The sequence below is a fragment of the Panthera leo genome (assembly GCF_018350215.1).
Source record: "Panthera leo isolate Ple1 chromosome A2 unlocalized genomic scaffold, P.leo_Ple1_pat1.1 chrA2_random_Un_scaffold_41, whole genome shotgun sequence".
NCBI classification, from domain to species: domain Eukaryota; kingdom Metazoa; phylum Chordata; class Mammalia; order Carnivora; family Felidae; genus Panthera; species Panthera leo.
Genome location: NW_024962216.1, coordinates 107,049 through 179,137, shown reverse-complemented (window position 1 = coordinate 179,137; position 72,089 = coordinate 107,049). Strand labels below are relative to the sequence as shown.

The following is a 72,089-nucleotide window of genomic DNA, read 5'->3' as shown; positions in this document are numbered from 1 at the left end:
TCACAGCAAGAAAGATGTCAACAATTTTCTATCATATCTGACATTCTCAGTATTAACTGGAGTTGAAAACAAATGTTAACATTAAACATCATTTGGAAGGGGTAATTTTTTTAATTAAATATTTAGTTTTCTGAGATGGAAAAACAATTTTGTGATTGGAAAAGACTAAAGATCTAGGGCTTGAACCAATGTCCATTACTGGGCACAAAAGTGAAAAGCTATGGGTCACCTATTATGGATAGCCTGAAGAAGTTGTCACCTTTTGACAGAGGAAGAGAGATTAATTAAAGAATATAGCATTCAGGAAAAAAAATATTTGATTTTTTAATTTGTTTTAAAGTTTATCCATTTATTTTAAAAGAGAGAGAGAGAGAGAGTGGTCAGGGGCAGGGCAGACAGAGAGAGAGAGTGAATCCCAAGCAGGCTCTGCAGTGTCAGACCCTCAAGGGGCTCGAACTCACAAACTCGAACTCATGACCTGAGCCAAAACCAAGCGTCGGAGGATTAACTGACTGAACCACCCAGGGACCCTCTGAAAAAAAATATTTTAAAACGAATGGAAGAGAATACACTAGAAAGTAGTCTTCACCTTCACCAAAATATTGCCCAGACCTAGCACTGCTCAGGAACATTATCCTCACAACATCATTCATGTTTTAAGAAGCAATGATTTTAGGGGTACCTGTGTGGCTTAGTTGGTTAAGCATCCAACTTTGACTCAGGTCATGATCTCATGGTTCATGAGTTCAAGCCCCACATCAAGGTTCTGTGCTAACAGCTTGGAGCCTGGAGCCTGCTTCACATTCTGTGTCTCCCTCTCTCTCTGCCCCTTCCCCACTCGCACTCTGATCTCTCTGCCTCTCTCAAAAATAAATAAACATTAAGGAAAGGGTTTTTTTTGGTGGGGTGGTGCCTGGGTGGCTCAGTCAGTTAAGCATATGACTTTGGCTCAGGTCATGATCTCACAGCTATGGGTTTGAGTTCCGTGTTGGACTCTGTGCTGATAGCTCAGAGACTGGAGCCTATTTCAGATTCTGTGCCTCCTCCTCTCTCTGCCCCTCCCTGCTCTGTCTCTCGCTGTCTCTCAATAATAAATAAATGCTAAAAAAAACTTTTTTAATAAAAAATTTAAAAAAATTTTTAAAGAAGCAATGATTTAAAAATATCTTTCTTATTATATTCTCTTTTGCATATTATAAACATCACACATCACATTTTGTTTGAGTCTCTTTAAGTTTATGTCCTCTAACCTTGTCTCAAATTCTGCAAACAGAACCTTAACCTTGGGTGTATTAAGACTGTGGAATAATTACACAGGTATAAAAGCTAAAATAAAGGAAATTTATCATAATGTCCAGTTCATAAAAAGTTGTTTGTTTTATACCTATGAGGCTCAGACTATGCTTATCAGGGAAGCTTGAAGGAAAAATTTCTCTGGGATGTTCATTCATCATGAATTACACAAAATCATATCATACTTCTGTGACTAATATGCAGTAGTAATATTATATTAGAGTTATACTCTTACAGAGAAATGTCCACTTAGAGAAATAAACTTTTAAGTAATGTCTATATGAACACAAGGAGTGTGAAAAACTGTATCGTATCTGTGGGCTATCTTAATTAACATTCTACAAGGAGTAATACCAAGTCACTGTCCTTGGAATAGTCACAAAGATGTAACACAGCAAGGAGAAAGCGCCATTTTTGTTTGTTTGTTTGTTTTCCCCAATAAGATGATGTTATAGTTATACAGCCATAGCCTAACAGACAAATTCAGTAGAACATTTAGTTATCCCAAAGGAGGATGCTGATTATTAGAGGAGGGAGTATTTTACTTGGATTCAAACAAACTTAGTGCCAGTGTTTGTCATTAAAATTTAATATGGCACTATATGTGAGAAAGGCGCTAATACATAGTTTCCTCCTTCTTTCCTCCCTTCCTCCTTCTCCCTCCCTCTTTCTTGTTGTCTTTTTTCTATTCAATTACTGTCTAAACCTTCCTCATCATAAGAATACTTTGTTGAAAGTGTCATTGCCATTATCTGTTTCTTAAAGGAGGCATGAACTACAGTCTAAAGATTCAGTACTGGGGTGCCTGGGTGGCTCAGTCAGTGGAGCATCCGACTTTGGCTGTGGTCATGATCTCATGGTTTTGGGTTTGAGCCCTGTGTCGGGCTCTGTGCTGACAGCTCAGAGCCTGGAGCCTGCTTTGGATTCTGTGTGTGTGTGTGTGTGTCTCTCTCTGCCCCCTCCCTGCTCGTTCTCTCTCTCTCTCTCTCTCTCTCTCTCACACACACACACACACACACACACACAAATAAACATTAATTTTTTTAATTTAAAGATTCAGTACTTCTTCAGTGCATCTTCAAGAGTCTAGACTCTTTTCTAGAATAGAGCCATCTCTCTCTCTCTCTTTTTTAAATCGCCATCTAACAGAACTTTCTACAATGATAGAAATGTTCAAAATCTACACTTTCTGTGAATTCCACTACTGAGCATCTGAAGTGAGACTAGTACAATTTAGAACTCAAATTTTTAATGGAATTTAATTTACATAAGGCTTCCATATTGGACACTGCTAGGTTGGAATTTTCTTTTAATCTTAATATTTAAATATATATGGGGAGAGAAGCCAAGATGGCACAACACCATGGAAGTTTTTTTGCATCTCATATCCATGAAGTAGAGCCAGATCAACACTAAACAATCCTGCACACCTAGACTACTTATTTGAGGATTAACATAACAATCTGCACAACCTGAACCACAGAACTCAGCAGGCAAAGGTGCCAGCAGACCCCAGAACACAACCACATTCACTGGTGCTGGAACAAGGTTGTTAAGGGTGAAGCCTGGTGCCAGATGTGTGTTGGGATTTTCCAAAATCCCTGAAACGTTGTTGCTACATGATCATGTGAACATTTTCTGGGGTGGGCTGGCACCCAGCCGCAGTCTCTGGGCATTGGCAGCAGCACAGTCCCCAGAATATTCCTGGGTGCATCAACCACCTGGCCATTGCTCGGTGAGACCCTCCTCCAGAAGGTCGGAGCAGGACAAAGCCACAGTCCCTCAGAAGTGAGGCATTGGGAAACACAGCCAAATCTGAGATAAAACTCAGGAGGTAGGTGCCACCTGGCCACTTCACAGCCTGGTCATGGACAATGTAAAAACAGAGACTGGATGGAAGCCAGAGAAAAAGGACAGGTGTGTGATTGCTAATATGGGAGAAGAGAGTTCCTATGCTAGAGAATGGGTAGCTGGGTGATGCCATTTTCATCCCTCAGGTGCAGGCACATACACACCTACAAGCGCCACAACAATCCACCCCAGTAAGTTAAGCAGAACCATCTAGTGGAGAATGGAGCCACTACACTAAGCCCCTCCGAACTTGTCCAACCTCGCTCTTCAGGAAAACCACAAAACTCTCTACCTGCTTAGTTTATGGACTATAAATTGCTTCATAGTTTGACTTCTAAGGGAAAATGATGTAATTTCAACCGTATTTCAGTCTGTTCGCTGGTCCATCTATACAATTTTCTTTTGTTTTTCTTGAATACAGAAAGAGAAACTGAGATTTTTCCCCCTAAAGTCAGGAACAAGACAGGAATGTCCACTCTCACTACTGTTATTCAACATAGTATTGGAAGTCTTAGCCTCAGCAATCAGACAACACAAAGAGATAAAAGGAATACAAATAGGCCAGGAGGAGATCAAACTTTCACTCTTCTCAGATGACATGATACTCTATATGGAAAACCCAAAAGATTCCACTAAAAAACCTGTTAGAACTGATCCATGAATTCAGCAAAGTCACAGGATATAAAATCAATGCACAGCAAGCAGGTACATTCCTATACACCAATAATGAAGCAACAGAAAGAGAAATCAAGGAATCAATCCCATTTAAATTTGCTCCAAAACCGTAAAATACCTCAGAATAAATCTAACCAAACAGGTGAAAAATCTATACACTGAAAACTATAGGAAGCTTATGAAAGAAATTGAAGAAGGCACAAAAAAATGGAAAAAGATTCCATGCTCCTGGATAGGAAGAACAAATATTGTTTAAATGTCAATACTACCCAAAGCAATCTACATATTCAATGCATCCTTATAAAAATAACACCAGCATTCTTCACAGAGCTGGAACAAACAATCCTAAAATTTGTATGGAAACAGAAAAGATCCCAAATAGCCAGAGCAATCTTGACAAAGAAAACAAAAGCAAGAGGCAACACAATCCGGACTTCAAGCTGTATTACAAAGCTGTAATCATCAAGACAGTATGGTACTGGCACAAGAACACTCAGATCAATGAAATAGAATGGAGAACCAAAAATGGACCCAGAAATGTATGGCCAACTGATCTTTGACAAAGCAGGAAAGAATAGCCAATGGAATAAAGGCAGTGTCTTCAGCAAGTGGTGCTGGGAAAATTGGACAGCGACATGCAGAAAAATGAACCTGTACCACTTTCTTACACCATACACAAAAATAAACTCAAAATGGATGAAAGACCTAAATGTAAGACGGGAAGCCATCAAAATCCTTGAGGAGAAAGCAGACAAAAACCTCTTTGACCTTAGCCACAGCAACTTCTTACTCAACACGCCTCTGGAAGCAAGGGAAACAAAAGGAAAAATGAACTACTGGGACCTCACCAAAATAAAAAGCTTCTGCACAGAGAAGGAAACAATCAGCAAAACCAAAATGCACCCGACAGAATGGGAGAAGATATTTGCAAATGACATATCAGATAAAGGGTTAGTATCCAAAATCTATAAACCACTTATCAAACTCAACACCCAAAAAAACAAACAATCCAGTGAAAAAATGGGCAAAAGACATGAAGAGACACTTCTCCAAAGAAGACATCCAGATGGCTAACAGACACATGAAAAGATGCTCAGCATCACTCATCATCAGGGAAATACAAATCAAAACCACAATGAGATACCATCTTACACCTGTCATAATGGCTAACATTAACAACTCGGGCAACAACAGATGTTGGCGAGGATGCAGAGAAAGAGGATCTCTTTTGCACTGCTGGTGAGAATGCACACTGGTGCAGCCACTCTGGAAAACAGTATGGAGGTTCCTCAAAAAATTAAAAATAGAACTACCTTACGACCCAGCAATTGCACTGCTAGGTATTTATCCAAGGGATACAGGTATGCTGTTTCAAAGGGACACACATACCCCAATGTTTATAGCAGCACTCTCAACAATAGCCAAAGTATGGAAAGAGTCCAAATGTCCATCGATGGATGAATGGATAAAGAAGATGTGGCATATATATACAATGGAGTATTACTCAGCAATCAAAAAAAATGAAATCTTTCCATTTGCAACTATGTGGATGGAACTAGATGGTATTTTGCTAAGCAAAATTAGTCTGAGAAAGGTAAATATCATATGACTTCACTCATATGAGGACTTTACAAGACCAAACAGATGAACATAAGGGAAGGAAGGCAAAAATAATATAAAACGGGGAGGGGGACCAAACATAACAGACTCTTTAAATATGGAGAACAAACAGAGGGTTACTGGAGGGTTTGTGGGAGGGGGGATGGGCTAAATGGGTAAGAGGTATTAATGAATCTACTTCTGAAATCACTGTTGAAGTATATGCTAACTAACTTGGATGTTAAATTTAAAAATACATTAAATAAAAGAATATTTAAATATCTGAATATATATCTATGAATACATATATATTTTATATACATTATAAATAAGTACATATGACATGTGATATATACTTAATATATTCAACACATATAAACATATATTTAATATGCATTATCATTCTTGGGACATCTAGATGTGATATGAAAAGAACAGAGGTGTAATTATTTAGAATATGAAAGAAGGGGCGCCTGGGTGGCTCAGCCAGTTGAGCATTGGACTCTTGATTTTGGCTCAGATCATGATCCTGGGGTGTGGGATTGAGCCCTAAGTTGGGTTCTGTGCTGAGTGTGGAGCCTGCTTAAGATTCTCTCTCTCTCTCTCTCTCTCTCTCTCTCTCTCTCTCTCTCTCTCCCCCTCCCTATCACCTTCTTCCACCCTCACACCCTCTTTCTCTCATGTGATAATAAAATAAAATGAAATAAAATAAAATAAAATAAAATAAAATAAAAGTGAACCCATGCAGGAGATAGAAGATGTAAATTATTAAGGACAAAATAAACTACAAAAATTCTGTCTAGACTATTTTTTTAAGTTTATTTATTTATTTTGAGAGAGAGAGAATGTGAACAGGGCAGGGGCAGAGAGTGAGAAAGATAGAGAATCCCAAGCAGGCTCTGTGCTGACAGCACACAGAGCTGGACACTGGGCTCAAGCTGAGGCACCATAAGATCATGAACTGTGCCGAGACCGAGAGTCTCATGTTTAACCGACTGAGCCACCCAGGCACCCCTTGACTTTTGATTCTCTTTTGGTTTTGTAGTTTAAAAATCTCCAATTTCAGGGATGTTCAGATTATATGAGCTGCAGATGGTTTTCATATTCTTGGTCCGTTGAAGTGGCAAGTTGAACCAAGTTGTTGGGGATAAGCTCAGGAAGTTTGCCATGAAACACGACAGAATACATATAGGACTAGTCCCAAATTCAGGGGGACCCAACAGGGCAGGCCTAGATTAGGCAGGTTTTCTCGCTTCAGTTTGGCCAAACCTAAATCCATTGGAGCCTAACTTGAAATGAAAATGATGAGAATAACTCTAAGAAACTTGCAGATACAAAGATTGAGAAAGTACAGGCTTACATTTTTGGTAAGGTGTGCTGCAAAACAAAGGTGAGAACAAATTTAGAGACATTCTCTAGCAACAGTGAAGAACTACAGGTGAATATTGAATCTCCACAGCAGACTAAAGATTTTAATTATACAACTCCCTAAATCCTTAGACCATATCAGCCATGGACTTAGATAGATTTCAGCTCATATCTGAACCTCTCTCTCTCCCTGCTTGCCTTTAATCAAACTACTATGTTTCAAAATGGAACATATTTTATTAGTGACTGTTTTCTATCATTTTGTAATATTCCTCCAAACATATGAAGCTACATTGAGAAAATTTTCTCTCAATCCTTGCAATTAATATGAATTTTTCTTCAAAATCCACATAGCACTCCAAATAGCAATTGGTTTAATAAGCAGAATTTGGCACCCCAGAGCATTGTGAAGGCATGACCAATCTTATTTCCCCCAAAAGCATTGTTTCAACATATTCAGAAAATATAAACCTACAGGCTGTTAACATATCCTCTGGAATTAAAAAAAATACTGTAAATTATTTTACTCAATGTGCAATCATTATAACTGAGATTTTATCAATCTAAAATCTTTAGAAAAAGGGGAAATAAAGAAACATTTTCTAACAATTTTCTTGCCATGCCAAAGGCTTTAAATATGTTGCATATTTAATCTTCTCAACGAACTGTTAGGTAGATATTATGAACCCATTTCGTGAATGAAAAAAAAAGGCTCAAAACATTTAAAATGTGCTCTAACTCAAGAAGCTGGTTAATGCCTGAGTTAGAAGAAGAATGCAAGTAAAGCTCTAGGAATTTATAGCAATTTCAACCAGAAGAGAGCAAATTCAATTGCTGGTGACTTTGTTTTTGGACAAGCATGTCCAAAGCTATCTGGGTTAGTTTCCACACTGTACTTTTTAAGGGTGAATATATTATTATTTATTGCTATGTAACAAATAACTATCGAAATAGAGTGGTTTAGGGGTGCCTGGGTGGCTCAGTCGGTTAAGCATCTGACTCTCAGTTTCAGCTCAGGTCATGATCTCGCGGTTTTTGTGAGTTTGAGCCCCACATTGGGCTCTGCATGGACAGTGAGGTGCCTGCTTGGAATTCTCTATTTCTTTCTTTCTCTCTGCCCCTCCCCTGCTCACACCGTCTCTGTCTCTCTCAAAATAAATACATTTAAGAAATATAGTGGCTTAAAAAATAAGAACCATTTATAATCTCTCACAGTTCTATGGATGAGGATTCTGCACAGTTGGGGGCTATGTCTCTAGGTCTAGTATGAGGCTCTAGTTAGATACTGAGTGTGGCTATAGTTATCAGAGCACTTGACTGGAGCTAGAGTGTCCATTTCCAATCGGGCTTTTTCAAATGTGGCTTGGAAAATTGGTGCTGGCCATTTGATTGGAACTATAGTTCCTGTCTACATGCATCTTTCTACAGGGCTACTTGAATATTCTCATGGCATGCTAGCTGACTTCTCCTGGAGCATGTGATCCAAGAGACCAAGGCAGAAGTTGTAATGTCATTGAGCTTCAAAAATCATATATCATGACTTCCACTTTATTCTATTGGTTTACCCAGAGCAAACCCTGATTCAACAAGGGAGAGCAAGAATTCCAGGAGAAGTGGACCATTAGGCACCGTATTGGAGGTTAGTTACTGCAGTTCTTTTATATGAACCTTTTAATGGCAATCTTTCTAAAATGTGTTATTCATGTTCCTGCAATAGAAAATGGTATACTTCCAAAAAGTCACCTTTCTTTTTTACAAGGTTAGGACATCATGAACATCAGTGTAGTACTGTGTTGTAGATCAATGGAAATTTCAGACATAATTAAATTATGAAGGGACAAGTGGTCCTTCATGGAGCAGTCAAAAGAGATAGCTACTGAATTGACATTATTTTGTTATATGACCTTAATAACAGAAGGGTGTTTAAGTGTGCCCTTTCACTACATGTCCCCAAACTACATTTCTGTTTTTATTAATACGTTTTCTCCTCTTTTCCCCAATGACAATTTATGTACTTCAGTGTCACTTTATATGGCTATCAGTAGTTCCATATCTTGTACTTCAGTTGTTTCTATTTCTGTTTGCACTGTCAGCAATTACTTCTCTGTAGCCTTTATGTTCACTTCTTTCTCTTTTCCTGCCAATTAAACCATTTATTAGCTTTGGAAAATTCAGGAGTTAAAATACCAAACTCTAATTAAGGGTTACATTTTCTTAACTTTTCCATCACATGATAGCCTTTATCAATCTTTCAGTTGTCTGTTTTTTTCATGTGCGTAAAACAATGAGAGTTGGGAACATACTATTAAACCATTATGTTGAAGAAGCATAACCTTCAAAGTTTAATAAGGAAACAGCTTAATTCTCCCACCTCCTTCCTCACTGACAGTACCTATTCCAATCTACTTTGTGGATTCAATTTGTTACCATCCTTACATGAGTCCTGGGCATGACTTGTCTGATCACTCATAGATCATCATCATCGTCATATCATCATCAGTATCATCCTCTGGTAATTCTGACTCACCAACTATAATGTTCATTTCACAATAATGATCAACTTTGAATTTATTCAAAGTAAAAGCCTCCCTTTTCCCTCAACTCAACGTGGCTCTAGGTGGGAATTTTAAAATAGGACAATAGGAGAAAATGATTCATTCTTCCCTGGTTCCCTAGCCTGTATTTCTCTCTTCCTTTCTAGCTTGCCATCAGAAATTTCTTATCCTTGGGGTCATGGAAAGAGAAATAGGTGAAGGAAGAGGCAGAAAATGTCTTCTTTGATTTTTACCCTTTTGAGCTGGTACCAATATTCTCTTAGCCTGGCACTGTTTAAATTTGATTCTTCCTCTAGTGGTACTTGGTGGGTTCTTGAGCCACCTTCCTTCACTGGTAAGGCACACAGAAGAATAGCATCCCTCCCCCCAAGATACCCATGTCCTAATCCCCAAAACCTGTGAATGTTTTTTCTATATGGTAAAAGGGACTTTGAAGAGGTGATTAAATTAATGATCTTGAGATAGGGAGATAATCCTGGATTATTCATGTGAGTCCCATGTCATCATAAGGGTCCTTATAAGAGGAGGAGACAGTAGGGTCCAACCCAGAAGGCAATATGCCAATGGAAAAAACGGGACAGAGAGAGAGATTTGGCCTTGGAAATGAAGGAAGGAGCCACAACACCACTCAGATGGCCTCTAGGAGCTAAAAAAGGCCAAGAAACAGATTATTCTCTGGAAGTCTCCAGAAGGAATAGTTTGATCACACCTTGATTTTAGGCTTCTGACCAGTATAACTGTAAGAGAATAACTTGGTATTTTTCTTAGATGCTAAATCTGTGGTAATTTGTTACAGCAACAATAAAAAACTAATACAGTTGAGGATCCCTGAACTGCCACTGCTCTGATGCAGATGAATGAATCTTCTCCAGAAGATTGTTTTAAGACTCCTGCCTCAGCCTTGGAGCAGTTAGTAATATGGCTATTAATTAGGCTATTTCTGCGGAGGCTTACTTACCTCTCTAGGTAGCCTTCTTGGCCGAGACACAAGACAATCCCAAGGTGCCTCTCTAGCATTATACACCCCTGAAATACACCTTTGTCCCATAGATGGAAGTGCAGTCACTACTTAGCTGTAATTTTCCACTTTGCATAGCCTGATTAAGCCACCTTCATGTCTTTCACCATTTTCCAGTGTGACTCCCCAATACTCTATGGGCCTGGTATAAGAACACCTCTACCAGATCTAAAACAGGAATAAAGAAATTCTTTCCCTTCTTCACTGGCAACTTCCATTGAAGAAAATTCTCTCTTCAAATTATAACTTCTCCCTCAGTCTCTTCAGCTTAAAAAAAAAAGTTACAAAACTTGTTTTTAACATATGTAACCTAGCCCCTTACTATGGAATATCAAATTCCTTGCCACTTATGTTGTTGGTTATAAAACTGAGACTGAGATGTAAAGAGCCTTATCTTAACATCTTGTTATGATGATTACATAGTCAATCTGGATCAGCCAATAAGAAAAGCAACACACAGACAGAACTCCCTCAAATTAAAAGGCAGTCCTTGGTCTCTAACTTTATCCAGAGATAATTATTCTTTCACAATTCTGAAACAAGTCAATGATTTAATTTCCCCAAAACATATTATATCGAAGATAGCAAGCTATAGTATATCTCTGGCCATCAGAGATAAATGAAAGGATAAACCTGGGAAGTAACAGCTGACAGTTAAACTGCAGAGAGGAAGCCATTTTTATTTTTTATTTTTTCCAATTTTAATGAGATATAATTGACAATAACATTGTATAAACATAAGGTATACATACAATGACCTGGTATATGTACATAATGCAAAATGGTTACCACCACAAAGTTATATAACACATCCATCCCCTCACATAGTTACCTTGTGTGTATGTGTGTGTTTGTGTGTGTGTGTGTGTGTGTGTGTGTGTGTGTGTGTGTGTGTTGAGAACTTTTAAGATGTACTCTCAGGGCACCTGGGTGGCTCAGCCAGTTAAGCTTCCGACTTCAGCTCAGGTTACGATCTCACGGTTCGTGAGTTCAAGCCCGTGTTGGGCTCTGTGCTGACAGCTCAGCCTGGAGCCTGCTTCAGATTCTATCTCCTCTCTCTCTGCCCCTCTCCCACTTGTGCTCTCTCAGTCTCTGTCTCTCTCTCAAAAATGAACAAATATTAAAAAAATTAAAATGTACTCTCTTAGCAACTTTCAAATAAACAATATAATATTAACCAGTGTCACCATGCTGTACATTATACCTCCCAAACTTATTCACGTTATCAGTGGAAGTTTGTACTCTTTGACTACCTCTTGCCCCTGGCAACCCCACCTAACCTCTTGCCCCCGGCAACCACCAGTCTGTTCTTGCTTTTATAAGTTTGGTTTTTTGTTTTTTGTTTTTTGGGTTTTTTTAGGTTCTACATATAAATGAGATCATACAGTATTTGTTTATCTATCTCCAACTTATTTCATTTAAAATAATGCCCTCAAGTTTCATCTATATTGTTGCAAATAGCAGGATTTCCTTCTTTTTTAAGGGTGAATGATATTCTATTGTATATATTGAACACAATGTATCCAATGCATTGTATGCACATTTTCTTTATCTCATCCATCAGTGGACACTTAGGATCATATAACACTACTAGGAACAACACATTAGACAACCTAGAAGTGGATAAATTCCTAGAAACATATAAACTATCAAAAATGAATCACTGGGGCACATGGGTAGCTCAGTTGGTTAAATGTCTGACTTCGACTCAGGTCATGATCTCATGGTTCATGAGTTTGAACCCCACATGGGGCTTTCTGCTGTCAGTGCAGAGCTTGCTTCGGATCTTCTGTCTCCCTCTCTCTCTGCCCCTCCCCTGCTCTTGTGTGCTCTCTCTGTCTCTCAAAAATAAACATTAAAAAATCATGAAGAAATATAAAATCTAAAAGATGACTTACAAGAAAGAACTGTGAATCAGCAATCAAAAACCTCCCAAAACACAAGTCTAGGAGAAATGGCTTTACTGATGAATTCTACCAAACATTTAAAGATCTTTCTCAAATTTCAAAAAAATTGAAGAGGACAGTACACTTCTAAACTCATTTTATGAAGCCAGCATTACCCTGGTACCAAAGCCAGATAAGGACACCACAAGAAAAGAAAACTACAGGCCAATATCTCTAATGAATATAGACACAAAAATTCTGAACAAAATACTAGCAAACTGAATTCAACAGCACATTAAAAGGATCACATGCCATAATCAAGTGGGATTCATCTCTGAGATGAAAGGATGGTTTAAGATATGCAAATAAATAAGTATGATACATCACATTAATAGAACAAAACATAAACATTATGTGATCATCTCAATAGATGCATAAAAAACATTTGGCAGAATTCAACATCCATTCAAGCTAAAAACTTCCCTAAAACTCGATATGGGAGGAATGTAACTCAACATAAAGGTCATATATGGCAAGCCTACAGCTAACATCATACTCAATGGTGAAAGGTTGAAAGCTTTTCCTCTACAATGAGGAATGAGATAAGGATGCCCACTCTCTCCATTTCTGTTCAACATAGTACTAGAGGTCCTAGCCAGAGCAACCAGGCAAGAAAAAGAAATAAAAGACATCCAAGTCAGAAAAGAAGAAGTAACATAGTCTCTGCTTGCAGATGACATGATATTGTACATAGAAAGTCCTAAAGACTCAACCAAAAAGCTCTTAGAAGTAATATATTCAGTAAAGTTGTAGGATACATAATCAACATACAAATATTGGTTACATTTCTATACCCTAACAATGAATTATCTGAAAATCAGAGGGAAAAAAATCCCATTTAAAATAGCATCAAAAACAATAAAATTCTCAGGAATAAATTTACTCAAGGAGGTATAAGATCTGAATGCTAAAAACTATATACATTGATTAAAAAGTTGAAGAAGACACAAACAAATGGAAAGATATCTTGTGTGCATGAATTGAAAGAATTATTACTGTTAAAATGTCCACCCTACTCAAAATAATCTACAGATTCAATGCAATTCTATCAAGAATCCAATGGGCTTTTTTAACAAAAATAGAAAAAAAAACACCTTAAAATTCATGTGGAATCACAAAAGACCCCAAATAGCCAACTCAATGCTGATAAAGAACAGCAAAGCTGTAGGTATCACCCTTCCTGATTTCAAACTATATTACAAAGCTAAAGTAATAAAAATAGTATGGAACTGGCATAAAAACAGATACATAGACCAGTGGAACAGAATAAAGAGCCCAGTAATATACCCACACATATATGGTCAACTCATATTTAACAAGGGAGCTAAAAATACTCAGTGTAGAAAGATAGTCTTTTTAACAAATGGTGTTGGGAAAGCTGGATGTTCAAATGCAAAAGAATGAAAATAGACCTTTACCTTGTACCACCCCCCCACACACACACACTGAACCCAAAATGGACCAAAGACTTAAATGTAAGACCTGAAACCATAAAACTCCAGGAGGAAATATAGGGGAAAAAGCTCCTTGACATTGGTTTTGGCAATGATTTTATGGATATGACACCCAAAGCACAAACAACAAAAGCAAAAATAAATTGTATCAAACCAAAAAGCTTCTCAACAAAATGAAAAGACAACTTACAGAAGGGGAGAAAATATTTGCAAGCCACATATATGATAAGGGGTTAATATCCAAAATAAATAAGGAACTCATAAATCTCAAAAAAAAAAAAAAAAAAAAAAACCCTAAGGAATCCAATTGAAAATGGGCAAAGGTCTGGAACGAACAGACATTTTCCCAAAGAAGATATTTAAGTGACCAACAGGTACATGAAGAGGTACTCAGCATTACTAATCATCAGAGAAATTCAAATCAAAACCACAATGAAATATCACCTCATACATGTGAGAATGGCTATTACCAAAAAGACAAGAGATAACAAGTGTTGATGAGGATGTGTAGAAAAGGAAACCCTTGTACACTGTTGGCAGGAATGCAAATTGTTGCAGCCACTATAGAAAAGAGTATAAAGGTTTCCCCAAAATTTGAAAATAGAATTACCATATGATCCAGAAATTCAATTTCTGGGTATTTATTGAAAGGAAATGAAATCACTATTTTGAAAAGATATCTGCACCCCTCTGTTCATTGAAGTATTGTTTCCAACAGCCAAGCATTAGAAAGCATTTTTAGAAAGTAAGCTGACTCAAAAATAATCAGTATGGGTTAACATCCTGTGGCAATATGTGCTCATAATAACACGGAATCACTTTCAAGGGAAAAATGGCTAAGTTTACAAACACAGGCTCATGTATAAGTGATTTTAGAGCAAAACCTACCAAAATATCTAAAATATGATTATATGGAATCTCATTAATATACATCACATTTTTGTGTGTGTGAACCCATTTACTACTTGGAGTAAGGCAGTAAGAACAATAATAGTTAATTATTGAATGACTTCTTTATGTGTCAGGGATATCTATAAATACTATATATAATCATATGTATATAAATACTATATACTAATCATACATATAAATATGCATGAACATTTGGTCCTAAATACAACTCGCTTGAAGAAACTAGGGTTTAGGAAAATTGCATAATTTGTCAAATCTCACAGTTAAAAAAGATAGAGGCTATATTCAAAACTAGCTAGACTGACTTTGAATTCCTGTAGCCACAATATAATACCACCTCCCAGGTCACAGGCATGATTCATAATTATTATACACATTTGTTAAGAAGATTCTAGAGTTTATAGACATTGAATATTTTGCCCCAGAACTTGTGACCAGAGTGCTAGAATAAAAATCAAAACCTCTTCATTTCTCATTCATTTTTAATCTCACTATACATGTTTCTTTTGGTTTTTATAAGAATTGCCCAAATCCTTAACACATGGATACATGAGAGGCGACTGGGTGGCTCAGTCTGTTGAACGTCCAACTTCGGCTCCGGGCATGATCTCAGTTTATGGGTTTTATCTCCTCATCGGGCTCTGTGCTGACAGCTCAGAGTCTGGAGCCTGCTTCGGATTTGGTGTCTCCCTCTCTCTCTCTGCCCCTTCCCCATTTGCACTCTGTCTCTGTATCTCTCTCAAAACTAAATAAACATTAAAAAATAAATAAAAATAAAAACACATGGATACATGAAATTCTTCACTACAACTGTAGTATAATAACATTTACTGATTAACCAGTGTTATTTTCCCCTTTACTTTCTACTACACCGCCACACTCCCCTTTTTAAATTTTTTTAATGTTTATTTATTTTTGAGAGAGAGAGAGACAGAGACAGAGACAGAGAGTAAGCAGGGGAGCGTCAGAGAGAGAGGGAGACACAGAATCTGAAGCAGACCCCAGGCTCTGAGTTGTCAGCACAGAGCCTGATGCAGGGCTCGAACTCTGGACTGTGAGATCATGACTTGAGCTGAAGTAGGATGCTTAACCGGCTGAGCCATCCAGGCACCCCCACACTCCCCTTTTTAAGGTTAGGAGACATATCATTGTTTCAGAAGAGGATTTATTTACAAAAGAAGCAGAGAATAAAAGAGTCTGGTTCTTGGTTTTGTTTTCAAGAGCAATCGTCCAGTTATGAAACAATAATAATGAAAAATATTTAAATTTTTGATCACCAAGAGTTAGTTTTCCTTGACCCATGGAAACTGATAAATATATCAGGGTCTGGATAATATTGGAGAATATTGGAGAAGCATGAGCAGGTAGAGGGGTAGGAGTCCTGGAACTATGGAACCCCACCTGGATGGACCAACTGCACAGGAAGACTTGCTCAAGCAATTGCCTGGCCCCAAACAGAAAACTTTCTCTGTCAATACCACCAGGGAGCCAGACCAGTACTTTGAGGTGCAGTCTCCATGTAAGTAGCCCAGTAAAATGCCGGTACCAAAGAGCTTTAACAGTTGTCCTTCTCATTGTGGTCCGGAAGCCACCCACCCTAAGAATAGCCAACACACCTCTGGTTGATCAAAAGGAATGATACCTACGTAATGGGACTGTGCCCAGGTGACATGCAGATACCCCTCATGCCCAACCCCACCTAAAATGAACTATGATACTGAGTGCCCTTTCCCCAGTGCAAATCCTCACCCAAGGCAAAGAATATGCTGTGGACCCCAGAGATGGAGTGGCCGTGTGGAACAGATATCCAGTTCCACTCCCGATCAACCCCACATCCACACACACTAATGCACTAGACCACGTGAGACTGCAGTCAGTCTGAGCTTTTCTTCCAAAGCCCATAATTTTTTGTGTGTGAAACACACAAAAGAATACATTCACTGAGCTAGTTTCTTTGGAACGTTTTATGTGTACTCTCCTTGTTAGACTATTCCATATTTAAAGGTAAGGACTACACCTTTGCGTTTTTCATTTTTCTCCCAATATTTATAATATGAGCTCAGGGGAAATTAGCTCACTGAATGTCTGATTGGCAGCTTAATTGGAGGACCCCAGAACCCATATAATGTATGCTGATTATAAAGTAGATCTCCCTATTGTCTCTCTGACCACAGCACTAAAAGAAATGGGAAATCTAGAACAGTGTAACAAAAATTTCTAAGAAAGGCATTTTGGCTGAGTTGCTAATACTCAGGAATGAGGTTTACCCTCTGTGCCCTTAATTACTAAAGAACAAGGCACTCCACTAGAGGAAATGATCAATTATTCCCAAAAGGTAGTATTTACCAACTGTCATCTTCAGCAGAATATGAGTATCTCTATTGTCTATTTCTCCTCTCTTGGTCTTACTTCCAGTTATTCATAGTTCACCAATTCCCAACCATTTTTTTTTAAGTAGAGAAGTAAAGATACTTGTAAAATTATTGTTCTCAAGGCTCCTATTTCAGGGTTTTGTTTTGATTTGCAATCTGGTTAACTTTTACAAAGCAATTGGGATTATGTTTTGTAACAAGACTTGTCAAGAATGACGAGTGTTACTTTAACAGCAGGAAGCTGGAGGATATCACCTGACCTGCAAGAGGCTGGAGACATTTAATGTAAACAGCCATACCAGCTAATCTTGTGCAGCTTATAAATTCCAGTTTTATTCACTTTCTAAACACCCTTTCCACAAAATTCTAAGTCAGGCTCTATTCTTTGTATGTGACTTCTGACTCCAAAGTGCTCTGCTAGTTTCCAGACCTAAAGAGAAAGCAATCACAGGGCTTTCATGCTCTCAGAAGGCTGCTCTCACAAAGGACCTCAAATTCTCGAGTTTTAAAGACTCTTTGAAACTTTCAAAATGGATTAAATAATTGGTGAACAGGAAAACCAATTCAGATAGAAATTAAAATTCTAAATGGGATGCAAATAGCACAGCCATCTTACTAGTTCTGTCCTCCAGTTGTTTTTCAGCTCTCCTACAAAAGAGTTAAAATGTGTTAAAATCTCTGGTAACATTTTCTTCTGTGCATATATTGATCCTTTGGGTAGATGAAATTTGATTAAAAGACTGAGCCAATCCAATACTTTTGATAAAGCAGTTTGAAGCATGTGTGTTCATCCTGCTTCTTACAGGTCTATCTATACTTGGAAACATAACGATGGATAATACAAGACACTGACTGAAGTAGTTGTGGATGCCGTATCCCTCTGTGCTTCCCAAACTGATTTACAGTGAAATATTTGAGACAGGTTTGCAAGAGAAGTTGCTGTTTGTGTGACAGTGTCCAAGTTAGCTGTCTAAAGTTTCTTTTTATGCTTAAAATATGAGGGCAGAGGATACTGGTGTAAAGAAATGCAGTAAACTTTCACCAAAAAAAACAGAGAAGAACTAACTCTATATCGAAACAGGCTGGCCATTGTTTGAGTGTGTATCTTAAGTTCCTATTCCGAGTAGTTGCTAGATTCTATCAGCTATTTTTCATTCTTCAGATTTGTTTCCTCATCACCATTGTTTTCCTGATGGTTTGGTTCAGGCACCAGGCATCTTCCATACTCTGTTTGGAGGGAACTCTGGAGAGCTCTGGAGCCAATTACATCATCATACTCCCAGCAGTGTTTCAATATAAACTCCAATTTATGAATGAGACCAGAGTCACCAAGAGGTCAAATGACATATTCAGTCTTCATGAAGTGTCTCCACCACTTTAACATTTACCTTAGAAGTCCACATTATCACACTTGAGATTTACTCAAGCCCAAAACTCTGAAACCAAAAATTATCCATAGTTTACAAAAGATTTGGTGGACTTCTCTAGTGTTATTAATGGAAAACTTGCAAAGACTTCAGAATTTGTTTTGCTAAGCAAATACTGCAAATTCATATGGACATGGGGAGTTTATTAGTGTAACTAATTTTTTTCATCATTACCTCAGAATGAGGTATGACAGAAAGGTGACTTTTTAGCTCCAATACTTCATTTTTATTTCAATTTTTCTGATAATATCTTTTTATCTAATGAAAATCTTCACCTCTTAACCAGATGATATTAACATAATTGAATTGTATCTTCATAACTCAAGGTCATTATTATGAGAATCCTTATTGATTCTGTAAGGGGAAATAAGACTGGACTAAATATTTTTGTTAAGATTAGCCAGTGTTTGTTGTGAAATTATTTTGGTTAATATTGTAGACAAATGTGGATTCTAGTATATTACTGGAAAGTTAAAGAAAACTATCATTAGAATTCAAAAATAGATTATGTCTTCTAAATCACTAGGGGAAAATTTATATAGAACTTTAAAAAGGAAACACACCAGGAAAGCATAAAAATTCAATTAAAAACAAGATTTTTCTATCAGTTGTTTACCTTGTCACCATTTTCCAACTCTGTTCTTTTAAAGTCTCTGATGATTCAGCTCCAAACTGTTGTTGACCCTGGAACAACATGGGGACATGGGACGCCAGCTCCCCATGCAGTTGAACATTTGCATGTAACTTTTGACTACCCCGAACTTATCTACTAATAGCCTACTGTTGACTGAAGTCTTACTGATAACATGTGGATTAACAGGTATTATATTTTGTATACTGTATGCATTATATACTGTATCATTGCAATAAAGTAGGCTAGAGGAAAGAAAATGTTACTAAGAAATTCATAAAGAAGAGAAAATACATTTATAATACTGTATGTATTGAAAAAAGTCTATGTACAAGCAGACCTGTTCAGTTCAAACCCATGTTGTATTAGCAACTGTCCATATATCAGTGCGATTTCTAAGTATCTATCATTCGAGCCAAAGTACAAAGTCAAATGTGCTGTTTAAAGTTCTATCCATTTGAGGAATTTCTCATCACCACCATTCTTCAGGGCTAAAACCAAGAGAGGCCGAAATTCTACAACCATCCACTTCAAGTGAGTGCCAGAAAATCATACAAAACCATCTGTGAATCAGGTTCAAGGTTTTGCTCATCAGTTAGGTGGTCATAAGGAACCAGCATGAAAATATAGGTGAAGATTAGGAGAGAAGAGACAATGCAAATTTGTCAAAGAAATCTGGATTTTCTGCTGATGCAAATTACTTGTGCTTCTTGGACTTCCTGGAGTCCGATTTCCTACACACCATTTTTTTCTTTTTCTTTTTCAATATATGAAATTTATTGTCAAATTGGTTTCCATACAACACCCAGTGCTCATTCCAAAAGGTGCCCTCCTCAATAGCCATCACCCACCCACCCCTCCCTCCCACCCCCCTACAACCCTCAGTTTGTTTTCAGTTTTTAACAGTCTCTTATGCTTTGGCTCTCTCCCACTCTAACCTCTTTTTTTTTTCTTCTCCTCCCCCATGGGCTTCTGTTAAGTTTCTCAGGATCCACATAAGAGTGAAAACATATGGTATCTGTCTTTCTCTGTATGGCTTATTTCACTTAGCATAACACTCTCCAGTTCCATCCATGTTGCTACAAAGGGCCATATTTCATTCTTTCTCATTGCTACGTAGTACTCCATTGTGTATATAAACCACAATTTCTTTATCCATTCATCAGTTGATGGACATTTAGGCTCTTTCCATAATTTGGCTATTGTTGAGAGTGCTGCTATAAACATTGGGGTACAAGTGCCCCTATGCATCAGTACTCCTGTATCCCTTGGGTAAATTTCTAGCAGTGCTATTGCTGGGTCATAGGGCAGGTCTATTTTTAATTTTTTGAGGAACCTCCACACTGTTTTCCAGACTGGCTGCACCAATTTGCATTCCCACCAACAGTGCAAGAGGGTTCCCGTTTCTCCACATCCTCTCCAGCATCTATAGTCTCCTGATTTGTTCATTTTGGCCACTCTGACTGGCGTGAGGTGATATCTGAGTGTGGTTTTGATTTGTATTTCCCTGATGAGGAGCGACGTTGAGCATCTTTTCATGTGCCTGTTGGCCATCTGGATGTCTTCTTTAGAAAAGTGTCTATTCATGTTTTCTGCCCATTTCTTCACTGGGTTATTTGTTTTTCGGGTGTGGAGTTTGGTGAGCTCTTTATAGATTTTGGATACTAGCCCTTTGTCCGATATGTCATTTGCAAATATCTTTTCCCATTACGTTGGTTGCCTTTTAGTTTTGTTGGTTGTTTCCTTTGCTGTGCAGAAGCCTTTATCTTCATAAGGTCCCAGTAGTTCATTTTTGCTTTTAATTCCCTTGCCTTTGGGGATGTGTCAAGTAAGAGATTGCTACGGCTGAGGGCAGAGAGGTCTTTTCCTTCTTTCTCCTCTAGGGTTTTGATGGTTTGCTGTCTCACATTCAGGTCCTTTATCCATTTTGAGTTTATTTTTGGGAATGGTGTGAGAAAGTGGTCTAGTTTCAGTCTTCTGCATGTTGTTGTCCAGTTCTCCCAGCACCAATTGTTAAAGAGACTGTCTTGTTTCCATTGGATGTTATTTCTTGCTTTGTCAAAGATTAGTTGGCCATACGTTTGTGGGTCTAGTTCTGGGGTTTCTATTCTATTCCATTGGTCTATGTGTCTGTTTTTGTGCCAATACGATGCTGTCTTGGTGAATACAGCTTTTCTAGTAGAGGCTAGTCTGGGATTGTGATGCCTCCTGCTTTGGTCTTCTTCAAAATTACTTTGGCTATTCGGGGCCTTTTGTGGTTCCATATGAATTTTAGGATTGCTTGTTCTAGTTTTGAGAGAATGCTGGTGCAGTTTTCATTGGGATTGCATTGAATGTGTAGATAGCTTTGGGTAGTATTGACATTTTGACAATATTTATTCTTCCAATCCATGAGCAGGGAATGCTTTTCCATTTCTTTATATCTTCTTCAATTTCCTTCATAAGCTTTCTATAGTTTTCAGCATACAGATCTTTTACATCTTTGGTTAGATTTATCCCTAGGTATTTTATGCTTCTTGGTGCAATTGTGAATGGGATCAGTTTCTCCATTTGTCTTTCTGTTGCCTCATTATTAGTGTATAAGACTGCAACTGATTTCTGTACATTGATTTTGTATCCTGCAACTTTGCTGAATTCATGTATCAGTTCTAGCAGACTTTTGGTGGAGTCTATCGGATTTTCCATGTATAGTATCATGTCATCTGCAAAAAGCGAAAGCTTGACTTTATCTTTGCCAATTTGGATGCCTTTGATTTCCTTTTGTTGTCTGATTGCTGATGCTAGAACTTCCAACACTATGTTAAACAACAGCAGTGAGAGCGGACATCCCTGTCGTGTTCCTGATCTCAGGGAAAAAGCTCTCAGTATTTCCCCATCAAGGATGATGTGAGCTGTGGGCTTTTCATAAATGGCTTTTAGGATGTTTAAGTACGTTCCTTCTATCCCGACTTTCTGAAGGGTTTTTTATTAAGAAAGGTGCTGAATTTTGTCAAAGGCCTTTTCTGTATCGATTGACAGGATCATATGGTTCTTATTTTTTCTCTTATTAATGTGATGTATCACGTTGATTGATTTGCGAATGTTGAACCATCCCTGCATCCCAGGAATGAATCCCACTTGATCATGGTGAATAATTCTTTTTATATGCCGTTGAATTCGATTTGCTAGTATCTTATTGAGAATTTTTGCATCCATATTCATCAGGGATATTGGCCTGTAGTTCTCTTTTTTTTTACTGGGTCTCTGTCTGGTTTAGGAATCAAAGTAATACTGGCTTCATAGAATGAGTCTGGAAGTTTTCCTTCCCTTTCTATTTCTTGGAATAGCTTGAGAAGGATAGGTATTATCTCTGCTTTAAACGTCTGGTAGAACTCCCCTGGGAAGCCATCTGGTCCTGGACTCTTATTTCTTGGGAGAGTTTTGATAACCGATTCCATTTCTTCGCTGGTTATGGGTCTGTTCAAGCTTTCTATTTCCTCCTGGTTGAGTTTTGGAAGAGTGTGGGTGTTTAGGAATTTGTCTATTTCTTCCAGGTTGTCCAGTTTGTTGGCATATAATTTTTCATAGTATTCCCTGATAATTGTTTGTATCTCTGAGGGATTGGTTGTAATAATTCCATTTTCATTCATGATTTTATCTATTTGGGTCATCTCCCTTTTCTTTTTGAGAAGTCTGGCTAGAGGTTTGTCAATTTTGTTTATTTTTTCAAAAAACCAACTCTTGGTTTCGTTGATCTGCTCTACAGTTTTTTAGATTCTATATTGTTTATTTATGCTCTGATCTTTATTATTTCTCTTCCTCTGCTGGGTTTATTAGGCTCCCTTTGCTGTTCTGCTTCTATTTCCTTTAGGTGTGCTGTTAGATTTTGTATTTGGGATTTTTCTTGTTTCTTGAGATAGGCCAGGATTGCAATGTATTTTCCTCTCAGGACTGCCTTCGCTGCATCCCAAAGCGTTTGGATTGTTGTATTTTCATTTTCGTTTGTTTCCATATATTTTTTAATTTCTTCTCTAATTGCCTGGTTGACCCATTCATTCGTTAGTAGGGTGTTCTTTAACCTCCATGCTTTTGGAGATTTTCCAGACTTTTTCCTGTGGTTGATTTCAAGCTTCATAGCATTGTGGTCTGAAAATATGCATGGTATAATTTCAATTCTTATATACTTATGAAGGGCTGTTTTGTGACCCAGTATATGATCTATCTTGGAGAATGTTCCATGTGCACTCGAGAAGAAAGTATATTCTGTTGCTTTGGGATGCAGAGTTCTAAATATATCTGTCAAGTCCATCTGATCCAATGTGTCATTCAGGGCCCTTGTTTCTTTATTGACCGTGTGTCTAGATGATCTATCCATTTCTGTAAGTGGAGAGTTAAAGTCCCCTGCAATTATCACATTCTTATCAATAAGGTTGCTCATGTTTATGAGTAATTGTTTTATATATTTGGGGGCTCCCGTATTCAGCGCATAGACACTTATAATTGTTAGCTCTTCCTGATGGATAGACCCTGTAATTATTATATAATGCCCTTCTTCATCCCTTGTTAAAACCTTTAATTTAAAGTCTAGTTTGTCTGATATATGTATGGCTACTCCAGCTTTCTTTTGACTTCCAGTAGCATGATAAATAGTTCTCCATCCCCTCACTCTCAATCTAAAGGTGTCCTCAGATCTAAAATGAGTCTCTTGTAGACAGCAAATAGATGGGTCTTGTTTTTTTATCCATTCTGATACCCTATGTTTTTTGGCTGGCGCATTTAGTCCATTTACGTTCACTGTTATTATAGAAAGATATGGGTTTAGAGTCATTGTGATGTCTGTAGATTTCATGCTTGTAGCAATGTCTCTGGTACTTTGTCTCACAGGATCCCCCTTAGGATCTGTTTTAGGGCTGGTTTAGTGGTGTCGAATTCCTTCAGTTTCTGTTTGTTTGGGAAGACCTTTATCTCTCCTATTCTAAATGACAGACTTGCTGGATAAAGGATTCTCGGCTGCATTTTTTTTCTGTTCATCACATTGAAGATCTCCTGCCATTCCTTTCTGGCCTGCCAGGTTTCAGTAGAGAGATTGGTCACGAGTCTTATAGGTCTCCCTTTATATGTTAGAGCATGTTTATCTCTAGCTGCTTTCAGAATTTTCTCTTTATCCTTGTATTTTGCCAGTTTCACTATGTTATGTCGTGCAGAAGATTGATTCAAGTTACGTCTGAAGGGAGTTCTCTGTGCCTCTTGGATTTCAATGCTTTTTTCCTTCCCCAGTTCAGGGAAGTTCTCAGCTTTGATTTCTTCAAGTACACCTTCAGCACCTTTCCCTCTCTCTTCCTTCTCTGGAATACCAATTATGCGTATATTATTTCTCTTTAGTTCATCACTTAGTTCTCTAATTTTCCCCTCATACTCCTGGATTTTTTATCTCTCTTTTTCTCAGCTTCCTCTTTTTCCATAACTTTATCTTCTAGTTCACCTATTCTCTCCTCTGCCTCTTCAATCTGAGCCATGGTCGTTTCTATTTTATTTTTCAGTTCGTTTATAGCATTTTTTTAGCTCCTCCTGACTGTTCCTTAGTCCCTTGATCTGTGTAGCAATAGATTCTCTGCTGTCCTCTATACTGTTTTCAAGCCCAGTGATTAATTTTATGACTATTATTCTAAATTCTCTTTCTGTTATATTGTTTAAATCCTTTTTCATCAGTTCGTTAGCTGTTGTTATTTTCCGGAGATTCTTTTGAGGGGAATTCCTCCATTTCGTCATTTTGGATAGTCCCTGGAGTGGTGAGGACCTGCAGGGCACTTCCCCTGTGCTGTCTCGAATAACTGGAGTTGGTGGGCGGGGCCGCAGTCAGACCTGATGTCTGCCCCCCAGCCCACCACTGGGGCCACAGTCAGACTGGTGTGTACCTTCTCCTCCCCTGTCCTAGGGGCAGGGTTCACTGTGGGGTGGTGTGGCCCATCTGGGCTACTTGCACACTGCCAGGCTTGTGGTGCTGGGGATCTGGCATATTAGCTGGGGTGGATAGGCAAGGTGCACAGGGGTGGGAGGGCAGGCTTAGCTCGCTTCTCCTTTGGTGATCTGCTTCAGGAGGGGCCCTGTGGCAGCGGGAGGGAGTCAGTCCAGCCGCTGGAGGTGTGGCTCCACATAAGCACAGGGTTGGGTGTTAGTGGTGCAAGCAAGTTCCCTGGCAGGAACTGGTTCCCTTTGGGATTTTGGCTGGGGGATGGCGAGGGAGATGGTGGTGGTGAGCGTCTTTGTTCCCCGCCAAACTGAGCTCTGTTGTCCCGGGGCTCAGCAACTCTCCCTCCCATTGTCCTCCAGCCTTCCCACTCTCCGAGCAGAGATGTTAACTTATAACCTCCCAGATGTTAAATCTCGCTTGCTGTCGGAACACACTCCGTCTGGCCCCTCTGCTTTTGCAAGCTAGACTCGGGGCCTCTATTTTGCTCGTGGGCTGCCCCTCCACCCCGTCTCCCTCCCACCAGTCCGTGTAGCATGCACCGCCTCTCCACCCTTCCTACCCTCTTCCGTGGGCCTCTCGTCTGCGCTTGGCTCTGGAGACTTCTTTTTGCTAGTCTTCTGGCGGTTTTCTCTCCTATACACCATTTCAACTTCATGATAAATTGTTAATCTGAGTATCCAACCTTATTCCTTAGAGATTCGGATAACATTGTTCCTGATGAGCAGCTCAAATTTCAGTCACTTGATGTTTTCTGATTAGCCATTTTTTCGCTATGATGTTCCCCTAGCAAACCAGGAGCTTTTCTCAAAAAGAGATAGATACCCCCAGAAGGGGACATAGATTTAGTCTAAAGTCCTAGATGTCTGTGCTATGATTCTCCTACTGGGGCTTGTGAGAGACTTAATGTAACACAGGTATTTCTCACAGGTCTTTCCTGTATTGTTGGATCTACTGGATCATGAAATCTTAAATATAAGTACATACACTAATTTCCAAATTCCCAATATTCACTCCTATCTACTACCCTGAACTCAAATTCACATGTCCAGCTGCTGCCTTGACAACTGTGGTTGGATGCGAGAAATCTCAAATCCTACATATTTGAAACAAATTCTTAATTCTCACCTCCAGCCCCAACTAAATTAAAACATGGTCCTCACCCAGTTTTTCTCAAATTTTAAAACTATCCAGTTTTTCAAGACCACCGTAAAGAATACAGATAGACCTTATCATATAGCTCTTTATTAGACAACTGTTTCCATTCTGCCATCCCTCTTCCTTTCTCCACTATATTTTATTTAAGGTTTATTTATTTTTGGGAGAGAGAGAAAGAGAGACAAAGCACAAGGTGGGGGGGGGGAAGGGCAGAGAGAGAGAGAGACACAGAATCTGAAGTAGGGTCCAGGCTCAGAGCTGTCAGCATAGAGCCCAGTGCACGGCTTGAACCCACGAAGTGTGTGATCATGACCTGAGCCCAAGTCGGATGCTCAACCAACTGAGCCACCCAGGCAACCCTCCACTATATTTTATTTAAAGAGTTAGAGTGAGTTTTTAAGACATAAGTCAGATTATGTCTAAGAGTTCAACATTTCTTAATGGAATTCCCTCAATATTGGGCATTTAAAACTATTCTCAGAAATTAGGACAATTTGATACATAGGAGACCCTGGTACACAGAATAATGCCCTTCCCAAAGATGTCCATATCACAAACCCAAGAACCTCTTTACATAGTAAAGGAGACTTTGAAGATGTGGCTAAATTAATAATATTGATGGGGAGATTATCCTGGATTATCTCTATAGGTCCAGTATGATGACAAGGGTCTTATAAGAGGGAGATAAGAGGTTTAAAATCAAGAAAGATGTGACAAAAGAAACAGGAGTCCTAGTCAGAAAGAGATCTGAAGACACTATGTTGCTGGCTTGAAGATGGAGAAGAAGCCATAAACCAAGGAACACAAGTGGTCTCTAGAAGCCGGAAAAGTCTAGAAAACAGTCTCCATTAGATTTTCCAGAAGGAATGCAGATGTGCTGACACCTGGATTGACCTTAGCCCAATGAGACTCATATTAGACATTTGATCTCCAGAACTGTAAAGAGAATAAATATGTGTTGTTTTAGGCCATGAAGTTTGTGGCAATTTATTATATCAGCAATCAGAAACAAACCCAGAGCTTCCTAAAAAATACTGCAAAATGATGAAACTAAATAAATTCTAGTAGAACAATAGCACTTGAAGGGGACTTGAAGTCATAAAATCTGGATTCTATTCCCAGCTCTGCCATATTAACTGCAGAGTCAGGAAAAAACCATGATATTCTTATAAAGTGGAGATGATGCCTCACCTTCTCAAATCTCAGAATCATTAATAGGTGTATTAGTTTCCTATTGCTGCTGTTATAAATTACTACAATCTTCGTGTATTAAAACAACACAATTTTCCTACATTTCTAAAGGTCAGATATCCAAAATTGGTCTCACTAACTAAAATCAAGGTGCTGGCAAGACTGTGTGTTTTTTGGAGGCTCTGAGGGAGAATCCGTTTCCTTGCCTTTTCCAACTTTAAAAAAGGCCACTTGAATTCCTGGGCTCAGTGTCCCTTCCTCCATCTTCAAAGGCAGCAGAGCATTTTTAAATCTCTCTCTTCTTCCTTTGACATATTGCCTTCCTGACTCTGATTTTTCTTGCCTCTGTAAGATAAGGACTGTTGTGATTGCATTGGGCTCATTCAAATCATCCCTGGTAGTTTTCCCAGCTCAAGCTCCTTAACTTCATCACACATGGAAAGTCCGTTGTGCCACATAAGGTTATATATTCACCAGTTTTGGGGAAGTAGGATGTGGATGTCTTGGGTGAAGAACATTATTCTGTCTACCCTACAAGGTCTAATAAAATAATCTCTGGACAAATGCCCTGGGGCCTTCAAGCATGAAGCAAATATAGGATAAATTCCAGTTAAAGAAAAACTTCAATTTGGTTTAAAGAGGAGACCTTGAAAAGTCAAGTTTTAGAACTATACTCTTACTTTTCTGTTTATCTTTAGAGTATAATTTTTTTTTAATTATCAGGTGCCTTCTTCATTTCACTGAGTGAGCCTTTTTTAATCACACATTCACCTTTACCACATAATGCAAAGGGAGATTATGTGCTTCTCTGAACAAAATAATGATCTAATTAAAAATGAAAATCTAAAACCCACATCATACTCTCTAGGAAGCCAATATCACTTACTATTATTGCTGATAGACACTGAAACCATCTTATTCTCTGACAAACAATCACTTCAATTTTCAGGGAAAAAAATGAACTATACCATAATATCCATATTTAAGGTATTTTTAAAATATTTTCCAGGGGCATCTCATCTCAGTACTATGCTTTATTCTGTACTATTTTCCAATAGGTATGTAGCAAAATATTGGTGAGATCAAACTTCTTGGGCTGTACCTATGTATTATTGTTTGGGTAAGTAGATTGCCAAAATTCATTCATCTGTGAAAAAAGTAGGTGATCCTGTGTAGGTTTTCATCAAACTTCACTGGTCAAAAACAGAGCACCTTTTCATATATAATTATATGGTCTCCGTGCTGGAAAGATACCACAGTCCAATGCTTGCTGAATTTCTGAGTCTCCTTTCTCTTCACCAAAACTCACAAACAGCTTTAGGTCAGGTAGGAGAATGATAAACATTTCTGTAGCATGTGGAAATTTTCTGGGTTCAGTGAGTGGAAGAATACCTTTTTTGAGAATCTGGCTTTTGACCTCCAACTCCAACACAACCCCGAGGTCAAATGCCCTTCAGACCTGTTGAGATGAGCACAGGGTGTTGTATGGAAACCAATTTGACAATAAATTATATTTAAATTTTTTAAAATGTTTAATTAAAAAAAAAATTCAGGATCCTGGGAGGGAAGATGGCGGCGTAGGAGGACGCTGGGCTCACCGCGCGTCCTGCTGATCACTTAGATTCCACCTACACCTGCCTAAAGAACCCAGAAAACCACCAGAGGATTAGCAGAATGGAGTCTCCAGAGCCAAGCGCAGACGAGAGGCCCACGGAAGAGGGTAGGAAGGGCGGCGAGGCGGTGCACGCTCCACGGACTGGCGGGAGGGAGCCGGGGCGGAGGGGCAGCCTGCCGGCCAAGCATAGCCCCTGAGTCTGGCTGGCAAAAGCGGAGGGGCCGGACGGACTGTGTTCCGACAGCAAGCGCGACTTAGCATCTGGGAGGTCATAAGTTAACAGCTCTGCTCAGAAAGCGGGAAGGCTGGAGGACAAAGGGAGGGAGAGCTGCTGAGCCCCCGGAGGGCAGAGCTCAGCTTGGCGGGGAACAAAGGCGCTCGCCAGTGCCATCTCCCCCGCCCATCCCCCAGCCAAAATCCCAAAGAGAACCAGTTCCTGCCAGGGAACTTGCTCGTTCAGCGCAAACACCCAACTCTCTGCTTCTGCGGAGCCAAACCTCCGGCAGCGGATCTGACTCCCTCCCGCTGCCACAGGGCCCCTCCTGAAGTGGATCACCTAAGGAGAAGTGAGCTAAGCCTGCCCCTCCTGCCCCCGTGCACCTTGCCTACCCACCCCAGCTAATACGCCAGATCCCCAGCACCACAAGCCTGGCAGTGTGCAAGTAGCCCAGACGGGCCATGCCACTCCACAGTGAATCCCGCCCCTAGGAGAGGGGAAGAGAAGGCACACACCAGTCTGACTGTGGCCCCAGCGGTGGGCTGGGGGCAGACATCAGGTCGGACTGCGGCCCCACCCACCAACTCCAGTTATACACCACAGCACAGGGGAAGTGCCCTGCAGGTCCTCACCACTCCAGGGACTCTCCAAAATGACCAAACGGAAGAATTCCCCTCAGAAGAATCTCCAGGAAATAACAACAGCCAATGAACTGATCAAAAGGATTTAAATAATATAACAGAAAGTGAATTTAGAATAATAGTCATAAAATTAATCGCTGGGCTTGAAAACAGTATAGAGGACAGCAGAGAATCTCTTGCTACAGAGATCAAGGGACTAAGGAACCATCACGAGGAGCTGAAAAGCGCTTTAAACGAAATGCAAAACAAAATGGAAACCACGACGGCTCGGATTGAAGAGGCAGAGGAGAGAATAGGTGAACTAGAAGATAAAGTTATGGAAAAAGAGGAAGCTGAGAGAAAGAGAGATTAAAAAAATCCAGGAGTATGAGGGGAAAATTAGAGAACTAAGTGATACACTAAAAAGAAATAATATACGCATAATTGGTATCCCAGAGGAGGAAGAGAGAGGGAAAGGTGCTGAAGGGGTACTTGAAGAAATTATAGCTGAGAACTTCCCTGAACTGGGGAAGGAAAAAGGCATTGAAATCCAAGAGGCCCAGAGAACTCCCTTCAGACGTAACTTGAATCGATCTTCTGCAAGACATATCATAGTGAAACTGGCAAAATACAAGGATAAAGAAAAAATTCTGAAAGCAGCAAGGGATAAACGTGCCCTCACATATAAAGGGAGACCTATAAGACTCGTGACTGATCTCTCCTTTGAAACTTGGCAGGCCAGAAAGGCTTGGCATGATATCTTCAGTGTGCTAAACAGAAAAAAATATGCAGCCGAGAATCCTTTATCCAGCAAGTCTGTCATTTAGAATAGAAGGAGAGATAAAGGTCTTCCCAAACAAAAAAAACTGAAGGAATTTGTCACCACGAAACCAGCCCTACAAGAGATCCTAAGGGGGATCCTGTGAGACAAAGTACCAGAGACATCACTACAAGCATAAAACATACAGACATCACAATGACTCTAAACTCGTATCTTTCTATAATAACACTGAATGTAAATGGATTAAATGCGCCAACCAAAAGACATAGGGTATCAGAATGGATAAAAAAACAAGACCCATCTATTTGCTGTCTACAAGAGACTCATTTTAGATCTGAGGACACCTTTAGATTGAGAGTGAGGGGATGGAGAACTATTTATCATGCTACTGGAAGCCAAAAGAAAGCTGGAGTAGCCATACTTATATCAGACAAACTAGACTTTAAATTAAAGGCTGTAACAAGAGATGAAGAAGGGCATTATATAATAATTACAGGGTCTATCCATCAGGAAGAGCTAACAATTATAAATGTCTATGCGCCGAATACCGGAGCCCCCAGATATATAAAACAATTACTCATAAACATAAGCAACCTTATTGATAAGAATGTGGTAATTGCAGGGGACTTTAACACCCCACTTACAGAAATGGATAGATCATCTAGACACACAGTCAATAAAGAAACAAGGGCCCTGAATGACACATTGGATCAGATGGACTTGACAGATATATTTAGAACTCTGCATCCCAAAGCAACAGAATATACTTTCTTCTCGAGTGCACATGGAACATTCTCCAGATAGATCATATACTGGGTCACAAAACAGCCCTTCATAAGTTTACAAGAATTGAAATTATACCATGCATACTTTCAGACCACAATGCTATGAAGCTTGAAATCAACCACAGGAAAATGTCTGGAAAATCTCCAAAAGCATGGAGGTTAAAGAACACCCTACTAACGAATGAGTGGGTCAACCAGGCAATTAGAGAAGAAATTAAAAAATATATGGAAACAAACAAAAATGAAAATACAACAATCCAAACGCTTTGGGATGCAGCGAAGGCAGTCCTGAGAGGAAAATACATTGCAATCCAGGCCTATCTCAAGAAACAAGAAAAATCCCAAATACAAAATCTAACAGCACACCTAAAGGAAATAGAAGCAGAACAGCAAAGGCAGCCTAAACCCAGCAGAAGAAGAGAAATAATAAAGATCAGAGCAGAAATAAACAATATAGAATCTAAAAAAACTGTAGAGCAGATCAACGAAACCAAGAGTTGGTTTTTTGAAAAAATAAACAAAATTGACAAACCTCTAGCCAGGCTTCTCAAAAAGAAAAGGGAGATGACCCAAATAGATAAAATCATGAATGAAAATGGAATTATTACAACCAATCCCTCAGAGATACAAACAATTATCAGGGAATACTATGAAAAATTATATGCCAACAAACTGGACAACCTGGAAGAAATGGACAAATTCCTAAACACCCACACTCTTCCAAAACTCAACCAGGAGGAAATAGAAAGCTTGAACAGACCCATAACCAGCGAAGAAATGGAATCGGTTATCAAAACTCTCCCAAGAAATAAGAGTCCAGGACCAGATGGCTTCCCAGGGGAGTTCTACCAGACGTTTAAAGCAGAGATAATACCTATCCTTCTCAAGCTATTCCAAGAAATAGAAAGGGAAGGAAAACTTCCAGACTCATTCTATGAAGCCAGTATTACTTTGATTCCTAAACCAGACAGAGACCCAGTAAAAAAAAAAAGAGAACTACAGGCCAATATCCCTGATGAATATGGATGCAAAAATTCTCAATAAGATACTAGCAAATCGAATTCAACGGCATATAAAAAGAATTATTCACCATGATCAAGTGGGATTCATTCCTGGGATGCAGGGCTGGTTCAACATTCGCAAATCGATCAACGTGATACATCACATTAACAAAAAAAAAGAGAAGAACCATATGATCCTGTCAATCGATGCAGAAAAGGCCTTTGACAAAATCCAGCACCGTTTCTTAATAAAAACCCTTGAGAAAGTCAGGATAGAAGGAACATACTTAAAGATCCTAAAAGCCATTTATGAAAAGCCCACAGCTAACATCATCCTCAATGGGGAAAAACTGAGAGCTTTTTCCCTGAGATCAGGAACACGACAAGGATGCCCACTCTCACCGCTGTTGTTTAACATAGTGTTGGAAGTTCTAGCATCAGCAATCAGACAACAAAAGGAAATCAAAGGCATCAAAATTGGCAAAGATGAAGTCAAGCTTTCACTTTTTGCAGATGACATGATATTATACATGGAAAATCCGTTAGACTCCACCAAAAGTCTGCTAGAACTGATACATGAATTCAGCAAAGTTGCAGGATACAAAATCAATGTACAGAAATCAGTTGCATTCTTATACACTAACAATGAAGCAACAGAAAGACAAATAAAGAAACTGATCCCATTCACAATTACACCAAGAAGCATAAAATACCTAGGAATAAATCTAACCAAAGATGTAAAAGATCTGTATGCTGAAAACGATAGAAAGCTTATGAAGGAAATTGAACAAGATATAAAGAAATGGAAAACCATTCCGTGCTCATGGATTGGAAGAATAAATATTGTCAAAATGTCAATACTACCCAAAGCTATCTACACATTCAATGCAATCCCAATCAAAATTGCACCAGCATTCTTCTCGAAGCTAGAACAAGCAATTCTAAAATTCATGTGGAAACACAAAAGGCCCCGAATAGCCAAAGTAATTTTGAAGAAGAAGACCAAAGCAGTAGGCATCACAATCCCAGACTTTAGCCTCTACTACAAAGCTGTAATCATCAAGACAGCATGGTATTGGCACAAAAACAGACATATAGACCAATGGAATAGAATGGAAACCCCAGAACTAAACCCACAAACGTATGGCCAACTAATCTTTGACAAAGCAGGAAAGAATATCCAATGGAAAAAAAGACAGTCTCTTTAACAAATGGTGCTGAAGGTTGAAACTAGACCACTTTCTCACACCATTCACAAAAATAAACTCAAAATGGATAAAGGACCTGAATGTGAGACAGGAAACCATCAAAACCTTAGAGGAGAAAGCAGGAAAAGACCTCTCTGACCTCAGCCGTAGCAATCTCTTACTCGGCACATCCCCAAAGGCAAGGGAATTAAAAGTAAAAGTGAATTACTGGGACCTTATGAAGATAAAAAGCTTCTGCACAGCAAAGGAAACAACCAACAAAACTAAAAGGCAACCAACCTAATGGGAAAAAATATTTGCAAATGACATATCGGACAAGGGGCTAGTATCCAAAATCTATAAAGAGCTCATCAAACTCCACACCCGAAAAACAAATAACCCAGTGAAGAAATGGGCAGAAAACATGAATAGACACTTCTCTAAAGAAGACATCCGGATGGCCAACAGGCACATGAAAAGATGTTCAACGTCGCTCCTTATCAGGGAAATACAAATCAAAACCACACTCAGATATCACCTCACGCCAGTCAGAGTGGCCAAAATGAACAAATCAGGAGACTATAGATGCTGGAGAGGATGTGGAGAAACAGGAACCCTCTTGCACTGTTGGTGGGAATGCAAATTGGTGCAGCCGCTCTGGAAAGCAGTGTGGAGGTTCCTCAGAAAATTAAAAATAGACCTACCCTATGACCCAGCAATAGCACTGCTAGGAATTTACCCAAGGGATACAGGAGTACTGATGCATAGGGGCACTTGTACCCCAATGTTTATAGCAGCACTCTCAACAATAGCCAAATTATGGAAAGAGCCTAAATGTCCATCAACTGATGAATGGATAAAGAAATTGTGGTTTATATACATAATGGAATACTACGTGTCAATGAGAAAAAATGAAATATCGCCTTTTGTAGCAACGTGGATGGAACTGGAGAGTGTGATGCTAAGTGAAATAAGCCATACAGAGAAAGACAGATACCATATAGTTTCACTCTTATGTGGATCCTGAGAAACGTAACAGAAACCCATGGGGGAGGGGAAGGAAAAAAAAAAAAAGAGGTTAGAGTGGGAGAGAGCCAAAGCATAAGAGACTGTTAAAAACTGAGAACAAACTGAGGGTTGATGGGGGGTGGGAGGGAGGGCAGGGTGGGTGATGGGTATTGAGGAGGGCACCTTTTGGGATGAGCACTGGGTGTTGTATGGAAACCAATTTGACAGTAAATTTCATATATTAAAAAAAAAAAGAATTATCCTAATATAGGATGTAAAAGACCTTCACAGAGAAAATTGTAAACTGTTTTAAGAATAAAAAAATGAGCAGAAGTAAATAAATATACAATAAAATATATCATAAAGATTAAAAAAAAAAAAAGGAAGAATACCTTTTTTGATTCAAAAGCACCAAGCCAGATGCAATTACATATTTTGAATGTTTTCCAGTGGATAATTATTTTTGGTGCTGGTTGGAATAATTACTGAGCAAAGAGTTGCCCTCTTATTTCAGTAGGGGAAATCAAGAAGTTTCTGACTCATCAATAAAACATTACAAAAGACTTTAAAATTGTTATCAAGGATTACTTTCAAAATTTATACTTAGTCATTAACAAATTCTGCTTTTATCTAAACATGGTATTGTTTATGCACAGGAAATTTACCCTGCCCAGAAGAAGAATCTTTAGAGAAGAACACTGAAAAATCGGCAAGAAGCTACACCCTGTACCCTAAATCCTCAATTCCTGCAAAACACTTCATAAAAATGAGAAGAAGAAAAAAAAACTAGCATGGTATACAATTCATATTTATAAATTACTATCCCCTTGAAGAAGGTTAAAAAGTATTTTGATGTGGTTTTCTTTCATGTCTAGGGGTGTCTCCATTAGAATAAATAAAATTAAAGTATTATTTAGCCCCACAAGGTGTCTTTACGTTTGACAAGTCTTATTTGGAATGAATCCATATAAGGAAAATCTTTACATATGCATACAAAAAGGCAGATAGACTAAACTTCTTTTCTAAAGACTGAGATAAATGAGACTAGCATTTTAATTTGCACAGGAAGAGAGGGATGGGGGGAAAGAAAGTAAAATATGAAAATATCCTCGAGATGCTTCAACTGGATTATTGTCCCTATCCTTAACAAAGAGAAAAAAAATCACGTATTTAGAACAGATACCCTCTTGGAAATGATAGTTATGTTGCAATATTGGTGGTATCAGGATGGCATGCTGGTTTCCAACGAGTCCTGCTCTTATTATGTAGGTATCAGAACCCATTTCTGACACAGCTCTCTCTGGGAAATAAAAGAAGGCATCTCTTAAAAGTGATTTTATAGCAGAGAGTGCTCAGAAGAACTCACATTCTGAGGGAAAAGTTTCAAGAGTGGTACATAAGTAAGAACTTAGTAGAAAAGATCTCAAAGGCTTGAAACTAAATTTTTTGGTCCTGAACTCACTCTTTCTTTCCCTTTATTTGTTCATTTTTTCCTTCCCTCCCTTCAGAGAAATAAACTATTAGAAACCATATTTTCAAACATATCAAAAACTTCATCTTTTTGAGGAAATGAAATTCATCTTTACAATGTAAGAGATGCAAATAAATTTAAGCTATTCTTGAAAATAAAACATTTTCTGATGATTATGTATAAGAGGACTCTTCATGAAGATTTAATTTGAATGGGTACTGACTCACTTGTAACAGCAATCTTGAAACTACTTTGCAAAACAAAAGTAAGTGACTGACATTATTCTGCCATCTACATGCTAGAGAAGTAGAATCATTAAGTTCAGCAATCTTTACACTGTATGATACTGGGAACTCTGGAATTTCCACAAAGATATTTCTGGACACAGAAATGAGAGCGCCCTGAATTTCCCAAGTGACATTAAGCAAGCAGCTGGATTTTGTTTTTTACATACATCAGGGTTCCTCATAACATTTTATAGGAAGACATGACTCTCTATCTTTGGAAGAACACTAAGTGAATCTGTGTTTTAGAATAGAAAATCAGAAAATTCTAACACATTATTTTCCACCAATTTTGGGTTTTTTTTCCCCTTGTTGCAGAAACACTTAGATATTTTTAGGAGTTGTCAAATTTACAAGCTGCATCTCGTGTTCTTAATGATGCCAATACAACCACATTTTTCTTCACAAATATTTTCACCTCTACCGACCATGTCATCATTTATAAATGATTGCCATGTGAAGATAAACCACCTTGATGGAAATGCCTTATAAAGGCCAGACATGGCTGTTGTAAAAATAAACTCAATCAGTAGTTCTCGTCATTATTTTTCCTCCTCTGATATTAAAAGGATAGATTAAGACTAAATGATCAAAGAGTAGTTCAGCATCATGGCCAAGTACCATAGATGGAGCAGAGGGGACTAGTCTTGGAAAAGTGTGTGAATTCTTTGAAAATCATTGGGTTTGGCTTTTAAATTGTGACAGTTGTACTTGCACACTGAAAATTAACAACACAGACAGCAACCATACACATATTTCAAATAATTTAGAGCAATTATGCTAGTAATTTAAGCAAATAACTCACTAGCTGAATTACTTGGATACTGCAAATATCTTTTTTTTAATGTGAAATGCTTATATATATTTTATATATATATAATATATAATGTATATATTATATAATATATATTGTTCCTTTTTCATTCTGGGCAAGGATGTACAAGAAATTAAACTCCTTTAGGTAATGAAATCGCTAACCTATCAGAGTTCTTCAGTGATTCCTAACCCATTTGCAAGAATTCCCCCAACATCAAAGACTCTTCCATGTCCATACTTAGGAAGATTTTGCACCTCATGGGAGCTTTCCCTGGTGGAAATGTTCTAGTTTGAACCCAAAATGTTGTCTTCCCTGAAAGAGGCCATTTGTTAACAAGTCCTGAGGGTGCTGTTGATTATCTCAAGCTTTTGTCTGGAAAAGTTGTTTTTGATGTTTTTTTCAGACAAAACCTAAAGCCCAGCTGGAAAGACATAATTCAGAAATATATTGTTCTTTATTTTTTTTGAGCATCTTTTCTTTTCCCTTACCCATAGAGATAAACACACACACGCACACACACACACACACGTGTTTGCAGAAATATTTTGTTCAAGATATTTTTCTCTGAATGTTTGAACTTTTGTGTGTACACACACACAAACACACACACCCTGTAATTTAGATACTGCTGTTATTTCAGACACTGCTGTTTCAGAAAGAGCTGGTACTGGAGTTGGTCTTATCTTACATACTTTTACTTTTCCTCTTTCCATTTTAGATTACAGCATATGTAACATATATTTATACGCATATCAAGACTTAACTAATTTTCCCATTAAATTATAGAGGTGGTATGAGAGAAAGAGCAGGGAGGGGCAGAGAAAGAGAGAATCAGAATCCGAAGAGAGAATCCAGAGAGACACAGAATCCGAAGCAGGCTCCAGGCTCTGAGCTGTCAGCACAGAGCCAGATGCAGGGCTTGAACTCACAGACCTTGAGATCATGACCTGAGCTGAAGTTGGACAGTTAACCGACTGAGCCACCCAGATGCCTCAATATTTATTAACGTTGTTACAACCATAGCAAGAATGCAACATTATACTCTGTCTTTGTTTTCTGTTTTGTGATTATTTGAATTTTCCACATCTCCTATAATTATGGCCTTGATTTCTACATAATATTTTTATGAATGTGTTTACTATAATTTGCTTATTTATTTCTTTATTAGCCACTTAGAAAGAGAGGGAAAGCTATCCTCTTCTTCATTTAAATTTTAATTTACCATAAATTCTCAACTACGAAGTTTCCTAAGCCAAATAACATAACATTTCTATTCTTACTACTGTTAAATTGAAATACAAAATAATTACATAAATTCAACTTACACCAACAAATTGAGAGTGATCTGATTTCACCATAACATTTCTTGTATTTCTACTATAATTTAAATATATATAATATATATAAACATAATACTTCATAGATATATAATGAGATATTCTTATTTACTCTTTAAAAATTTTTTTTAAAAAGATGTGTCTTATTTTTTAAATGATTGATGAAATTGAAATAAAGGGAATAATTACCTTCTTTCTTTAAGCTTTTCTTAAATTAGGCTTAAATGACAAATAATTTTTATCTACTGTCTTAAAGTTATTCTGCAACAAGTAAACTGAAAACAATGCCAACTTCATTTTTATCTACTATTTGAATGATATTCTGTAAAAATCAACCAGAAATTTTGGTTTCCACTATCTATGAAATGGGAAAAAGCCAGAACACGGGGATTTTGGCAATGTCTTCTGGTTGTGAGAAACAGACAAGTTCAAGTTGCCTGTTGACAACTTGACAACCGTAATTAAAGTTGACTACAAGTATATAAAGACTAAGAAGTCTCAACTGTAACCCCACAATTAATTTTCATAGAATGGTAACATCCTATATGACTGTGCAATAAGGAAAAACAGCTCGAAAGCCCAAGCAGCCACTCTCCTAGTGATGCCTCTGAAATGCTCATCTTGACAAATCAGCATCCATATGACTTCGCTTCAGTTTGGCTTACATTTTATTTCCTCATACTGCTGACGGTAACTATATCTTTTGCTGTACGTTGTTTCTCTACCTGTGTTTATTCAAGGCTTCCACTGGCTAATTGCTTGTATTTAGTGTGTTTTTAAAAACATCTTTATTGGGGTAAAAATTCTCCCATTTAAAACCTAAAATTCAGTGGGTTCAGTATATTCATGGAGTGGGTACAAAAAGAAACTTTGTATCCATTAGCATTTCCTTCATATATGTACCTATAAGTGGCATCATTGGATCACATGGTAGTTATATTTTTCATTTTTTGAGGAAATTCCATACTGATTTCTATAATGGCTTTATCAACTTACATTACCACCAACAGTGCACAAGAACTCCCTTTTCCCCACATCTTTGCCAACCCTTGTTACCTCTTGTCTTTTTGATAATACCTACTCTAATAGGTATGAAGTGATATCTCACTGTGGTTTTGATTTTCAATCCTCTGATGATTAGTGATGTTGAATAGTTTTCATACACCTGTTGGTCATCTGTTGAAAGATGTCTATTCAGGTCTCTTGCCCATTTTTTAAATCGCGTTATTTGTTTTCTTGCTATGGTGTTGAGTTCCTTATACGATTTGGGTATTAACCTTTTATCAGATGTATGGTTTGCAAATAATTTCTCCCATTCATTAACTTGTCACCTCACTCTGTTGATTGTTTCCTTTGCTGTACAAAAGACTTGCAACTGTAAAACTACTAGAAGAAAACATAGGGGAAAAGCTTCATGACATTTGTCTGGGCAATAATTTTTAAAATATGACTTCCAAAGCACAGGCTACAAAATCAAAAATAGACAAATGAGATTGTATCAAAGTAAAAAGTTTCTTACCGACTCTTCTCTTAGATTCAATCTCCTGGCAATCCCATACATTTAACATTTCATCTCAGACACTATATTTTTTTCAGCTTTAGTTTTCCTATTTGGTTTTTTTCATAGTTTCTATCTTTCTAATGAGATTTCCTGTCTCTTCAATTATTATCTGCATATTTTCCTTTATGTCCATGAGCACAATTAATAAGCTATTTTAAGTAAATCTTGGTCAGCTTATTGCCGTATGTGCAGTATTGTATACTTTCTTTAGTACTGGTGACATTTTAATGTTTCTTCATGTGTGTATTAATTTTTGACATGGTCAATAATATACCGTCAATAATATGTAGATTCTGGATTCTGTTATGCTCCTGTGAAGAGATTTCTATTTTTTTTAGAATGTTATTAACTTGGTTTCAAACAGAAAACTTTTTTTTTAAGTTTATTTACTTCCAGATAGAGACTGTGAGCAGGAGAGGGGCAGAGAGACGGGGGGGAGAGAGAATCCCAAGAAGGCTCCATGCTCTCAGTTCGAAGCTTGACATGGGGCTTGAACTCATGAATTGTGAGATCATGACCTGAGCCAAAACCAAGAGTCAGACACTTAACTGACTAACCCACCCAGGTACTCCTCAAACAGAAAACTTTTATGTCCCCTGCATTAGACATCTGCTGAAATCTCAATTTAATTTTTCTTCTTTACTTATCTGAGCCACATGGAATCTACCATGCATAGTTCAGACATCAAACTTTTTTGCAAGAGTTTATGCAGATAATTCAGGGCTCCCCTTCCCTGACTGCTTCTCTTTTAAGACCCTCTCCCCTCATTTTTCAGCTCTTGTGTTTGCCTTGAACTCTGTTCTATGCTTTTTCAAGCCAGTAAGATGACTTTAGCCACTATCCAAGTTCTAGCAATCTCATAGGATAGGGTAAAGCTGTGAAATAATAAACTTTCTCAGGGACAGTTACTTCTTTCAATTGTCAATTCCCTTCTCTGCTCTCTTCAGTCAATCTCCAGTGTTTTCTTATTATATTTTATTTTATCTAGAATTTATAGTTCTTATCTGTGGGATGACTAGGCTAATAGGAGATACTTAGTCATTACTGGTAGGCAGCTTCCTCCATCATCACACATAAAAGCTTCTAAAAGCTTCCTACATGATTCTAATGTGCAAATTTGAACACCACTGATTTTAACCCTAATTTCTTCTTTTCTGAACTGCAACTAAATATATTGCCTTTAAGTTCCAGTTTAGCTCTAGCCTGTGTTCTCATTATTATGCATTACCTTGTTTGTCCTGTCCACTATTAGTAAAAGGTACTGAAACACGGTATGAAGTGTATCCTTATTTAGTATGCCTTCGTGTTTTTAGCATACTTTAGGCTCCTGGTTGATAATTGATGAGTACTGCAAAAATTGATTGATATCTTACATCTTCCTTCTTTAACTTAGACAAAAGAGTAATATTACAAAATACTAGTTTCACAAAGAAACAATGTATCCTTTCAAGTAAAAAGCGTAAGTTTTTCCATATAAAAAGCAGTTAAAGACAACATGCCACTAAATAAATCACTAATTATATAATTATTTAAACAATCTGGATATTCCAACATGGTAAGAGCATAGGGCAAAAAGAAGCAAATGATTTCTATTCTAGAGATCAGTTAATTTATAGTATTTCAGCAGTTGGAATCTATATTTTACATAAAATTTTAAGAGCTGGTATAATAATTCCTGATCAAAAATAACAATTTCTTAATGGAAAATTGCTGATCTTCCAGGATTTAAATGTTTTCGTTTTGTTTTGTTTTTCTAGAACGGTTTCTGAAATTGAGTGTTAGAAAAGGAGTAACAGTGATAAAAAAGGAAAGAATAAAGACTAAAATCTTTTGAAGAACATTTTTGTATCCTTTGGGAGAATTATAGAGGCATGTCAGATATACAATTTTATGAGTATTTTTTAAAATTAGATTTTAAAATTGTATTTTCCTTCCTTACTAGCACATGGGTAACTTTTCCACTGGTCAATTGCTCCCCAGTTAGCTGGAAACTCTGATGTTTTATTCAGTGCTGTGGGAAAAAATTTTAAATATAATTTCTTTATTGAAGAGTAATGTATAAAAAGAAAAGTAGAAAAATCATAAAAGTAGGACTCAATGATTTTTTACAAACTGAATCCAGCCGTGTAACCAGAAACTAGATAAAAAAAGCAGACATTAATTACCAGAACTTCAAGACCCTTCATTTTGTTCTTTTCCAGTCAACACCTAGCACAAAACACACATAAATAATCATTATGTCTAGTATCATAAACCACTGTATCTTCTTCACTTTGTATTTTATGCAAATAGAATCATACAGCATGTACTTTTGGAGAGGTTACATTCAGATTATTCAACATTCTGTTTGAAATTCATTCATATTTTACATGTAATTATATTTTACATGTAATTATATCATTCATTCTTATTGTTTTCTATATTTTAGTCTGTGAAAATACCCCAGTTCTACTTTTGATTGGTACTTGAGTAGTTGTCTGTTTGGGATTATTACAAATAAGACTGTGATGAACATTCAGGAATATATCCGTTGGTAAATAAATGTATACATTTCTGTTGGATAACAGCTAGGGGTGGAATCAGGAATGAGTATATTCAGCTTTACAGATATTGCCAAGTATTTTTCCAAAGTTGTTGCCCAATGGTAGGTACACTGCTATCAGCAACTGTATAAGAATTCTGGTGTTCCATAACTTCGTTTGCAATATCATTTCATCAATTCTCATGGGTGTGTAGTGTTATTATATTTTGGCTTTTATGTGCTTTTCCTGGATGACTAATGAAGTTGGCATCAGTTCATATATTTATATGTTTATCATCATTTAGAAAGAACCTGTTTATGTATTTTGCCTAGTGTTCTACTGATGTGTCAGCTTTTATATAGCTATCTGTAAAGTACCTTTAAATATACTGACAGCTTTATCAGATATATTCATTGTATCTACTCTTACCTTGTATATCGCCTTTATATTTTCTGAATCATGTTTCTTGATGAACAGTACTTAATTTTAATATGTTCCCATTCATCCATTTATCTTTCATTGTTAATGCTTTTGTGCAATATTAAAATTTTTTTTTCCGACTACAAGGTAACAATTTTTTTCATTTCTCTTTAAGAGCTATAATGTTTATCTTTCACAAATCTGACCTGCAACCCATCTGGAATTAATTTTTGTGTACGGTGTGCAGTAGGATTCAAGATGTATATTTCTTCTAAATGAATATTCAACTGAAGGAGCCCCATTTATTCAAAACACCATTCTTTCTTCCAGTTCATTATAATTTGAGGAAGATAACAATCATTTAATAAGTGGAATCTTGGTGGCCAAAATATGCTTTCAGGATTGTTTATATTAAAGGAAATCAAATATTGTGGTAAGAGAAATGATCTAGAGTAAAAAGATTATCAAATAACAGAAACATCTTTATAATTTGAGCCAAAATTTGTTGAGCTCTTAAATAAGCTAGACTTCCATGCATCATTTTTAAAGTAAACATTTTATATTAAAATACCTTTAAAAGGGCATCTGGGTGGCTCCGTCGGTTAAGTGTCCGAATTTGGCTCAGGTCATGATCCCATGGTTCGTGGGTTTGAGCCCCTCATTGGGCTCTGTACTGAAAGCTCAGAGCCTGGAGCCTGCTTCAGATTCTGTGTCTCCTTCTGTCTCTGCCCCTCGCCCACTCGCACTCTGTCTCTCTCTCAAAAATAACTAAACATTAAAAAATATTTAAAAAAATACCTTTAAGTTTATAGGAAAGTTGTAAAGATAATGCAGAGAGTTCTCATATATGCCACACCCAGTATCTTCTATTGTTAACATTTTATGTTATTATGGTATATCATCATAATTAATAAAGTAATATTTAGTAAGTTGTTATGTACTAAAGTCCATGCTTTATTCAGATTTCCTTCAGTACAGTATTGACATAAAGACAGACACATAAATCAATGGAAGAGAATCCAGAGCCTAGAAATAATCCCTTCCAAAAATGATTATATAAATATATATGATTTTTGACAAGGATGCTCAGACCATACAGTGGGGATAGGACAATATTTTCAACAAAAGGTACTGGGAAAATTGTATGCAAAGAATGATGTTGGACCCTCACCTTACATTGTATATAAAAATTAACTGAAAGTGGATCAAAGACCTAAACATAAGTGCTGAAACTATAAAACTCTCAGAAGAAACCACAGGGTAAAATATTTGTGACACTGGATTTAGCAATAATTTCTTGTATATAACACCGAAAGTACAAGCAACAAATGTAAAAAAAAATAGACAAATTTGACTACATCAAAATTAAACATTTTATACATAAAAGGACACTATCAACAGGGTTTAATTCTGCCTTGTTTTAATGTTTATTTATTTTTGAGAGAGAAAGACACAGAGTTTGAGCAGGAGAAGGGCAGAGAGAGAGGGAAACCCAGAATCTGAAGCAGGCTCCAGGCTCCGTGTTGCCAGCACAGAAGCTGATGGGGTTCAAACCCACAAACCATTGGATCATGACCTGAGCTGAAGTCGGATGCTTAACCAAGTGAACAACCCAGGTGCCCTAACTCTGTCTTTTAAAGACAACGCAAAGAATAGGAGAAAATATTTGCAAATCATGTAGCTCAAGTGGTTAATATCAAGAATATATAAATAACTAATACAACTAAAGAACAGAAAAACAAACAACCCAATTTAAAAATGGACAAAGGACTGAGTAAATTTCTGAGTAAATGAAGATATACTAATGACCAATAAGGACTTAAAAAAATGGTCAATGTCGCTAATCATTAGAGAAGTGCACATCAAAATCACAAGGAGATACCACTTCATACACACAAAAATAGCTATTATGAAAAGAAAATAGAAAATAGCAAGGGCTGGCAAGGATGTGGAGAAATTGGAACCCTGTGCACTATTGGTAGAAATGTGAAATGGTGTAGCACTATGGAAAAAGTATAGTGGGTCCTCAAAAAACACTGAAAACAGAATTACCATATAACTGAGCAATTCCACTTCTTGGTGTACATTCAGAAGAATTGAAAGCCAAACTTGGGCAGATGTTTGTACATCCAGGTGCAAAGCAGCATTAGATACAATAGTCAAAAGGTGAAAGCAACTTGACAGATGAATGGTATCTTAGTGGGTTTGAGCTTCTCTAACAAAAATACCATAGACTGGGTGGCTTATATACAACCTAAATTCATTTCACAAGGCTCTGAAGGCTGGGAAGTCTAAGATCAAGGCACTGGCAGATTCAGTGTCTGGTGAGAACCTGTTTCCTGGTTCATAGATGTGGGGCTCTCTGGGGCCTCTTTTAAAAAGAGCACTAATCCCATCCGTAAAATTTCCACCATCATGACCCCATTCACTTCCCAAAGCCCCCACTTCTAAATACCATCTTATTGGACACTAGGTTTCAACATATGAATTTGGAAGCAGGGGGACACAAACATTGATTTTATAGCAAATGGATAAACATAATATGGTATATATGGTCAACTATTATTCAGCTTCAGAGAGGAAGGAGATTCTGACACATGATATCACATGGGTAAATCTTAAGATAGTATGCTTAGTGGGAGGCCTGGGTGGGCTCAGTTGGTTAAGAGACCAACTCTTGATTTTGGCTTCAGTCGTGATCTCACGGTTTGTGGGTTTGGGCTCCTGATGAGGCTCTGCCCTGACAGTGCAGAGCCTGCTTGGGATTCTCTCTCTCTCTCTGCCCCTCCTGTCTCTTGTCTCTTTGGCAAAACAAATGAATAAAATTAAAAAAAAGAAGATTCAGACTACATTTTAAAAAAAGGATATTATGCTTAGTAAAATAAGCTAATTACAAAAGGACAAATATCATATGATTCCACTTATTTAAAGTACCAATGGTGGTCAAATTAATAGGGACAGAAAGTAGAATGTGGTTGGCAGGGGTTAGGGGGATGGAAGTACGGGGAATTACTGTTGAATAGGTACAGTTTCAGTTTTGGAAAATGAGAAATATTCTGGAGGTGGATCGTGGTGCACACCACCGTGCACACAAGTGTGAATGTACTTAATGCCACTGAACTGTACACTGAAAAATGGTGAAAGTGGTAAAGTGAATGTGTAATTTACCCCAGGTTTAAAACTTAAAAAATAAAGCTGGAAAAAAACCAATTATGTGGTGTCTCTGTATAATTATTCATAAATTTTTAAATTTTTTAAATGTTTATTTATTTTTGAGACACAGAGAGAGAGAGAGAGAGAGAACCAGAGCATGAGCAGAGGTGGGACAGAGAGAGAGAAAGACACAGAATCCGAAGCAGGCTCCAGGCTCTGTGCTAAGGGGCTCGAACTCAAGAAATGTGAGATCGTGACCTGAACCAAAGTCGGATGCTTAACTGACTGAGCCACCCAAGTGCCCCATGTTTTAATATTAATTTTGAAAAATTCATCTCAGAGATGGGAAGTAGTTTGTCCAAGACCCTCAGCTAATACTTGCCTAAGCAGGTTTTAGCTAACTCCAAGGTAACATATTTTTAACTATAGATAGATAGATGGTAGGTAGATGATGATGATGAAAGATAGATTTATAGATAGATAAACAGACAGGACTTGCTACTTCATATCATAAAAAATTGTTTTATTTTTTCTGTTTATCAGTAAAAATATGATCTTAGTCCTAAAAGTTTTATAAATAATTGATAATTTTATATTTAAATCACCTTCCATGCATGCGCTCAAACCAAAATTCTGGGAATTATTCTTGATTTCTCTCTTAATTTTACCCACACGTAAACCATTAGCAAGTATCTTTAGCTCTGGTTCCTTAACATCTCCTACATCTTTCCATCTCCCCACTTCCATCATTTCTAGCCTGGTCTAAAACACAATCACGTTTCACCTAGACTATATTAATAGCCTCCTAACTTCTTTTTATATCCCCCTACAGTTTTTCTCTACAGATTTCATGGCCCAAAATAAACAAAAGCTATGACTCCTCAAGGATGGGTATACGTTTTTGTGAAGGATCAGAGAGTAAATATTTTAGGCCATGTGGATCATATAGTCTTCACTGCAAATACCTAACTCGGCCATGTAGCATGAAAATAGCCACAGATAGGGGCACCAAGGTGGCTCAGTTGGTTGAGCCACCGACTTTGGCTCAGGTCAAGATCTTACAGTTTGTGAGTTTGAGTCCCGTGTTGGGCTCTGTGCTGACAGCTGAGAGACTGCAGCCTACTTTAGATTCTGTGTCTCCCGCTCTCTCTGCCCCTCCCCTGCTCACAGTTTGTCCCTCTTTGTCTGTGAATAATAAATAAACATTAATTTTTTTTAATGAAAAAATAGCCGCAGATAATACACGAAGGTAAACAAAAGTGTGTGGTGGCATTTCAATAAAACCTGTTTACAAAAATTAAGATGCTGCTGAATTTGACCCACCCCTTCCCTAACTGAGGACTAACCAAACACTTCCCCTTGCCTTAGAATAAAGTACAAGTTCTTTAACTGACCCATGAGACTTTACATGATCTCGCCACTGTCTTATCTTCCCAAACTTTTCCACCATTTGTCCTACTCTGTATTCTGTATACTCCTTCTTTCCCTCACAATTGTTTGAACCTGAAAGTTTATTGTCAGCATATAACTTATACATCAACTTTTTATTCTGCCTGCAGTGCTCTTCTCCCAGACTTTTTGCACAGCTGGTGACTGATAATTTGCAACTCTTCTTCAACCCAGCACCTTGTAAGGAAAGGCCTTCCCATGCCACACAATCCACGTGCTCTGGCTCTATGATGGGCAGTATAAATGACTCTGCTTTATTTCCTTTAAGACATTTGCATTTATCTGAAATGATTCTGTTGGCTTGTTATCCAGAGTGCATATTCACCTCTACCCTACCTCCCCAAAATACATTGTAAGCCTCAGGAGTAAGGGCCTATACCTTTCCTATTGCCTGTTCCATCCTCCACCCCTACAATGGTTCCAGGCATATAGCAGGTGCTTGCTAAATTATTCATAACAGAAAACATGAAAGAAGTGTTTATGAGAGATTTTTATATGTATCTACTGGATCTTCAGTTGAATGTAGAATAACTCATTAATGCCATAATTCAACACTTCAGCAAAATTGCCAAAGATCATCTCCACTGACAATAACCCCAATAAGCATATTTAATTATAAACACAAAACTAGTCTGTTTTATACCCCCAAAAGTACATAAGTATGAAATTAAAGTTTAGTGATGTCATCACTCATCTTATAAAATCTTTCAATAGTTCTTAAAATATAGGATTTTTTAGCTTAAAAATATTGTGCTCTTGTGATGTTATAAACAAGCAAATGATGAGAAATTACATTAAATACACAAATATATTTGTATGATAAAACACTATTCCTGTTTTATTTCCTAAAGGTCGATGCATAGGTTAACTGTTTATTTTTAGTTTAATGTATTCGTTTACACATCACACAATTGTCCTTTCTTTATATTTACATTTAAGCTAATTTCAAAGTAGGGACTTTTCCATTGAAACGGCGCTTGCATAATATAAACACATGATTTCCATTCACAGATTTTAATGTATCATTATTAAAATAACCACTAAATATTATTTGTCTGCTCATAAATTCTAACTTCAGAATAAACAAATGCTCTTGAATCTGTTTTACTTCTGTGTTTTTACCAATAGGTGGCAATGAACATTCCTCCCTACATTTGCTTTACCATAATTGGAGACAACGTAAATCCTGTGTCCTAACAGTACAGGATTTTACTAAAGAGTAGTTACAGGAAAGAAATGTAATCTAAAAGGCAACCCATTCTTATTATCCACCACCTCCAATTTTTAAACTTTTCTTTAGATGTTAAGCTAAAATCATCAAGCAACGTTTCTGTAGTAATCCCCGGTCTGTCTGGTGAGACCATGCAATGTAATTCTCTAACCATTCTATATGGCAGTTCTGAAGCTATTAGAGAAGTTATCTTTTCTGATGTAGCATTACAAATTTTATCAACCTTTTTTCCTGAGACACGGTATGGCTTCAGATGCTCCATGCTGCTTAACCTTTTTTTTGTTGTTGTTTATTTATTTAGAAAGAGAGAGCAAGTGGGGGTGGTGGGTAGGCAGAAAGAGAGGGTGGAGAGAGAATCCCAAGCAGGCTTTGCACTGTCAGTGTAGAGCCCAGTGCGGGGCTCGAACTCACAAATTGTGAGATCATGACCTTGTGGAACCCAAGGAATTTAACAAAAATCCCCTACCCCTGGACAAGCAGAGCAAGACTAACTCCATTTTGTGCTACACCCACCATCTCATGTATAACCCCCACCCAAGTCAAGCCACTGAGCACACCCTTACTGGAAACCGGCTCATATAGGAATGCGGAACCCCTAACCACAAAAGAATGTAAACCCTGCCTTTCGCCCGCCAAACTTGCGCCCCAATTCTGACAAGAGTGATAGGCTAGTTCAAACAGTTACTATAGGGTAAATTGTGATTCAATTGGCCACCTGCGTGTGGACGGACATGATTATGCAACTTTCTGTGTGTGTTACAATCTCATTGGCCACTGGCCCCTATAAAACTGCTATACCACTTAACCTAGTGGTCCAAGTCCCTGCTCCACTGTGTTGGGTATACTTGGGCCCAAGCTTGAGCTTACAAATAAACCTTCATGCGTTTGCATCGGTATCGGCTCCTTGGTGGTCTCTCGGATTCGAAATCGGGGGCATTACAACCTGAGCCAAAATCAAGAGTCAGATGCTGAACTTACCGAGCCACCCACGCACCCCAACTGCTTAAATTTCTTTGACATCTTCCAACTAGTTTGTGTCCATTTTAAAATACAACATCCAAGTGGAATCGTAGTGTACAACATAGGCAATGCAAAATTCAGTGGGACTATTATTCACCTTCCTTACGGAAACTATATTTCTATTAATCCACCTCAAAACTTCACTGTCTTCCATCCGGTATGTCACACTAAGATTTTTTACTAGGATCATATATTTTTAAATTTTTTTTTTAACGTTTATTTATTTTTGAGACAGAGAGAGACAAAGCATGAACGGGGGAGGGGCAGAGAGAGAGGGAGACACAGAATTGGAAGCAGGCTCCAGGCTCTGAGCCATCAGCCCAGAGCCCGACGCGGGGCTTGAACCCACTGACGGCGAGATCGTGACCTGAGCCGAAGTCGGCCGCTCAACCGACTGAGCCACCCAGGTGCCCCAGGATCATATATTTTTAAAAAGATCCTCAGATCTTATTCACATCTTGCATTTTGAAATAAGTTCAAGCTTGTTTTATCTTTGGTGTCTTAATTTTTTATCTCAGCCAGTTGATATCACTTTGAATATTGATTGGTCTTCTGTTGTGTTTGATCATCTCTCCCAGATTTAATATCCACAATATAACAAATTTCTCTTTTTCTTTTTACCCAAATTATTGTTTTCATTTCTCAAGAATTCTTAACTGAGTTAAAAACTTCTGAAGTTCCAGAGTCTCCACCAGACATTTTATTGCTTGATGTTTTTACACTGGAAATTGTGATCCACAACAGAAGACACCCACCTATATACTTAACCATGTGAATGGCATAAATCAAATTTTTGGTAATCAGGGATGTCAGTTCTGACTGAGGCATTTCTGAAATAGAGTGCACCTGAGTTGTATTTTAGACTTTCATCGTAGACTTGATGTATTACATGTAATTCTCACTATATACCACAAATATCATCAAAAGCTACTTTACCATCAGCATAATCCTTAGATCATAATTTTGACCATTCTCCCCAGTCATACTCATTCATATCTGTATCAACTTCATTGCTCAAATCACATGAGGAACTAAAACTTTGTGAAAAGTCTTTCAATGTAACTTTTCAACCATCACTTCAATGGCCCACAAAGAGTCAATATCTGTTGCAATCTTTATTTACTTATTTTACCTCTACCTCTATTATAGTTCTTCTTCATCTTATGTATAGCTTAAATCATGAAGGAGATATCTCACAGCAAAACAAACTCCTGTCAGATTTTGTGCCACATGTTTACAAAGGCATCATTGCCTAATTACAGCTGTGTTGGTCCACAAGCCACAGCTCAGAATTATTCAGTATGAAGCAGCAAGGGAGGCTTTGATGTAGAGCCCTTAACGCAAGACAATGCAAATGACATTTTCTAACAATTTTTCCCCCATTAATGAATAGTACTTCAGGGAGTATAAAGGCAAGAGGCATGCAATTTCTGAACTATTTAAATTGCTAATTACATCTGTACAGCAGGTGTATTCCTAATGCAGACAATTACAATGGCTCCTAAGTGTTTGTCTTACAGTTGCTAATTACTGCAGAAGCCAATTAGTTACCACCACACCCCCCACAGTCCCCAGGCAGTGGCCCTGCTGCTTGTATACCACAGCCACAGGCAGCAGGAAATCTATACACCAGCAATTAGCTGCTGGCAGGAAGTCCCAGACTCTGGAGGCTAAGGGGCGGGGCTTTGGGGTCTCGCCCTTTGCCCTTTGCTGTGGTCACTTGCCATGCTCCACATGCGCGCCCCTGTTTGTGCCATGTTCCAGGGAGGCGTCACAAGGGCCCGGCTCAGTCACTCAGGCTCAGTGCCTGCTTAACTATGAAAGGAGTCAGAAGCTCAGGAGGCGCTCTCCAGCTTTTTTACTCCCATCTCACAATCATTTGAGGCACAACCAGCCCAATATGGGCAACCTGCTTTGTAAGTTTCGTTTCCCACCCCGTCGCCTTCCGATGTCTGGCCGTGGTCGGCCCTTTCCCCCACCTTCTCCAGTGATGCTGTTCCACAACCTTGCGGGGACCACCCCGCTGCTCCTTCACTTGCCCTGGGCTCTGGGCACAGGCTATTCCACCGGGATCATAGGCCTTACCAGCTAGTTTATACATCCAGCCAAAGAGGCCGTACCCCATCCTGCAGGCCGCATGTACCCCTCTGGGGATCCTTCCCTTGGTGAACTGGAGTAACTCTCCGAAAAAACCTGTGCTGTCTGCTCATAATTCCATGATGTTTGGACACTCCAGAGCCAAAAGGATCCCTCCTCTGGGGCGCAAATTCACTCTCCCACATTCACTATCTGAGAAGGTAGAGGAAGCTGTGGAGCCGGTACCATCCAGGCACCTCCCACTTTCTTGCCCATATGGGGTGGAGGAGAAGGTCCAAGAAGATCCTAGAAAAAACATGGAGGATCTTGTAGAGACCAAAGGGCAGAATGGTGGGAACAGGGTCCCCCATAACGTTGGGGACATACCATTAAAATCTAGTCCCCTGGAGACCGGTGGGCTTCTCAGTTCCTCACAGTGCAGCCCCACACCTTTGGACCTCCATCCTAATCCTCCAGGAGACAGTTTGAGGGAGAACACCCAGAAGTCTATGATGAACTGCTGCCCTGAAGGCCACGTAGTCACCTCCTCACATGGCCCAGCCGGAAATGTCATGCCTGACACAGATGCTGCAGTGCTCCGCGACCCAACCCCATGCTGCCCCTTACTGCAGGAGACATCAACAAAGGAAGTGTCGGGTGAAAACCATCAGCCTATAGGGGACACATCATACCTATCTAGGAAGGAGATACAGGCTAATGAGCCTTCAGGCATCTCATCAAGGAGCTCTTTTTCCCCCGTATCTGCCAGCAGTAGGCCCTGGAAATGGAAAACATCCACATCACATTCTCGGCCACTGCCACCGCCCCAGTTGTGAGGCCACGGCGAGTTGCCCCCACTTCCTAAGTTTCCTTGCATAGCTATTGACAAAAACCTGGACACCTTGAAGAATACCAAACGTCAGAGGAAAAAGATCTTGGAAGACAAAAGAGAGATCAAAGAAGACTGCTCAGATGCTCAGCCTGCCACTTCTTTATCCCTACTTGCCTCAGAGACTGCTAACTCTCTGCTTTTGGAGAGTCACACTTTGCAAGTCCCTGTTCCTACTGATGACTTGGCTGACCAATCTGCCAAGTCCCCAATTCCCTCTGTCCCTCCATCTTTAACACCAAACATTGGTCAGGAGACAGCACAGATAGTTTCTAAATCTTCTCCAGCTGTTCCTGCTGGTTTTGTTCCTCATCTTAGTTCCAATCTCATTTGTGGAATTCCTGTGAAGAAAGAAGGCCCTCTTCAGCCAGTCACTACTGTAACATATCTTATTTCTGACATCACCACACTTCCTAACACCTCAACCCCCTCCTTACAGCCACCCTCCTGCAACACAGAATCCCCAGTGCCTATGTGTGTAGATTCCCTCCCTCCTATCCTACCCGCCCCTCTTCCAAATCCTTCCACACATAGCCCTGTTTCAATTGTCCAGCCCATCAGTTCTAAGACATTTGCTTCTACCATCGTAGCCAATGCATCTACATCTACCTCCAAGCTTACTTCAGGTCCTGGTGTATTCCACATGGATACCACTCCCCTTTCAAAGGCTGTTATTTTCAGATCTCCCCAAGAATCCAGAATGGGAGCTCCTTCATTTCCCCAGGGCCATTGCAGTTTGAAGCAGAGGTGCCCTGCAAAATCTCCAGTTTTCACCAGCCCACCTGGAGATCAGAAGACAGCCCTTCTCGCTAGTGTTGCTGTTTCCACTAGCTTGTCCCTTACGGATTCTGAGTCACCTCCACTCCAGTAGGCAAGCCCTCTGCAAACTGCAACTCGGCCTGTAACTGTGAAGCCATGGACACTACATCACCATCTCAGGCTTCCATCTTCTGTTCGTCCCCTGAGTCCAGGGACAACCATTTCCCACTTAACACGGTGCTTTATGGTTCTGATAACACACCACCCATGGCAGCACTCTGGTGGCCCATGACTCTATCCATTTACCTAAAAAGTCATCCATTGGACAGACCTCAATTTGCAACCACTCTGACCCAGGAATCACCTCTCAGCCCACAATTGGGCATCATAATGGACAGCAGCCTGACAATTCTCACCTGTTAGGAACACCAGTAGCCTCAACACAAGCTATGGGCCCAACTGCTCTTGTAGCCTAGCCCCCCAGAGACAACACAGTGAAGGCAGGTTTGGCAGGTTCTGCATCTATTACTACACTCAGGATCCAGCTGGCCTCGAGTGACAAGCCAGGCATTCTGCCCATTGGCGTATCTACCACAACAGGCTTTGGAGTTGCCACGGGGATGCCCAGCACCGGGGATGGTGGCTCACCATTAGCTGACAGTACTTCAGGCCAACATGTGTTTTCGGGACCTGCAGCCCCTATGGGCAGTGGTGTGTACATCCCAGGCCCCACTCATTCACAGGCATCTGGAGCATTCAACCTTGGGGCAGGACTGAATGGGGTACCAAGAACCATTTCTGCTCCAACTTTAGGTCAGACAACCTGGAATCGCTGTGGTGATGGCATGGCTGCTGCTGTAGAGGAAAAAATACTGTCACAGTATTTGGACAAAATGCTAGTTCCACCTTGAATCCAGGCACTTGGGGCCCACCCATCCAAAACCCAGGTAGTGGAGCAGTGGGGCAGGGCTGCACTGTTCCCACAGGTGGAGACTCTACAGTCCCCACTACTCATAAGTGCCCCGGGGGCTCATCCCGACAGAGAAAACTTTCCTCAGGTAGAGGAGATGCCACCATGGAGAAGAGGACTAAGAGACCAGGCAGCTTCCCCCTTAAATCTGAGCAGCAGGGAGCCAACCGTCAAAAACCCAGGTGATGGAGTAGTGGGAGAAGGCCATACAGTTCCCGCAGGTGGAGGCCGTCTTGTTATTGTTAGCCAGAAGTGCACCTGGAAGCCATGTATACAAGAACTAATTGCTTCGCGTGGAAGAGCCACTACCAAGCAGAAGACACATGTATCAAGAGGCGTGCGTGTTTACCCCCTACAGAGCCCCTCGGACTTGCCTAGCCACACTGCCTCTGCTGCAGTTGCAAGTGGCAGCACCAGCTCTATGCTTGGACCCACTTGTAGTTCCACCGTCCTTCCACGCAAATGCGGTCCTCCCACCCAGCATACAGATGGTATGCATGGAGGGGACAACGTGATTCCCATGAATCCCATTCTGTGTGAATGTAGAACCTAGTAGTTCTTCACATCAGAATAATTGTGGCCGACCCAATACAAATGCAGCAAGTGCCACAGCAGATGCAGACAGTATCACATCTGTGATGGCAGGCCTCTATGTCGGCACCCCCCATAATAACACTGGGAGCTCACTTACCCCTAACACAGGTGGTGCTCTGGGGAACAGCTCCATGCCTGCTATGACTGGATACACTTATGGTCCCTCAGCCACACAGAGCACATGTACCCCCCATCAGCACAGCGCTGGTGGTGCAATGGGGGGTAGCACCAGGAAATTTTAAACAGAACTTGGACTTGCCCTAGTCAGGTACTCCTCTGACTTTGGAAGATCAAACACTGTGTGTTTCCTGGTCAACTGGGCCTGTGCTCTGGGCATGACTGGAGCACCTTCATAACCTGACTAGGACTTCACCTACAAATTCCTTTCTTTTGTCATGAAGAAGGACCTAATATTCCTCTGCAAATTGGATATAACCAGAAATCGACTTCTTTGCACAAGAAAGGAGCCCAACCCCTTTAAGTGAAACTTACACTGATCTCTTCACACAGAAAGTGTGTACATTGTGTGCATACATGTATTTATGTGTATTTCTCTGCATGTGCATGTATTGGAGGGCAAGGGGCACATGAGCCCCATTTAGAACTACACCAGAAAGACACCAGATTCAAGAAGTTCTAGTGGAGAATGGAAGAAAGCTACATAAATCATCAACCGTGCCATCCCTGGCATGACTGTGAACTTGGCTGACCCAAGCTCTGGACCAGTTTTCTCTGGTCTTGGAATGGGCAGGATACCACTGCTGCCTGTAGGGGCTCCCTTTACCCCTACCTATTTGCCTCCATGGGCCTTTATCCTTCCCACATTGTGTACTTAACGTACATAAAACTTTGTTATTAATCTGTCTTCGCTCATGTGTCTTTTTGACTCAGCAGTAGAGAAAGAATTAAGCTGTGTGAGTGGTGATGGGTTGAGCCAGACTTCACTATGCTGAATTTTCCACCTTGCAGTGACTGGGATTTAGAAGTGGCCACATGCTCTACCTGCACACACTGACTCCTACAATCTTCATTTTGAATGTAAGGGATGACAATCCAAGAGGAAGTAAGGTCCAAAGGAGGGAGTGATGAGGTGACTCACCCTTGCCTCTTCCCTCTGTGTTTCGCTCTTCTTTCACCCCACTCTGACCTTACTAGGGCTAGATAACCTCTGATGTGTCAAAGGAAACCACTCAATGATTTTTTTTTTAGAAATGTTTAAATGTTTTCTTTTGTGTCTTCTTATGTAATTTAGACTTAGGCCAGTCATTCTTACACATTCCTATATCACCCAGAGAGGATAGATTTGAGCCTGGAGGAACAAAGGGAGAAAGGGCACATACCCACTTTGAATTGTTGGAAATTTCAGTTTCTTTGAATGTATCGTGCTGCTTAAATGCAGTAGAAGAGATGCTCTTCAGTAAGTGACCCAGCTCTGTTCTAAATCACTAAAATATCAAATCACACAAGTTACAACTGTGCCCAGTTCTGGCTGACACTAGACTTTTTTGCTGGATCTCCACTAGACTTAAAAAGCAAAATTTGTGACTGTGTGGAGGCTACATTCTAGGTGGATGGGAGTAAAAATACAAACATGCAAATTATCTGATAGATTAGCCAGTAACTAATGTTATGGAGTATAAAGTAGCATAGGGAGCATTGAGATTTAGGCAGAATCACAGCTTTCAATTTAAACCGTGTACAGGATAAGCCTCACAAGGAAGGTGGGGTAAGAGAGGAAGACTAGGGAGGTAAGAGAGGAGGACAGAGAAGATGTGGGTTGAATTCCCTGCACCATTTATTGGTTGCACAATGACAAACGGTAGAGCCATCCTTCAAGTGTCTCAGTGAATTCAATGCTTTTACATGGCCTATTTACCTTGCAAGATTTTTGGAAGGCTAAACTAAAATAAGGTAAGGAGGTAATTTAAATTATTATTGTTGTTTTGTTCTATAAATAAGGATAGATGAATGATAGATAGATAGATAGATACATACATACATACATACATACATATATAATACATGGATGGAAATGGGAGATATAATATATCTACACTTAATGAGTTCCTTAGGCAATAATGTTGCCTTCACCAGGCAATTCGAATAGGAGATCCCATTTTAACAGGAGCGTAAAAGTCCCTACTTTTATGAAGTAAACACATAGAAAAAATACTATAACCGAGCCTAAAAATGTGCAGCATTGAGCCTAGTGCAACATTTATGAGATTAGCCCTGTACGAAGAAAGAACGCCAGCACATAGAGGCTGCCGGATCCCTCCAGGCACTCTCTGCCTTTTTCATTTACTCTGAGTTGTTTATTACAGTTCCAGAGGATCAAAGTTCCTTCTTTGTGCTCTGTGACTGCAGAGAATCATCTGCCCTTTGTAGTCAGAACTGACTCTCAGAAGCAGTATTGAAATCCAGTTTGCTTCTAATAGTCTTGCACCCTCTGTCAGGCATGCCTGGTAATATTTCCAGGGACAACTTTTAAACATTTATACTTCCCGATTTTTTTAAAGCCTTCAAGCTAAAAGTAATATCCTGATAAGACAAACAGCTAACAAATATGTGATAGATGTAAAGATTTTGAATTTTATTTATTTATTTATTTATTTATTTATTTATTTATTTATATTTTTAATATTTTGGAGAGAGAGCACAAGTTGGGAGGGGCAAAGAGCCAGGGACACAGAAGATCTGAAGCGGGCTCTGAGCTGACAGCTGAGAGCCTGATGCAGATCTTGAACTCAAACCATGAGATCATGACCTGAGCTGTAGTTGGATGCTCACCCAACTGAACCACCCAGCTGCCACTTGAATTTCATGTTTTGATGCACTTACACAGTAGAAGCAATTTCTTTTTTTAAATCTGTTTTAATGTCTATTTCTGAGAGAGAGAGAGAGAGAGAGAGAAGCAGAGAGAGGGGGACACAGAACCTGAAGCAGGCTCTAGGCTCTGAACCATCAGCATAGAGCCCGACATGGGTCTTGAACCCACGAACCACAAGATCATGACCTTAGTTGAAGTTGGACGCTTAACCGACTTAGCCACCCAGGCGCCCCATAGAAGCAATTTCTAAATAAACAGAAATATTTTGTTTTTATGAAAATAATACATAAGCATAATAGCAACTTGAATCATATTGAAATGTACCCCTTTTCTCCTGAGTTCCCCTCTCCAGAGACAGGTTTTTGCTACTTTGATGTCATCCCCTTAATTCTAAACATTATGCTTATCTTGCTGTATCATGACATACTCACTTTAGACAATATTTTTACCACTCTAACATTAGCAGGAAGATAAAACTCCACTACCACTGTTTTCCCTCCCTCTTCCTTTCCAATATGTCATATTCAATTAATTTTGCTGCTTCTCTCTGGTAACTTCATGTAATTTTGCTGGCTTTCTTGGTGAGGAAAGTAGTAGCAGAAGGCTAAAAGCACTGGTTCTGGAGATGGACCCCTGGAGTTAGAATCCTTGTTCTTCTGTTTTTATTAGCTCTGTATCCCTGCGAAATTTACACATCCTACCTGTACCCATTGTTTTCTCATCCATAAACCAGAGAAAAGGATACCTCTCTACCTTATGGGATTGTTTGTGATAATGCAAATAATAATGCATTTGTATCCTAGCAAGTCTAGCACACAGAAGAACTCAAGAAACTTTAGCTATTATTCTTTATATCTTGTGTTATTAATTTTCACCCTAATCTCATGATTTTCTTTATGCACGAGGCTGTGCCCTGCAGCCCCTCTACCTTTCCTTTCCCCTTGTACGAATCACCATCTGTGAATACGTGCTTGCTTTTGTTTGTCTGTATTGTTAGCATTGACATTTTGCCATACAGTTGTAGCAGAGTGTTCTGTGTTTTATCCACAGGTTGGCTCTAAGGGTTGAAAACCAACAAACTGTGTTGACGAAGTATTGCTTCGTTCTGGGGAAAATAGTGTGAGAGGATTGTATTTTCTGCTCTGTCAGTATAGTGCTCTGTCTTTTCTTTAACATCAGTTGTTCAAAATCATGCTACATTTTAGTTTGGTTTATACTTTTCATGTATCTTAAATTATTTTTCCTAAAATTTGTACTATTTCTCTCTTTTAATCCTTGCACTATTTGCACATTTAAAAAAAATTTTTTTTTTTTCTAACTTGATATTATTTTCTTTACTTGGCTGGGTCTCTTCCTTCCTTTTCTTCCTTTTCTTTCTTCCTTTTCTATGCACCTCCCTTACACAGTTTGGAAGCTACAACACCAAAGGATATGATTCCAGAAGAAAGGGGGCCAAAGGGACTACTCAGACTGCCTTTAGACTAGGCCAGAAATGCTCACTAATCACTAATTATGAGAAATGCATCATTCTAGCCCCATCATCCTAATTTTGTAGCTTTGTAGGAGAAACAGCACTATGGGTTTCAGCTAGCACTCCAGGTAGTCCACATTTCATATTGTACCACACTAGGCCATCAGTGAGAGCTCACCAAAGATCCCATATGTTTTATAAGATTAGAAATTTTGTATAGCATTTTGGGCTAAAACTCTTAGTGATAAGCAGGACTTTTTCCCTGCATCTATTTCTCAAGAACTAAAAGGTAGCTTGTGAAAATTTTCAGTAGTTCAGACTCCTGGATACATGTCTTTCTTGTCCTAAATGCATTCATTTTAGAGACCTTGAAACTACCTGTGATGAGCCTGTTCAGGCCCTTCCTGAGCCAATCACTGCTAGGATCCTGGGGTGATGTGATATAACCAGGCTTCCTGGCAACAGTTCATACCTGAACTGGAAATGTTCAACAGTCCCAAAGACAGAGCATTGCCCTCAGATACCCCTTCCAGGTAGGAGAACTGAGCTTGCATAATCAAACAGGGGCTAAGAATTAGAGCCACGACGTGGATCTTTGGATTTTTGTCCGAGGCTGCCGGTGGGAGGAGGGCAACCAAACAGCAAGACAAAACAACTCCTGAAAGCTAGTCTCTTTCGTGCAAACAGTGCCTTTGTTTTAATTTTTTTTTTTGGTAATCTTTATTTATTTTTGAGAGAGAGAGAGACAGACAGACAGACAGAGTGTGAGCAGGGGAGGAACAGAGAGAGAAGGAGACACAGAATCTGAAGCAGGCTCCAGGCTCTGAGCTGTCAGCATGGAGCCTGATGTGGGGCTCCAACCCATGAACTGCGAGATCATGACCTGAGCTGAGGTCAGATGCTTAACCGACTGAGCCACCCAGGTTCCCCAACAGTGCCTTTGTTTTAAATCCATGCTAGGCTGGACATCAGAGACTTTCTTAGGAGTAGTTTTCATAGCATGGAGGACAAATGAAAGTTGATGGGCAAAGAGATGAGGGTGGGAGGCCTTAAGGTAAAGGGTTTAAAACAGAAGCTCAAGTTTCTAATTTTTCACTGGACTAAACCCAGGCTGTCATATAGAAATTTGGAAACACTGGTGAAACACCCAAACTAGCCACATGGACAATCATTCACAACGATTTTTCTGGATAGAAATATCTCGTGCGTCCCTTGAAAAGGCTTATATTGATTTCACCAAATACATATCTCAAAGTTATGACTGAAAGTTGAGAAAAGTGTATGCTCAGACTTTGCATTTATCTTTGCTCGCAAATATATTTGTGGTGCTTACACTGTGACTATAGTGCTATGGTAAGGACTTGGCAAATATTAACTCACTTATCTTCATAATAGCAGTAGGTATTACTCATAATAGCCATTTCTGGGGGGAAAGCAGAAAGGTTAAATAGCTTGTCCAGAATCACACAGTAAGTAGGTGACAAAACCCAACATTTGAAACAAGGCCATTTAGACTTTTACCACTTTGCTGTGTTACCTTATTAAAAACTGTGTTTAGGGAAAGGACTAAGTTGTCAAGAATGAACTAAAAGCAGAGGGGAGAAATGAGAAAATGAATGACAGCAGAAACTGAGGAGGAGCTAAGTTCAGAAATTTCTGGTGATGAGGACTAGAAATAATAAGATGCTTGTTGGTTAATTAAGATAGCACCTGAATCCACTGATAAATGACTTTGTTTAAAGTTCGGAAAGACTGGTTGAATGAAGAGTAACAATAATAAAAAAAAAGTAGAAAGGAAAATAATAATATGACTTAAGTGAGGAGAAGGAATCTTTCCCCTCTACTAGGAGAAGTGGGGGATTGTGGGGGAGTATAAAGATCTTTCTAGCAGGTGTCTAGCATTTTACCAGGATGAACATGGACAAAAATGCTGACCATTCAGGGCTCCTGGGTGGCTCAATCGGTCACGTGTCCACCTTCAGCTCAGGTCATGGTCTCACAGTTTGTGGGTTTGAGCCCTGCCACGGGCAATGTGCTGACAGCTCGGAGCCCGGAGCCTGCTTCTGATTCTGTGTCTGCCTCACTTCCCTCCCCTGCTCGCACTCTGTGTCTCTCTGTCTCACAAAAATAAATAAAATGTTAATAAATACATATTAAAACAATGGTGACCATTGTACTGGTTTCAATGATCCCTCAAACCAAGCTTCAGTTTCCAAGAAAGACATACAGTTACAGCATCCCTACTGTGTGTTAGACACATTACTAAGTGTATTTCCAGTTACACATTTTTTAAAGCTTGTTTATTTTGAGAGTGGGGTGGGGCAAACAGGGAGAGAGAGAATCCCAAGCAGACCCTGTGCTGTCAGCACAGAGCTCAATGTGGGGCTTGAACCCACGAACTACCAGTCACACATTTTATCTGGAGTAACAATTCCTGTGAGGTATGGGTTCCCTATGGCTGCCATAACAATTCACCACAAACTTGGTGGCTTAAAACACATTTCTTCTCTTACTGTTCTCAAAGTCGGAGGTCCAAAACCTTTTTTGCTAGGCTGAAATCAGGAGTTGGCAAGGCTGTGCTCCCTCTAGAAGCTCCATGCCCTTACCTTTTCCAGCTTCTGGTGGCTGCTACCATTCCTTGTCTTTTCACCACATTAATCTAATCCCTGTTTCATCAACACATTCTCTTTAATTGTGGTAAAATCTCCCTCTGCCTTTCTCTTAGAACACTTGGGGTTATTTTAGGGCCCATCAGATAATCTGAAATAATATCTCCATCTTAAGATCCTTAACAATCCCATCTACAAGATCCCTTTTGCCCTTTAAGGTGACATTCTCAGGTTCTGGGGATTCGGACATGGACATTTTGTGGCAAGGGTATTATTTTTCTGAGATGCAGGAAAAAAGTTTAGAGAAGTAATTTGTCCCAAGGTCTTATGATGTTTCAGAGTGGCAATTTAAATTCTGTCATGCTTGGGCACCTGGGTGGCTCAGTCAGTTAAGCCACTGACTTTGGATCAGGTCATGATCTTGCACTTGGAGGATTCGAACCCCATGTTGGGCTCTTTGCTGACAGCTCAGAGCCTGGAGCCTGCTTTGGATTTGTGTCTCCCTTGTCTCCCTCTCTCTCTGCTCCTCCCCCACTCATGCTCTCTCTCCAAAATAAATATTAAAACAAACAAATAATTAATTAATTAATTAATTAATTCTGGCATGCTGACTATAGGACCCACTCCAAGCCAATATTACCCTGTTTTTAGCCACTGCGTATCCTTGGTTGAGTCACATTGCATTAGATAAAAGGCTAGGTACAGTCTCCTTTTTCTCACTTTGTTCTCCTGGTGTATTTATGAACATTTCCCAGAATAAAAGAGCTCAGAAATCTGCTATTCAGTCTTCCTAAGAGAGAGCATTTACTGTTTGGTTTGCACTTGGTAAAGAAGGGTTTTTTATTTATTTTTAATGTTTATTTATTTTTGAGACAGAGAGAGATGGAGCATGAACAGGGGAGGGCCAGAGAGAGAGGGAGACACAGAATCCGAGGCAGGCTCCTGGCTCTGAGCTGTCAGCACAGAGCCTGATGCGGGGCTTGAAATTACGGATGGTGAGATCATGACCTGAGCCGAAGTCGGACGCACAACCAACTGAGCCACCCAGGCGCCCCATGACAATGGAGGTTTTTTAAAATTGAATATGCCACCAAGTAGTGTTATCATTACTTTATATATTTAAATAACAAAACAACAATAACAGATACTATAGATGCAAAACAAAAAGTGTGAGGGATTTGTCTGAAGCCATCCTAGAGGACAGAGAAAGAGCTAGTACCAGATGCCAGATGCCCAACCTGAATGCATCCTATCCAGTCTTGATTAAGCACCTGTTCAAAGGGATTGTGACTGATCACCTAGCACTTGAGACCTTATACCCCAACTTCAAGATGGAAATTAGCTGAGGGATCACAGATGCTTGTACTCATCACTAACCCATAATTGGCTATCCCCGTCCTTTGTGGGAGAGAACTTGGCACTTAGAAAACCCTTCTCTGCTTGAGAAAGAGCAGACCAGCCTTTGCTCCTCTGGCCGTGACCTACTGTGCTTTGCAAAGGTGATTTGGCAAGTGCAGCTGCAAACCGGTCTCCAATATCACACACCTATGGAAAATTCCAGTCAGGTTTTAGACCTAGTCACAGTACATTTTTTTGAGAATCAGTAATGATTTGCTGAGGATCAGTAATGCTCTCCGTATGCTGGCTGACAAGGGCATGATGTCTGTGCTTACTATACTCCATTTGTCAGCTGCACTCTGACACAGTTGTCCGCGGGATTCCTTAGGGATATTTGAGGTATTCAGGCACAATTTCAGGAGCTGCTCCTGCCTGTAGCCTCTCATTTCTTAGTCAACATTTCCCCATTGAGACTATGAATAAATCAACCTCCATAGGTTATCAGAGGCTTTCTTTCCTCTCTGCTGCATTTGAATCTGTATGCCCTATAAGGTCCCCATACATGGGCATCTATTTCTCATCATCCTTATTTTCAGGAGTCAGGGCTATAAGGGTAATTGGCAAGTTCATTAGCTTTTTCATTTCTTCCCCTCTTGATTGTTTTAGAGTGACTTGCTAGAGACTGTGGGTTTCGATGTTTCTCAAGGCTCAGTGGTGCAGAGACAATAGTGGAATTCTGCCCTGGGGAGAAACAGCCATTCTGTTAATTGTTCTTTTCTTATAGAACAGATAACAAATTCATCTAACACACAGTTACTCAATGATTCTCTAAGTGCATTGCACAGGACCTCAATTAGACTGGAAATACTCTGCCTTTTCTGTTGGAAAGTTCTTTGCATTCCATAAAATCAAGTCTGCACCATGAGAAATTGAGTTTAACCTCTCAGCTATTGGTTGATCCATGAAGTTTGACTCCTTGAAATTTCCCCATCTTTATACTGTTGTGGAGGAAGGAATGGCTGGCCAAATTCTTGGTCAGATGCTCATATTATATTTCCTAATCAGTCACTTGTCTTTTAACTCTGTTTAGATTATCTTTGGCCATGTAGAATTTTTTTTAACTTTTACAAAGTCAAATCTGTGGTCTTTTTCTTTATGATCTCTCACTTTTGTGTTCTGCTTAGGGAAAGATTTCATCGTGGCAAGAATAGTACTCTTCATCCTACCTTACAATCTTGTACATATTTTCTTACAATAAACTACCATCAAATGCATGCTATACAGGCAGTCCTTGCTCTGCATAGGACACCTATGCATGAATTTCAGCTACCATGATTTAGTTAAAGAATCCCAGTCCTGGAACAACACCATATATTAACAGTTAGAAAATCTGCAAAAGTACAAACTTCACAGCCAGTCCTTCAGCACTCAAATTACTATGCAGATCACAGATGTGTGTCATGATCAGTGGTGACTTCTGTCTTGATCTGTAAGTGCTGGGTCACCATGCATGGCATTCAGTTCACACAGAGACAGCAAAACGTATTGTTGGGCTGCTTCCTTGTCATCCTAGTGAATGTCCATATCACAGTTCACAAAACTGGATAATCGCAAGCAGGGGTGAGGGGCAACAAGGAGAGTAAATGACATCAGCCAAAAGGTTCACATTCAAGGAACTCTCAGATATATTTCCCCACAATGAAGGCACAAAGGATAAAATGTCAGAAGCTGATAACAAACTCAAAATGGAGCGGGAGAATTTGCAAAAGCATGGAAGGGATTCCTGCTCTTTATGGTAAGCTATGCAACAAGAGGAGGGCAATCACTGTGCAGACTAGTCTGAGGAAGTCTTTTCTCCTTTAAAATAGACTTGATTTTTTAGAGCAGTTTTAGGTTCACAGCAAAATTGAGCAGAAAGTAGGGAATTCATGTATACCTTCCATCCCTGAATAGACACAGCCTCCCTATGATCAACTTCCCACAATGGAGTGGCATATTTGTTACAATCAATGAACCTACATCGAAACATTATGACTCAAAGATGACAGACAGTCACCTTAGCATTCGTTCTTAGCGTCCAGTATTCTATGGGTCTGGACAAATATATAATGACATATATCTACCTCTGTAGTATCATATAGAGTAGTTTCACTGCCCTAAAAATTCCCTTTGCTCTGCACATTCGTCCCTTCCTTGACCCTAATGCCTGGAATGCTACTGACCTTTTTACCATCTCCGTATTTTTGCCTATTCCAGTGTGTCATAGAGTTGGAATCATACATGGAGTCTTTCAGATGGGCCTCTTTCACCTAGCAATATGCACTTAAGTTTCTTTCGTGTTTTTTCATGGCTTGATAGCTCATTTTATTTTAACACTGAACAGTATTCCGGTGTCTGAATGTACCACAGATATTCATCCATTCACCCACTGTGCTGGCAATTAAAGCTGCTATATACATCCTCAGACAGGTTTTTATGTGGACTTCACTTTTCAACTCCTTTGGGTAAAGAGCAAGGAGAGCAAATTGCTAGGTCGTATGGCAAGAGTGTGTTGATTTTTTTGTTTTCTTTTTAATTTTCTTGTTTGAGTATAGTTGACACACAATGTTACGTTGGTTTCAAGTATACAACATAGTGGTTCAACAGCCCTACAGGTTATGCTGTGTTCACCATAAGTGTGGCTACCATTTGTCACCATGCAACAGTATTACAAAATCATTGACTATATTCCTTATTCTGTGCCTTTCATTTCCTTAACTTGATGCATCTCATAGCTAGAAGCCTGTATGTCCTATTCACCGTCACCCGTTTTGTCCATCTACCCACCATCTTTTCCTCTGGCAACCCCCAGTTGTTCTCTGTATTTATGGATTTGATTCTGTTTTCTGTTTGTTTATTCATTTTATTTAATAGTATGTTATTATTATTATTATTTTAATGTTTATTTTTGAGAGAGCAACAGGGAGAGACAGAGCATGAACAGGGGAGGGGCAGAGAAAGAGGAAGACACAGAATCCAAAGCAGGCTCCAGGCTATGGGCTCACAGCTCAGAGCCTCATGCAGGGCTTGAACTCACGAACTGTGAGATCATGACCTGAACTGAAGTCGGATGCTTAACCGACTGAGCCACCTCAGAGCCCCATGTTTAGTTTTTATGTAAAACTACCAAACTATTTTCCAAAGTGGCTGTACCATTTTGCACTCACTCACAAACTCACACTCAGAGTGTGTTGCTCCACATACTTGTTGGTAGCCATCATTTGGTGTTGTCTGTGTTCTGGAGTCTGGCCTTTCTCACAGGTGTGGAAGGTGTGGAAGGAGCAACCTTACTATAATCATTTATTGGTTTCAGCAGTTTTCCGATATTTTTCTCATTTTTTTTTTTATGTGGATGGTCGTGCCATGTGCAAAAACAAAGAATTTTATTTTCTCCTTTTCAATCTAGATACAGTTTATTTCCTTTTTTTATCTCATTGCATTAGTAGAATTTCCAGTATAATGTCAAAAGGGAGTGTTGAGAGGAAACTTCCTTGCCTTGTTCCTAATCTTAGCAGAAAAGATTTTAGTTTTTCACCATTCAATATGATGTTAAGGTAATGCTGGCCTCATAGAATGAGTTAGGAAGTATTCCCTCTGCTTTTATTCTCTGTTAGATATTGTGGAGAATTGGTATAATTTCTCCCTTAAATGGTAGAGTTAATCAGTGAACACATCTGGGCCTCATGTTCTTTTTTTTTTTTTTTTTTTTGAAAGTTATTGTTGATTCAATTTAAAAAATAAATATAGGTTTATTTAGATTGTCTATTTCTCATTGTGTGAGTTTTCAGATTGTGTTATTCAAGGAATTAGTCTGTTTCATCTAGGTTCTCAATTGTGTGGGCACAGAGTGGCTCATAGTGTTCCTTTATTATCTTTTTAAGGTTCATGGGATATGTATTGATATCTTTTCCTCCATTTTTTAATTTTTTTTAATGTTCCTTTATTTTTCAGAGAGAGACAGAGCACGAGCAGGGGAGGAGCAGAGAGAGAGGGAGACACAGAAGCTAAAGTAGGTTCCAGGCTCTAAGCGGTCAGCACAGAGCTGGACACGGAGCTTGAACTCACAAACTGTGAGATCATGACCAGATCTGAAGTCAGACACTTAACCAGCTGAGCCACCCAGGCGCCCTTCCTTTCCTCCATTTCTGATACTAATGATGTGTCTTCTCTCTCATTAACCTGGAGCTTTTTTATTTTATTTATCTTTTCAAAAAATCAGATTTTGGTTTTATCAATTTGTCAATATCCTCTTTTCAGTTTCTTTTCTTTTTGCTCTAATCTTTACTGTTCTTTTCTTCTGCTTACTTTGAAATGTACTTGATCTTCTTTTCCTAGTTTCCTAGGGTAGAAGCTTAGGTGATTGATTTTGAGATCTTTCTTATTTTCTAATCACGCATTCAATGCTATAAATTTCCCCCTATACACTGTTTTGCTGCATCCCGCAAGTTTTGATGTGTTCTCATTTTCATGTTGTTCAAAATATTTAAAACTTTCCCTTGAGATTTTTTTTTGGCCATGTATTATTTAGAAGTTTGTTGTTTAATCTCTAAGTATTTGGGGATTTTCTAGCTATCTGTTGGTCTTGATTCCTAGTTTAGTTTCAGTGTGGTCTAGGAACAGACATTTTCTGATAGGATCTCCTTCCTAAGGAATGTGGAAGAAAAAAAAAAAAGAACACCTCAAGATAAAGGAAGGCAACCTTCCTATATGTATACATGACATCCCTCATGACTCTGTAACATAAGACCACCTAATCAGACCTCATGTTTGTGAGACAAAGAAGTAGAAAAAATGTATAAAAAAACTATGCCACGTGGCCTTCAGGACTCAGTTCTTTGGGTATGAACCCAACTGAGCCAGTGCCAGCATGAATAAAGTTGCTTCCTGAAAAGAAAAACCTCGGTGTCACTCTCTGTGTGAGAATCCTGCTACACTACGATTTCTGTTGTTTTAAATTTGTCATGGTATGTTTTAGGGCCCAGAATGAGGCCTGTCTTGGTGTATTTTCCACATGAGCTTGAGACATGTGTATTCTGCTATTGTTAAATGAAGTAATCTGTAAATGTTACATACATTTGGTTTATGGTGTTGTTGAATTCAGCTATGTTCTTACTGATTTTCTGCCTGCTGGACCTGTCCATTTATAATGAATGGATGTAGAAATCTCCAGTTATAATAATAGATTCATCTCTTTCGCCCAAAGAAAGAGATGTTTGTTTTGATTAGTCTTAGCATGTTATATTTTGTTCGTTTTGATTAGTTTTAGCATGGTATATTTTTCTCCATCCATTTACATTTAATCTATATGTGTCTTTATATGTAAAGTAGACTTCTTATGGCTGGATCTTGTTTTTTGATCCCCTCTGACAACCTCCCTCTTTTAATTGGTATATTTAGACCATGGGCATTTAAAGTGATTATTGATGGGGCACCTGGATGGCTCAGGTGGTTAAAGGACCAACTTGGGCTCAGGTCATGATCTCATGCTTTGTGGCTTTGAGCCCCGTGTTGGGCTCTGTACTACAGCTCAGAGTCTGGAGCCTGCATTGGATTCTGTTTCCCTCTTTCTCTGCCCCTCCCCTACTCACGTGCTGTCTCTCTCTCAAAAATAAGTAAACATTAAAATTTTTTTAAAATAATTTAAGGTGCTTATTAATATAGCTGGATTAATATCTACCATATTTGTTACTGTTTTGCATTTGTTGCCCTTGTTCTCTATACCTATTTTTGTCTGCCACTCTTTTTCTGCCATTAGTGGTGTTAATGAAGCATTTTATATGATTCCATTTTCTGTCCTTTAAAAATCCAGACCTAATGCACTGGATGAAATTAACTGCAGAAAATAAGCCTTTAGTGATGTGATGTTATAGTGTGGGAGAGAAGAAGATTTCTGGAGTCCTACAATTAGACTTCAGTCTTGTAGTGAGCCTGTGCCCCTCAGCTATGTGTCTGATTCACAAGTGTCTCTCTGTTTTACCTCCACCTATTGGCATGGACAGAATGGCTAAATAGGGCTGGAGTTAGGTACTTCCCTTTCTCCAGGTCAGGTAGACTTTGACAAAACCCCAAGAAGTTAGGCCTCTGGCAAAAGAGCTGGTCTTGAGGAGAGACCTTAAGAATGATGGAATGCTCTGATGTATTTCAAAATTGTGCCTTTTGCCCTCCCCCTGCCAGAACCCCTAAGGGGATTTTTCTCTGATCTTCAAAATGACAATCTGGTAGAGCTCCAAGACAGAAACTCACAAAAGTATGGGAGCTTCCCCGGAGTTTTTAACTCATAGCTTTTTTTGTTTACAGTGAGCCTCTACCAATTCACCAATTAAAGTTCAGTGTTTCCTACCTCTGTACTGGTTTCTATATAGATTTCTGGTCTTGGAGTTTCTACTCCAGTAAGTTGTCATTCTCCATATCTGCCTATTTGCTTCTCCAATTTTGTAGACAGTGATTGGCCCTGTGATCTCACTCTTGTAATGAATCTAAGAAGAATTGTTGATTTTTTAGTTTGTTCAGGTTTTTACCTATTAGGATGGAGTTGTGACTTCTAAGCTCCTTACATGTTGCACTGGAAACTGGAAGTATCATGAGGTTTTTACAATGAAATAAACTATGTTAATTCCAAGTATGTATAATGTTTTAATTACAGTATATTCACTAAATATAAGGTTTGCTATTTTTTAAATTTATCTGTAACTTTATAACCAACAGAAAGAGAGTTTCTGGTTTTTTTGAAAAAAATTTTTAATGTTTATTTATTTTTGAGAGAGAGAGAGAGAGAGAGAGAGAGAATGAGTAGTGGAGGAGCAGAGAGAAAGGGAAACACAGAATCTGAAGCAGATCCAGGCTCAGAGCTATAAGCACAGAGCCTGATGCCAGGCTTGAACCCAGGAACTGAGAGATCATGACCTGAGCCAAAGTCAGACACTTAACCAACTGGGCCACCCAGGCATCCCAGGAAGAGAGTTTCTCATGTTTTGTCAGAAAATGTTTAAGGTAATGGAACAATCATATTTTTCTCATTGATCATTAAGATCACTTCAAACAGATACACTTACATGATCATTTCAGCAGTTCCACAAATGAGGACAGCCTATAATTTATTTCTTCTATATTTTATTTCCCATGTATACATGAGTTCCTCTTCTGATTCAATGCTATACTGATGTATTGTTGCAGCTTATTAGATTTTTAAAACTACTGAAACGTGGGAGTATATTTTGATATTGGATATGGACATTCCTTTCCTCATTCCAACTATTACTTTACTTTTACAAATCTGCTTTATAGTGAAAAATCATACTTGGTCATAATGACATATTTTTTCAATATGTTGCTGGAATCCATTTGCTAATAGTAATTGTTTTTTTAAGGTCTATTTATTTCTTTTGAGACAGAGAGAGAGTACACACGAGCAGGGGAAGGGCAGAGAAAGAGGGAGAGAGAGAATCCCATGCAGGCTCCATACTCCCTGAGCAGAACCTGAAGTGGGGCTCAATCTCACAAACCATGAGATTGCAATCTGAGCTGAGATCGAGAGTCAGATGCTCGACCAGCTGAGCCACCCATGCACCCTAACATTAATTAGAACCTAAGAGCTTAAAAGAAATGTACTCTGGCAACCTCTGTTTGCATTTTTTTGATATATTTTCCATGTCTGATGTCTGTATTAGGGGTCTCTAGCTTTTTAAAAGAATTGGAAAGCAACCAATGTTTCTCTAAGTTCTGGATCTTTAATTATGATTTTTAATTTCATAAAACTATTTGTATTTTCTGCTCAACATGTAAGTCAATATTGACTACATATAATTTATTCAATACTCATCCACCTTGTCTAGATTTTCAAATGTGTTGGTATAGAGTTAATGTGGTATTCTTTGTAATTAAAAAAAAATCTTTCTGCTTTATGGCTAAGCACATCTGTCATACTTTTCAAATACTGCTTACTTTAATGGTCTTTTTAAAGAACAAGATTTTGCTTTTATTTGTCAAGGTTACAGATTTTCTTCCCTGTTTTGGCTTTTCTGTTTATTTTTTTCTTTTACTCTTTGGATTTACCTTTTTGTTGTTCTATGTTCACTGTCCAATTCCTTCGAGAGCCATTTTCAACAACATACCAACTCTGCCAGCTGTGTCATAGCCACTTCATGATATGCCATTAAAACTTAATCTCATACAGTGGGTGAAGCCTTGGCAGCCTTATTTTGCTTTCAAAATTGTTCTATGGCCTTAGACCCTTTTCCTGAATTAGCACTATCATCAGGGAAAATTCTACTGGGCCTTCATGATGCTTATAAGGCTTCCTTTTCCTCTAGTGTCATAATAAGAGAAAAATATTTCTTTTTTTGGTGTTGATCAAAAACTTAGCAAGACTCCTTTGCAGTCTATTCAAATCCAGAAAAATAAGCAAGTCTTCATACACAGGCTTACTGAAATGTCATAACTTAAACTATATATAACCTTGAACAATGGTCCTTTCAAACACTCCATAGTCCTTCTTTCTAGGTGTCCAGAGTTTTTCATTCCTACAACATCTTTTATGCATGGTCAATTTGTGTCATAAAGTCTTCCTCCCACTTCTGGCTATACAGTCGACCCTTGAAAACCACAGGTTTGAACTGTGCAGGTCTACTTATATGTGGAT

General features: G+C 39.0%; 1 protein-coding gene across 1 annotated transcript; it reads left to right on the top strand.

The window, feature by feature from the left end:
• Nucleotides 1–16,060: 16,060 nt before the first annotated feature.
• LOC122212703 (nuclear pore-associated protein 1-like) lies at nt 16,061–54,139 on the top strand. Its single transcript, XM_042926664.1, has 4 exons — nt 16,061–16,190; nt 16,408–16,532; nt 51,955–52,723; nt 52,790–54,139. The coding sequence occupies exons 1-4, from the start codon at nt 16,061–16,063 to the stop codon at nt 53,710–53,712; spliced, it is 1,947 nt and encodes a 648-aa protein (XP_042782598.1). The 3' UTR covers nt 53,713–54,139.
• Nucleotides 54,140–72,089: the final 17,950 nt, after the last annotated feature.

Bases quoted from the DNA above. Each gene is read 5' to 3' on its own strand.
- LOC122212703 (XM_042926664.1), top strand. From the start codon at position 16,061: ATGGAACCCCACCTGGATGGACCAACTGCACAGGAAGACTTGCTCAAG. The intron at 16,191-16,407 runs GTAAGTAGCCCA...CCCTTTCCCCAG, and splicing joins CTTTGAGGTGCAGTCTCCAT to TGCAAATCCTCACCCAAGGC. The intron at 16,533-51,954 runs GTGAGACTGCAG...CCGGGATCATAG, and splicing joins ACACTAATGCACTAGACCAC to GCCTTACCAGCTAGTTTATA.